The sequence below is a fragment of the Myxine glutinosa genome, chromosome 5 (genome assembly GCF_964187855.1).
Source record: "Myxine glutinosa chromosome 5, kmMyxGlut1.1, whole genome shotgun sequence".
Lineage (NCBI taxonomy): Eukaryota > Metazoa > Chordata > Myxini > Myxiniformes > Myxinidae > Myxine > Myxine glutinosa.
In genome coordinates this window covers 7,551,761-7,610,709 of record NC_136265.1, presented here as the reverse complement: position 1 = coordinate 7,610,709, position 58,949 = coordinate 7,551,761, and the positions used below count along the sequence as shown (strand labels likewise).

The 58,949-nt window shown below is 43.9% G+C and overlaps 1 protein-coding gene across 1 annotated transcript; it reads right to left on the bottom strand.

The window, feature by feature from the left end:
- Nucleotides 1-7,662: 7,662 nt before the first annotated feature.
- Nucleotides 7,663-58,404, bottom strand: LOC137427988 (uncharacterized). The gene is made up of 4 exons (XM_068117870.2): nt 58,322-58,404; nt 11,281-11,813; nt 10,985-11,155; nt 7,663-8,733 (listed from the first exon to the last, which is right to left on the bottom strand). The coding sequence occupies exons 2-4, from the start codon at nt 11,804-11,806 to the stop codon at nt 8,645-8,647; spliced, it is 786 nt and encodes a 261-aa protein (XP_067973971.2). The 5' UTR covers nt 11,807-11,813; nt 58,322-58,404; the 3' UTR covers nt 7,663-8,644.
- Between the last annotated feature and the right edge of the window lie 545 nt (nt 58,405-58,949).

The window sequence follows — 58,949 nt, the reverse complement described above, 5'->3', positions numbered from 1 at the left end:
TTGAGTTGAAATTTTGAACAATCGGATCTGGACTGTCGTTGTTAACGACTCTAGCATGCACTCGTCCAATCAGGATGGAGCGGTATGGTCCCCGGATCATCACTGCCCGCAGTTTTTAATTAATTTTACTTTCCTCTTGGTCATATAATTTTGAAGACATGCATGTCATGATAGAGGAAATGTTTGTTCTGTTGAACGGAATAAATGTTGTTTATTTGAGTGGGTGTGTATTTTTGTGTATTTTGGATATATTTTCACGACTAATTCCAGTTAACATCTTGCAAAATTTGCTCGTTTGCTGGCCGAGTCGAAATTGCGTTGAGTTTCTATGGCATGCGCCATTAAAAGCGCTGTGTAATGGTTGAGCTCCCTTTATTTCGTTTTGGTCATGCGGATGAGCAGACAAAGTGACGAATGCTGCGGCTGGAGCAGTAGAAGCGATGTTTTAATTGAAATGATGTAATTTAATTCAACGTGGTAGGTGGGCAACACCACAAAGCATACCTCTTTTTAAGGTGTGTATAAACCCATGAACATTTCAGCAATCAATACGATGCTGAAATGATGTAATTTAATTCAACGTGGTAGGTGGGCAACACCACAAAGCATACCTCTTTTAAGGTGTGTATAAACCCATGAACATTTCAGCAATCAATACGATGCTGAAATGATGTAATTTAATTCAACGTGGTAGGTGGGCAACACCACAAAGCATACCTCTTTTAAGGTGTGTATAAACCCATGAACATTTCAGCAATCAATACGATACTGAAATGATGTAATTTAATTAAACGTGGTAGGTGGGCAAAACCGCAAAGCATACCTCTTTTAAGGTGTGTTCAAACCCATGAACATTTCAGCAATCAATACGATGCTGAAATGATGTAATTTAATGAGTAATTTAATGAGTAATTTAATGAATAATTTAAGGTGTAATTTAATTGTGTAATATGGTCGACCTTGGGTTTGTTTGGGTTTTGTTGTTTATTTTTGTAGGTGGGTATTTTTGTGTATTTTGGATATATTTTCACGACTAATTCCAGTTAACATCCTGCAAAATTTGCTCGTTTTTCTGGCCGAGTCGAAATTGCGTTGAGGTCCTATGGCATGCGCCATTAAAAGCGCTGTGTAATGGTTGAGCTCCCTTTATTTCGTTTTGGTCATGCGGATGAGCAGACAAAATGACGAATGCTGCGGCTGGAGCAGTGGAAGCGATTTTTGAATTGTTCAATGATTATTCGATATTGTTATGACTTATTGTCAATAGGTATACTAAGTGGCCATGAGGTAGCCTGTTGCTATGTACAGTTTTATTCTAGTGTTGATTATACCACATAGCTGTGGTGATAAAGGAAATGTTCGTTTAAATAGATGACTATGATATGACCATGACTATAAAATCATGATGATTATTATGAATGATATCATAGGGTTCAAATGCAGAATGATTGCATGAACTTGGGAAAGAACTTTCAAGCCCTATGGGATAAATTGGGTGTTACAAGCGATGGAGTTTCAAAATTTAGCATGATTGAAGGAATTTTACAGTCTTATTTCAGGAGTTTTACGAAATTTAAATTGCCAAGAGATTTTGGGTACTATTAAAGGAAAAAATGATGAGATATTTTTTCCAATGAACTTTAATATCTGCCATCCATTTTGGCTGTCTCAAGAATGAAGGATGAGTTGCCTTTAGTGGTTGCAAAGAAAATTTGTGGAGACCAGGCAAAATGGGGAAATATGTCAGATATGACCCTAGGACAGGACGGTGATTCATCAATTGACATGAGGTACGAACCAGAGGTGACGACCGATAAAATTCGATCTCAGTCAATGGATGGACCTGTCCTGATATCATTGGGGAAAGGGCTTATGCAAGGAGTCATCCAAAATGATTAATTTGATTTATTGATGAATATTGATGAATTAATTGAAATTGAATAATTGATTGAATTGTTGATTGATTGAATCTAATTGATTGAATTTAATTGAATAAAATTAACTGAATAAATTGAACTGAATAAATTGAATTGAATATATTGATTGTTTGATTGATGAAAATGCGGTCTCAAGAAAGAAGCTTTGATATCTTTGCGAGATATTATCAATGTGGAGACAACCTGGGAAAATTGAGCAAGGTGGTGAGTTTATATACAGATATATATGTGCGGTTACCATTGTGTGATTTCCCCGTCAACAGAGCGGACACCTGAGGATTCACCCATTTCATACTGACCCTTTGGCTCATCTGCAAATACTGATCTGTGAGATTGGATTGTGCAAAAGCCACAGCTGAGGGAGATTCTCTGGAAATCACCGTGTGAACAGGTGGAGAGATCCTTCCTGGAGGTACGAGTGAAGCTTTAGAGGAACCGGGAACAAGCTACAACACATCCAACGCTACTTTGATAAAAGGCAGAATGGGAAATGGAGCCTGCAAGAATACACAAGGACAACCAGAAATTCCACAAAAAAAGTACTTGTACACATCATATGTACGACCGTTATGGTGCCGAAGCTATAAGGCAGGTCGAGAATTGGTATTTGTGGACAAAGGGAATGATGAGGAGTTTCCAAGAGATGGTACATTTGAGCGAAGTCGATTGGAAAGATTAGAACAAAGATTGAAAGCCAGAAAGAGACAGAATCTAACGGTAGACTGGCTTGCATTCCATCTTTGGGATGGTGAATCCAGACAACGGGAACAGCAAGAACGGATAACGGATCTAGAATTTAAAATAAAAAGGATACAGGATACAGTGGAGGAGACAAATGCACAACTGTCCTCGAAATTAGGAATGAAAGTGACAGTTGTCCCATCTGATTTCCAGTTGTCTCCCCAAAAAGGACGGTACAGAGAATACAAGTGCACAGGTGCACAGATTAGACAACGACAGAAACCGGTGTTTCAAGTGTGGACGGATGGGACATTGGAAAAGAGGATGTCCGTATACCAAAAGAAAGACAAGTTCATAGGGTAAACCAAGATCAAGGGTACCAGTGCTGACCGATACCTCAGACAATGATTAGGCCTTCATTGCGACAAATCCCAAATGACGATTGGCCTCAACAAATTAGATTACTGGACAAACATGAATAACTGTCGATGATTCTTGGGTCTGAAAAGTTTTCGGAGCAAGAATTATTCATTTTTTCTTTTGCTTGTAAGCAAATTGATAATTAATTGATCAAATGCCGAAATTGGATCTTTTATGTTGGGCACACAATTTTAAATTTACAAAGTTGGAACAATTGCTTTGCAAATTTTAAACCAAGGGACAAGGGTCACATGATGATCAGGTGGGAATTTCGGACTATTGTTCCACACGATTGATAAGTCAGTGGTCGACTGACATGTAAATGGGTGTGTAGTCAAATTTGGATAAATTATTGTGGGAACTGAAAGGGTAATTTAAATGTGACATCATAGGGGTTTTCTAAGAATAAACTTTTTGGTCCATTTGTGTATTAGCATTTATAAAAAATTGAAGGACAAATTTTATGAAATTGAAATAAAATTGACACCCATCTTGATCTGTAAATAATAGTTCCAATGCAAACAAATACGCATAATGCATGTGTGTGTGTATTTTTTGTGTGTCAATGTTAGTGTTTTTTATTGTTTTGTGTATCAATCTTTCAAGATTGTTGACACCGACAGTGTGCCTGTCTGGAAATGGATAGTTTTATGTGGATGGGATTGAATATGCAGAGAATCCGTAAAATAAAATAGAAATAAAATTTGATTATGAACATTATCTCTTTTGTCAAGGGAGATGGAATATAAAGATTTGATGTGCTGGGTTATGAGCAGCCATTAATTAAATAGTAAAATTGTGAGTAATTTGGGGATTCCATTTTTGATAGAATTTATATGAGAATAATAGCTATTTATGGATATGAGCTTCATAAAAAGAAATGAGGGAGTACAAAATTATCCAAATTTGGGAGAGGTCTTACACTGACTTCCCAGAATACTCTGCTCATGGATTTATATATATATATATAAACTTGAATTTTATCAGCATATAAATTGTGCTGCATGTATGGATGTGTATTAGGCATAGATGATATGGGAAAATAGTAAAGAAAATCTTGCTGATTTGAACAATTGTGAGTTTTAAAACGGAATGCATTGTGCATCTTAAACCAAGGGGCAGACATGAACGCGCTGTTACGTTATTTATACTCAGAACGCGCTGTTACGTGTACCTGCAACATATTTGTTAATCTCGCACACCTATATTGGCATACTGGTGTCAGTAGTACTCACTGGGTGCATAGAAATGGATGAGCAACAGTTAAGGGGGTGTAAAAAAAAACAAACACTTACTTGGATATTCTACAAAAGTAGGGGTTTCAATAAGTGGTACCATACACATGGGATTCATCAAATTAAGTTTTGGAGTTCAAACAAAGTCACTGGTTAACAGATGGGAATGGATAGTAAATAAATTATTCGATGCTGGGTAAATGAAGTGAGATATTACAAAGACTTATTAGAGCTATTGTTCTTCCTTGCAGCAGTGGGAGAAAATTTAGATCCAACATAATGAATCTATAAATGAATGTGATAGGGATAATATCCTCAATTTGTACTAATTATTTGATTGTGGGTAAAGGAATTAATTTATCGTAGTAGATTGTTAACAAGCAGCCTGAAATGTCCTGAGAGTGTGCATCCATGTAATCAGAAATCCCAGATTTGTTTTTACAAACAACATTTTGGTAGAGATCTTATGTGGACGAATACTTGCTTGGTAGATAAAAACGGTACTGCATGTTGGCAGCCACTTCAGTGGCCATTTAGGCCGAACAAATAGGGAAAAAACTGTAATTGAATATGTAATTTACAGATGAGTATTTGGGAAGTAAAAAGGGAATTTATTGATTTGGGAGACATTTTTCGAAGGTTTATTAAAGTGTTGCAATATGACATTTGGCAAGGAAAATTATTGGATGGGAAAATTAGATCTGTTTATAAAATGAGTTTTGTTGACCCATTGAAGTTAATTCTTTGAATTGTTGTTTAATTAGCATGTTGAGTTCAAATTGGAAATAGTTTGGCAGAGCTTTGGTTAAAACCTTTGGTTGCAGTGTTTTGGAACAAATTGATAAACCGTAGGAGGTTGATAAGAATAGAAACAAATATGGACCTAAAATAGAAAGATTGTTATGATGATATGAATAAATACTGAGATTAAAAGATTAAATCAAGTGATGTTGCAAATGAAACAGTAGAATTAAGATAATGGCATAACGACAATGTTATGAGTTGTGTCAATTACAATATCAGTGAACTCATATCACCACGAGTGACACACTGTTAGAAAAAAGAGGGAAAAGAAAAAGTGGAGAGGAATTATGGTAATAATACATTATGCTTAATTTGTTGGTTTGAAAAAAATTGTTGTTGGGAATTAGGTATTCCCGTTTGTGATTGTAATCATATACAATGCTATTCTTAGTTTAGTAATAAAATACATACCTGATTGAATATTATTTGTGTGACGCATATAAATGAATATAACTTTTTGTGTTAAGGAAAAACAACAAATTGTTGAATGTGAAACTGTCGGAAGATATACATGATTATGCTGATTTCATGGTAAGATGCACCCTATCTGATTCAGTGTGTGCGGAAAGCAGATTCAGATGTGACTGAGCATAAGGATAAGACGAGATCACATTTTGGAGGGATTGCTAACGGAATTGGGAAGAAGTTCGAGAAAGAAAATTTGTGGCTAAAAAAATGAAGTTAAACGTGGCATACACCCTCTTTCTCAAAGAATGATGAAGACATTCTCCCGTGTAACTTGGAGATGAATGCTTACCTTCACCAAGGAAATTTATGTGACCATTTGCCTGGATCACACTGCAACATATGAAAGAAAGGCGATCACTTACTCTTGTTCGAAGGCTTCGAACATTCACCACATCAGAAGTTGCAGGACAACGACATTTTACCGGCAACCTCTGTGAAATGCGGGGACATATGTTATTACTTCACCAACGTCCGGGGAACCAGCATGGAGCTGCAAAAAAAAAAAACGGCTGTGCCCTTGTCACAACAGCTGTGCACGATTCTGCTGGTTGCTCCTGGTAAGGACCATGAATGACCTGAACACCATGGTCCCAACATCATTGTGGATGCATCCGGCATCCCTGTTCCACATCTTGCTGGCCAATCAACGCCACACCAATACTTGCTGCCCACTCACAATGAGGGTGGAGGCAAGTCGACTACAACTGGGTGAAGGCCGTGTTCAGGAATTACTATGGTTTACAGCAAAAAGTGGCAAGAATGCTACAAGGAGAGCAGGGTCAGTCTATGACTCCGCAATGTTACCACAACAGCGAAATCCTACACGAAGTAGTGCAGGAGCTATGAAGACATTAGGAGAAAATGTTTCATACCAGGATTCAAACACAAGTGATCAGCCCTTCCTTTCAAACAAAGTCAACATTTGTGTGGAGGCAAACGTTTTTTACCAGATGGTGCAGATGCTTTACAAAACTTGAAAATGAAGTGAAATTGTTGTATCTTGGTGATGGTGAAGTGTTGTTTTGAAAATATATTTGTGATGCAAATGCAATAGATTGAACGATATGGAAGGAGTCAATGACCAACGAAATGTTTTGTGATTCTTGCAGGATGACGGTGTATGCCCAAGGGAATTTGATTACCAAAGTGATTGATTATTTACTTATACTTGTAATGATGTTTACTTGTAGTGATTGATTGTTTACTTATATTGATGTTTAGATTAATGGTTAATATAAACAAAAAACAAAAAAGATGAGGGAATTGTGGAAGTGTAACTCAGCGTAACTTATTAATTGGCACTGGTAACTTATTAATTAACCTGGTAACAAAGCAGATATATTTTACATGCAAACTCTGTGAAAGACGAGTTTGTAAATGAGTCAGGAATGCGCCCGAACATGATAATCTTTTGTCCACCTGGTCACAGCCCCTGGCTGAAGCACCCCCCTATCGTTTGGTAAACGGAACTCACAACAGGAGGGGAGCGAGCTGATACCAGGACTTGGTACATGCATGACCTCGGGGCACCAGCGGAGAGGGGATTAAAATCCAGTTTGTCCATATAAACGGGAGCAAATGTGGAATCGGGAGAAGCTGCTGCGAGGAGCTCTGACCAACGGGAGTGTCGGAGGAACATCAGCCGAACGAGAAGGACCATGGAAAAGAGTTAACCTGATCCATTATATTATGCGGTATTATTTGGTAAATGGAATGAAGTGAATAACCAGTTAATAAACCAGACCTTTTGTAAACCTGTGTCCGGTCATTGGAGTCCTGTGAGTCTCTCAGCTACAAATTCTCCAACAGCTCTCAAATGTTGTGTTTGTGTCCTTCCCCCTCTCCCCCCATCTTGTCTACCGCTCCCTATGTTATATGTTTTATGTGTCGGTTTGTCTTTCTGTGTGATTAATGTTCGCTCTTTCACGAGCCTCGATCTTGTATACAAAAAAAAAAAAAAAAAAAAAAAAAAAAACAGTGCCAATATTTTTGGCCACAACTGTATATCCCATTAGATTCATTAGAACCTTAGACCCCTTAGGCCATTTAGACTCCGTTAAAAATACAATGAACAAAAATCTAACAATTTAAATACAGACATGACTAAAATCACTCAGTTTTTGGTTACCTTTGACCTTTATTAAATAGTAAACCCAAGAGCACAATTGTGCCACAGCAATTGATTGTTCGTGTGGATAAAATCCCATACAGTTTTAAAATCCCATATTAATTCCCTCAATCATTCATTTATATAGGAAGTCCACAGATTTTAACCTCAAGGGTACACCAAACGAATGTCTGGACTGGACCCGCACCAGTACATGACCTTTGTGTAACCGACACGGCAACACGTGCTCTTTGTACATGCCCTCCACAAGCTAAAGATAAAATGATGGAATTTCGCATAATTCAGTACAATCTATGTACATATAACGAGGTATTCATATAAATATATTATTATTACAGGTATGACAGGAAAGACATGTAAACTTTTGCAAATCCAGACCAGAAAAGTATTCTGGTTCTTCTGTGGTTCCTCTAAACAGTCTTATTTTCTGGGGGTTTAGCATTGTTTACACATTTACCTGTGTTTTACTCATATATTTTACCTTCACCTGTGTTTTAGCATTGCTTACACACTTACCTATGATTTAGCATTGTTTACACATTTACCTGTGATTTAGCATTGTTTGCACATTTACCTGTGATTTAGCATTGTTTACACATTTACCTGTGAAGTAACATTGTTTGCACATTTACCTGTGATGTAACATTGTTTACACATTTACCTGTGATGTAACATTGTTTGCACATTTACCTGTGATGTAACATTGTTTGCACATTTACCTGTGATGTAACATTGTTTACACATTTACCTGTGTTTTACTCGTATAATCTTTCACATTCACTTGTGATTTAGCATTGCTCACAGATTTACCTGCAAAGGTGCACGAGCTAGCATTTTGAGTTGATTGAGACATTTATTCATTCATTCACCGGGAATGATTGATGCATCTTCGACAAATATAAAGACAAATATAAAGATATTGCTGATGTCACAATTACTGTAGAATCCCGTGTGGACCACGATGAGGTGGGTTAACTGGTCCTCGAGTTGTCTGGATCATGTCCTCTATTGTAGTAGGCCGAGGGAGAGACCTCAGCATTGAGATCGTCGAGCCGGAGGACTGGGAATGGAGCAGGATGGAATGTTAATGCAGGATAACCAAATGAAATACCACCCGAAACACTGCAACAGGTGTTAACAGGTGAAACACTGCAACAGGTGTTGTGGTAAAAGTGCAGAAAGCACAAATTGACTGTACTGATGATGTGTACATGTGTATGTGTCTTGGATTTCATAAATTCTGGCTCTGTTACTAGGCAACTGAGTCTATTGCTAGGCAACTACTGCTGAGCATTCTGGGAGGAGTGCAAGTAGGACAACAGTGAATTGTCCTTTAGCTGACTTCATAAACATGTTTTGTTGAGCTTTTCTCTCGGCCTTGGGCAGAACTGTGCGGGAGGGGAAGTAGTTTTCTCCTTGCGAGGCAGGCGCCATTCTTATCTCTTTCCCTTTCACATGCTTTAATGTGACTATATAATACTCCAGCTAGCTGTGTGTAGTTTCAGAGAGCTGTGTTGGACAAACTGAGTGTTACTTGCTTATGCACTAGCTTATCTTCCTTCCATGTACATGTCTTATGCTTAATAAATTATCCTGTAATTGTCCAAGTCTGGTCAAATGATCATTCCTTGGGGGTAAATCCCCGACAAAATGGTGACGAGGATGGGATACGTCCGGAAAAATAAGAGGGGAGTTCACTGCTGGGAGGCAGCAAGATCATCAGGCGCCACTTAAAATGTGAGACCTTTCTCGGTAGTAGGTTGTCTTGCCGCCCTCGAGTGAATGGCTGTGCCTCGACCCGAAACACCGGCACGTATCGGAACTGGAAAATGTAACAGGGAGACTGACTGTGTGTGGGAATATTTGTTAAAGATAGGGGTTAGAATCAAGTGTTTAGATCCGAGCACCTGCGAGTGTTCCAGGGAGGCTGGACAAAACAGTCTGGACACTCGAGACGCATTGCGGTTTTTTTTGGGTTTTTTTGGATACTGAATGGAGGCTCGTGAAAGAGCTAACATTTATTCCACAAACAAATCAACCAGACAAACAAAACATACAAAAAGAGGGAGCGGAAGACAAGATGGGGAGAGGAGGGGAAGCACACAAACACAACACTTGAGAGCAGGGAGAAGCGTGGGAGGGAGAGGGCCTGGGGGGAGGAGGCGTGGGAAGGGGGGGGGGGGGAGAGGTATAAAACATAAGGAGACCAAGGACTTCCAGGATAGAAGTTGGTATTTCAAAAAAGTGTAGGATTTGGGGTGAAATTAGTGGGGGTAGAAAAGATCAAGGTTTTGGATGGGGGAAGATAAGAGATGGTGGTGAACAGCTGTTTTAAAGACCTGGAGGGTGGAGTGGGATTGAAGAGTGAGGGAGTTTGTTCCAGAGGCGGGAGAAAAGCGGAATGAAGGAGTGAAGGTGAGCAGAAAGTCTTGATTTTGGCCTAAGACTTTGTAAGAGTCTTCATACCCAAGGATAAGAATGGAGTGTTTCAAAGAGCCAGGCTTGGAAGATAGACTGCACACTCGGATGCGTGGAGGTCTGGCAGGAGTGTTACATTCGGATGTGTTGCGAGTGTCTCTTTAAGGGACAGGCTTGAGAGATGGCCTGTACACTCGGATGCTCGGTACACTCTGCTTTGAGGACTTGCGTGCACCCGTCAGTAGTAGGGGCAAAGACTCTTTCCTACGACAAAGTGTTAGATTAAATTTCTTGAGCATAATCTAGGAATAAATTAGTTCAGAAAAAAAAAAATGATGACGTCATCGGTCACAGGGTTCGGCCGCCATATTTGTTTTAACACAAAAGCCTCAAAAACCCACTGAAAATACATCCTGGCGAGGGTTTGCAATCTCCGATTGCTCTTTTTCTTGTTTTCATTGTTTTTGCATTTACTACAAGTTATGGAATGTCCCTTCCACAGTCCCTTTCTATAGTTTGCCACATGGCACATCACCTTATTTAAAGGGACATTTCTATGCCCCTCGCATTTTTCCCAAGATATTAATTAATGGATGGTGACTGCAATGCAGAAAGGCGTTTGATCTTATCAAGGGAAGAGTGTAGTGATAATATTAGTGATCGGCCTTGTTGTTCATCCACCAATCAACAGTGAAACCAAAAGGCATCAATCAACAGAAGCTTTTGAAAATGGTTTAAATTAGATCATTCATGATGGATTACAAAACGAAGGAAGTGTTCCACACATGTTGTGTGCGTCATGTATGGACAGGGAGGGATAAGATGATAAAATGTTTAGATTTGGGATGTGCAAGGTAAACCCATGAGAGCTTTTTAATAATGGAGTCACTCACCGATTCCTCCAGCCTCATCCCTGAGCCGATGATGAGAGAAAAGGGTCTTTTGCCTGCGTGTGCGCACACATTGGGCCACGATGACCACCAACACCGCCACGATCAGCAACAGCACGACCAATCCGAAAACTACTGCCGAGTTGGTGGCTTTTTCATTCATTTCAGAGTCACCTACAAACAAAGCACGCATGAACATCTTCATCCCCAAGGATACAAATGCTTTCCCAAACCACCGACCGTTTCCACCATCTATAATTCCCAGGCCAACATCGAGGCTCGAGCAAGGGCCCGTTTACCTGGAGAGGTCACCTTTGTGGTCCACGAAGTCGTTGGCGTGCTTAAGGTCGAGTTGCTCGTCACCTGTGTCGACACGGTGCTTTCCACGGACGTTGTATGGGCCATACTTGTACTTGTACCGAAATCGCTGCCCGTCGTGTCTGTGGTCGTCATTTGGACCGTCGACCCGAAGGTGCCTTTGTCCGTTGATGACGTCACGGTGGTGCTCACACCGACGGGGCCATTGTCCGTTGATGACGTCACGGTGGGGCTCACACCGACACTTTGAGATGTGTTGTTCGGTGATTCCAGAGGTTCGTAAATTCTGGTGGTTGTGTTTGTGCTGGATGTGGTGTTACCTGTTGTCATCAGAGTACTGGTTGCGGTTGTTGATGCAGTTTCCATGGAAGCAGTCATTGTTGTATTGATGGTTTTCCCGTCGGTTTGGTCGTTGGTTGTTGTGCTTGTGGTGCTCTGGCTGTTCACAGAGAACGTTGCAGCCAACATCAGCAAACCGAGATGGTAGGAATAGCACTTTGGAGCCATCGTCAATCTGTTGGTGAGAAATAAGGAATAAAATCATTTGAAAATTGTTTAAACCCGTTATGCGGGAGTAACACATTCGATCGTGTCCGTGTGTGTGTGTGTTTGTGTGTTTGTGAACAAGATATCTGGAAAAGTTCTGATCGGATTTGGATGAAAGTTGGTGGGATGATTGCCCTTGGGATAAGGAAGAATTGATTAGTTTTTGTTGAAGCTCAGGATATTATTCCGGATCCAGGAATTTTTTGAAGGATTTTTTTACCATTGGAAGATAGGGCTCATTTTTTTTAAACATTATCTTCTACATATTCTATATTTAACATTGTGATATGAAAATAGTTTTCATATTTGTTGTAAATGTAGTTTAAACTCGTGGTTATGCGTTAGAGCGGTGTATTTTTTTTAGCAGCGTCGTCTTCAATGCTCATTTTTTTTCTAATAAAGACATATTCTGTCATTTTAACACCACCAAAGTGTGTATTAGGTTTCCCCGTTTCATAAAATGTATCGTTTGATACGTATAATGCTTTAAAAGTGTTTTTTTTTTTTTAAACCTCAGAAGAGATATCAACATTTACCTCAGCGAATGTCAATCGCGGTGTCGGTATTTTGATGAACTTATAAAGACTTGGGTGAGTTATAAGTGTGAACAGCATGTGCACGGGATTCTTCCCAGAAGAATGAGTGGTCGCATTAGCTTGTACGACTTAAAATGAGCGAGTTTTGTTTTGACGTTTGGGCCAGTTTTACATGTTGTATCCCTAAGGAATGAAACGAACGTTTTCCTGGATTACAATTTTATTTCAAGTCACACATGCCTCAAAATACACTCACTTATATAGAATTGAACGCTGAATCCGAAAATGTAAGTGAAATTGCCTTGTTTTTTTTTTTACATTATCTTCAATATATTCTAAATATATATCTGTGCAGTGTCTGTCTTGTGTTGTCACTGAACTACTCCCTCAAACTTTTGTGAAATCGTACTATTCCAACTTGACCCACGGCGGGAGTATGCGCTCTACTGAGTGGCGTTCTAGTTGTACATTTAAAAGTCTTTTTCTGTTTGTTCCTTCTTTACTCTACGAAGGTAGTTGGAGCTCCTACGACATAATGTAATATGCAATGTAATCATAAATAAGGTGGAGTAGTACAAATGGGGAATATATGCAGAGGGATTACTGACACAGGTGATTCAGGACACAAGAGATAGTCAAAGGTCATCAATATACGGACCACCACCCACCTTCCATTAATATACGGACCACCACCCACCTTCCCCCATTAATATATAACCAACACCCACCTTCCCCCATTAATATATGAACTACCACCCACCTTCCCCCATTAATAGATGAACTACCACCCACATTCCCCCATTAATATATGAACTACCACCCACCTTCCCCCATTCAAATATGAACTACCACCCACCTTCCCCCATTCAAATATGAACTACCACCCACCTTCCCCCATTAATATATAACCAACACCCACCTTCCCCCATTAATATATGAACTACCACCCACCTTCCCCCATGAATATATGAACTACCACCCACCTTCCCCCATGAATATATGAACTACCACCCACCTTCCCCCATGAATATATGAACTACCACCCACCTTCCCCCAATAATATATGAACGACCACCCACCTTCCCCCAGTAAATATATGAACCACCACCCATCTTCCCACATGAATATATGAACCACCACCCACCTTCCCCCATTAATATATGAACCACCACCCACATTCCCCCATTAATACATGAACCACCACCTTCCTCCATTAATATATGAACCACCACCCACCTTCCCCCATTAATATATGAAGGACCACCCACCTTCCCCCATTAATATATGAACCACCACCCACCTTCCCCAATTAATATATGAACCACCACCCACCTTCCCCCATGAATATATGAAGCACCACCCACCTTCCCCCATGAATATATGAAGCACCACCCACCTTCCCCCATTAATATATGAACCACAACCCACCTTCCCCCATTAATATATCAACCACCACCCACCTTCCCCCATTAATATATGAACCACCACCCACCTTCCCCCAATCCCCCCATTAATATATGAACCACCACCCACCTTCCCCCAATCCTCCATTAATATATGAATCACCACTCACCTTCCCCCATTGATATATGAACTACCACCCACCTTCCCCCATTAATATATGAACCACCACCCACCTTCCCCCATCAATATATGAACCACCCACCTTCCCCCATTAATATATGAACCACCACCCACCTTCCCCCATTCATATATGAACCACCACCCACCTTCCCCCATAAATATATGAACCACCACCCACTTTCCCCCATTAATATATGAACCACCACCCACCTTACCCCATTAATATATGAACCACCACCCACCTTCCCCCATTAATACATGAATCACCACCCACCTTCCCCCATTAATATATGAACCACCACCCACCTTCCCCCATTAATATATGAACCACCACCCACCTTCCCCCATTAATATATGAACCACCACCTACCTTCCCCCATTAATATATGAACCACCACCCACCTTCCCCCATTAATATATGAACCACCACCTACCTTCCCCCATTAATATATAACCAACACCCACCTTCCCCCATTAATATATGAACTACCATCCACCTTCCCCCATGAATATATGAACCACCACCTACTTTCCCCCATTAATATATGAACCACCACCCACCTTCCCCCATTAATACATGAATCACCACCTTCCCCCATTAATACATGAAGCACCACCTTCCTCCATTAATATATGAACCACCACCCACCTTCCCCCATTAATATATGAACCACCACCCACCTACACCCATTAATATGTGAACCACCACCTACCTTCCCCCATTAATATGTGAACCACCACCTACTTTCCCCCATTAATATATGAACCACCACCCATCTTCCCCCATTAATATATGAACCACCACCCACCTTCCCCCATTAATATATGAACCACCACCCACCTTCCCCCATTAATATGTGAACCACCACCTACTTTCCCCCATTAATATATGAACCACCACCCACCTTCCCCCATTCATACATGAACCACCACCTTCCCCCATTAATACATGAAGCACCACCTTCCTCCATTAATATATGAACCACCACCCACCTTCCCCCATGAATATAAGAACCACCACCCACCTTCCCCCATTAATATATGAACCACGACCTACCTTCCCCCATTAATATATAACCAACACCCAACTTCCCCCATTAATATATGAACTACCACCCACCTTCCCCCATTAATATATGAACCACCACCCACCTTCCCCCATTAATATATGAACCACCACCCACCTTCCCCCATTAATATATGAACCACCACCTACCTTCCCTCATTAATATATGAACCACCACCCACCTTCCCCCAATCCCCCATTAATATATGAACCACCACCCACCTTCCCCCAATCCCCCATTAATATATGAATCACCACTCACCTTCCCCCATTGATATATGAACTACCACCCACCTTCCCCCATTAATATATGAACCACCACCTACCTTCCCCCATTAATATATGAACCACCACCCACCTTCCCCCATTAATATATGAACCACCACCTACCTTCCCCCATTAATATATAACCAACACCCACCTTCCCCCATTAATATATGAATTACCACCAATCTTCCCCCATTAATATATGAAGTACCACCCACCTTCCCCCATTAATATATGAACCACCACCCATCTTCCCCCATTAATATATGAACCAACACCCACCTTCCCCCATTAATATATGAACCACCACCCACGTTCCCCCATGAATATATGAACCACCACCCACCTTCCCCCATTAATATATGAACCACCACCCACCTTCCCCCATTAATATATGAACCACCACCCACCTTCCCCCATTAATATATGAACCACCACCCACCTTCCCCCATTAATATATGAACCACCACCCACCTTCCCCCATTAATATATGAACTACCACCCCCCTTCACCTATTAATATATGAACTACCACCCACCTTCCCCCATTAATATATGAACTACCACCCACCTTCCCCCATTAATATATGAACTACCACCCACCTTCCCCCATTAATATATGAACTACCACCCACCTTCCCCCATTAATATATGAACTACCACCCACATTCCCCCATTTAAAAACGAACCACCACCCACCTTCCCCCATTAATATATGAACCACCACCCACCTTCCCCCATTAATATATGAACCACCACCCACCTTCCCCCATTAATGTATGAACCACCACCCACCTACCCCCCATTAATATATGAACCACCACCCACCTTCCCCCATTAATATATGAATCACCACCACCCACCTTCCCCCATTAATATATGAACCACCACCGAACCTTCCCCCATTAATATATGAACCACCACCCACCTTCCCCCATTAATATATGAACCACCACCCACCTTCCCCCATTAATATATAACCAACACCCACCTTCCCCCATTAATATATGAACGACCATCCACCTTCCCCCATGAATATATGAACCACCACCCACCTTCCCCCATTAATATATGAAGTACCACCGACCTTCCCTCATTGATATATGAACTACCACCCACCTTCCCCCAGTAATATATGAACCACCACCCACCTTCCCCCATTAATATATGAACCACCACCGAACCTTCCCCCATTAATATATGAACCACCACCCACCTTCCCCCATTAATATATGAACCACCACCCACCTTCCCCCATTAATATATGAACCACCACCCACCTTCCCCCATTGATATATGAACCACCACCCACCTTCCCCCATTAATATATGAACCACCACCCACCTTCCCCCATTAATATATGAACCACCACCCACCTTCCCCCATTAATATATGAACCACCACCTACCTTCCCCCATTAATATATAACCAACACCCACCTTCCCCCATTAATATATGAACTACCACCCACCTTCCCCCATTAATATATGAACCACCACCCACCTTCCCCCATTAATATATGAACCACCACCCACCTTCCCCCATTAATATATGAACCACCACCCACCTTCCCCCATTAATATATGAACCACCACCCACCTTCCCCCATTAATATATGAACCACCACCCACCTTCTCCCATTAATATATGAACCACCACCCACCTTCCCCCATTAATATATGAACCACCACCCACCTTCCCCCTTTAATATATGAACCACCACCGAACCTTCCGCCATTAATATATGAACCACCACCTACCTTCCCCCATTAATATATAACCAACACCCACCTTCCCCCATTAATATATGAACTACCATCCACCTTCCCCCATGAATATATGAACTACCACCCACCTTCCCCCATGAATATATGAAGTACCACCCACCTTCCCCCATTAATATATGAACTACCACCCACATTCCCCCATTAATATATGAACCACCACACATCTTCCCCCATTAATATATGAACCACCACCCACCTTCCCCCATTAATATGTGAACCACCACCTACCTTCCCCCATTAATATATGAACTACCACCCACCTTCCCCTATTAATATATGAAGTAACACCCACCTTCCCCCATTAATATATGAACAACCACCCACCTTCCCCCATTAATATATGAACCATCACCCACCTTCCACCATTAATATATGAACCACCACCCACCTTCCCCCCTTAATATATGAACCACCACCCACCTTCCCCCCTTAATATATGAACCACCACCCACCTTCCGCCATTAATATGTGAACCACCACCTACCTTCCCCCATTAATATGTGAACCACCACCTACCTTCCCCCATTGATATATGAATCACCACTCACCTTCCCCCATTGATATATGAACTACCACCCACCTTCCCCCATTAATATATGAACCACCACCTACCTTACCCCATTAATATATGAATCACCACCCACCTTCCCCCATTAATATATGAACCACGACCTACCTTCCCCCATTAATATATAACCAACATCCACCTTCCCCCATTCATATATGAACTACCACCCTCCTTCCCCCATTAATACATGAATGACCACCCACCTTCCCCCATTAATATATGAACTACCACCCACATTCCCCCATTAATATATGAACTACCACCCACCTTCCCCCATTAATATATGAACTACCACCCACTTTCCCCCATTAATAAATGAACTACCACCCACCTTCCCCCATTAATATATGAACCACCACCCACCTTCCCCCATTAATATATGAACCACCACCCACCTTCCCCCATTAATATATGAAGCACCACCCACTTTCCCCCATTAATATATGAACCACCACCTACCTTCCCCCATTATGTGAACCACCACCTACTTTCCCCCATTAATATATGAACCACCACCCACCTTCCGCCATTAATATATGAATCACCACTCACCTTCCCCCATTGATATATGAACTACCACCCACCTTCCCCCATTAATATATGAACCACCACCCATCTTCCCCCATTAATATGTGAAGCACCACCTACTTTCCCCCATTAATATATGAACCACCACCCACCTTCCCCCATCAATATATGAACCACCACCCACCTTCCCCCATTAATATATGAACCACCACCTACCTTCCCCCATTAATATATGAACCACCACCTACCTTCCCCCATTAATATATAACCAACACCCACCTTCCCCCATTAATATATGAACTACCATCCACCTTCCCCCATGAATATATGAACCACCACCTACCTTCCCCCATTAATATGTGAACCACCACCTACCTTCCCCCATTAATATATGAAGTACCACCCACCTTCCCCCATTAATATATGAAGTACCACCCACCTTACCTCATTGATATATGAACGACCACCCACCTTCCCCCATTAATATATGAACCACCACCCACCTACACCCATTAATATATGAACCACCACCTACCTTCCCCCATTAATGTGAACCACCACCTACCTTCCCCCATTAATATATGAACCACCACCCACTTTCCCCCATTAATATATGAACCATCACCCACCTTCCCCCATTAATATGTGAACCACCACCTACTTTCCCCCATTAATATATGAACCACCACCCACCTTCCCCCATTAATACATGAACCACCACCTTCCCCCATTAATACATGAAGCACCACCTTCCTCCATTAATATATGAACCACCACCCACCTTCCCCCATTAATATATGAACCACCACCCACCTACACCCATTAATATATGAACCACTACCTACCTTCCCCCATTAATATGTGAACCACCACCTACTTTCCCCCATTAATATATGAACCACCACCCACCTTCCCCCATTAATATATGAACCACCACCCACCTTCCCCCATTAATATATGAACCACCACCCACCTTCCCCCATTAATATGTGAACCACCACCTACTTTCCCCCATTAATATATGAACCACCACCCACCTTCCCCCATTCATACATGAACCACCACCTTCCCCCATTAATACATGAAGCACCACCTTCTTCCATTAATATATGAACCACCACCCACCTTCCCCCATGAATATAAGAACCACCACCCACCTTCCCCCATTAATATATAACCAACACCCACCTTCCCCCATTAATATATGAACTACCACCCACCTTCCCCCATTAATATATGAACCACCACCCACCTTCCCCCATTAATATATGAACCACCACCCACCTTCCCCCATTAATATGTGAACCACCACCTACCTTCCCTCATTAATATATGAACCACCACCCACCTTCCCCCAATCCCCCATTAATATATGAACCACCACCCACCTTCCCCCAATCCCCCATTAATATATGAATCACCACTCACCTTCCCCCATTGATATATGAACTACCACCCACCTTCCCCCATTAATATATGAACCACCACCTACCTTCCCCCATTAATATATGAACCACCACCCACCTTCCCCCATTAATATATGAACCACCACCGACCTTCCCCCATTAATATATAACCAACACCCACCTTCCCCCATTAATATATGAATTACCACCAATCTTCCCCCATTAATATATGAAGTACCACCCACCTTCCCCCATTAATATATGAACCACCACCCATCTTCCCCCATTAATATATGAACCAACACCCACCTTCCCCCATTAATATATGAACCACCACCCACCTTCCCCCATGAATATATGAACCACCACCCACCTTCCCCCATTAATATATGAACCACCACCCACCTTCCCCCATTAATATATGAACCACCACCCACCTTCCCCCATTAATATATGAACCACCACCCACCTTCCCCCATTTATATATGAACCACCACCCACCTTCCCCCATTAATATATGAACTACCACCCCCCTTCACCTATTAATATATGAACTACCACCCACCTTCCCCCATTAATATATGAACTACCACCCACCTTCCCCCATTAATATATGAACTACCACCCACCTTCCCCCATTAATATATGAACTACCACCCACCTTCCCCCATTAATATATGAACTACCACCCACATTCCCCCATTTAAAAACGAACCACCACCCACTTTCCCCCATTAATATATGAACCACCACCCACCTTCCCCCATTAATATATGAACCACCACCCACCTTCCCCCATTAATATATGAACCACCACCCACCTACCCCCCATTAATATATGAACCACCACCCACCTTCCCCCATTAATATATGAATCACCACCACCCACCTTCCCCCATTAATATATGAACCACCACCGAACCTTCCCCCATTAATATATGAACCACCACCCACCTTCCCCCATTAATATATGAACCACCACCCACCTTCCCCCATTAATATATAACCAACACCCACCTTCCCCCATTAATATATGAACTACCATCCACCTTCCCCCATGAATATATGAACCACCACCCACCTTCCCCCATTAATATATGAAGTACCACCGACCTTCCCTCATTGATATATGAACTACCACCCACCTTCCCCCATTAATATATGAACCACCACCACCCACCTTCCCCCATTAATATATGAACCACCACCGAACCTTCCCCCATTAATATATGAACCACCACCCACCTTCCCCCATTAATATATGAACCACCACCCACCTTCCCCCATCAATATATGAACCACCACCCACCTTCCCCCATTGATATATGAACCACCACCCACCTTCCCCCATTAACATATGAACCACCACCCACCTTCCCCCATTAATATATGAACCACCACCCACCTTCCCCCATTAATATATGAACCACCACCTACCTTCCCCCATTAATATATAACCAACACCCACCTTCCCCCATTAATATATGAACTACCACCCACCTTCCCCCATTAATATATGAACCACCACCCACCTTCCCCCATTAATATATGAACCACCACCCACCTTCCCCCATTAATATATGAACCACCACCCACCTTCCCCCATTAATATATGAACCACCACCCACCTTCCCCCATTAATATATGAACCACCACCCACCTTCCCCCATTAATATATGAACCACCACCCACCTTCCCCCATTAATATATGAACCACCACCGAACCTTCCACCATTAATATATGAACCACCACCTACCTTCCCCCATTAATATATAACCAACACCTACCTTCCCCCATTAATATATGAACCACCACCCACCTTCCCCCATTAATATATGAACCACCACCTACCTTCCCCCATTAATATATAACCAACACCCACCTTCCCCCATTAATATATGAACTTCCATCCACCTTCCCCCATGAATATATGAACCACCACCTACTTTCCCCCATTAATATATGAACCACCACCCACCTTCCCCCATTAATACATGAACCACCACCTTCCCCCATTAATACATGAAGCACCACCTTCCTCCATTAATATATGAACCACCACCCACCTTCCCCCATTAATATATGAACCACCACCCACCTACACCCATTAATATATGAACCACCACCTACCTTCCCCCATTAATATGTGAACCACCACCTACTTTCCCCCATTAATATATGAACCACCACCCACCTTCCCCCATTAATATATGAACCACCACCCACCTTCCCCCATTAATATATGAACCACCACCCACCTTCCCCCATTAATATGTGAACCACCACCTACTTTCCCCCATTAATATATGAACCACCACCCACCTTCCCCCATTCATACATGAACCACCACCTTCCCCCATTAATACATGAAGCACCACCTTCCTCCATTAATATATGAACCACCACCCACCTTCCCCCATGAATATAAGAACCACCACCCACCTTCCCCCATTAATATATGAACCACGACCTACCTTCCCCCATTAATATATAACCAACACCCACCTTCCCCCATTAATATATGAACTACCACCCACCTTCCCCCATTAATATATGAACCACCACCCACCTTCCCCCATTAATATATGAACCACCACCCACCTTCCCCCATTAATATATGAACCACCACCTACCTTCCCTCATTAATATATGAACCACCACCCACCTTCCCCCAATCCCCCATTAATATATGAACCACCACCCACCTTCCCCCAATCCCCCATTAATATATGAATCACCACTCACCTTCCCCCATTGATATATGAACTACCACCCACCTTCCCCCATTAATATATGAACCACCACCTACCTTCCCCCATTAATATATGAACCACCACCCACCTTCCCCCATTAATATATGAACCACCACCTACCTTCCCCCATTAATATATAACCAACACCCACCTTCCCCCATTAATATATGAATTACCACCAATCTTCCCCCATTAATATATGAAGTACCACCCACCTTCCCCCATTAATATATGAACCACCACCCATCTTCCCCCATTAATATATGAACCAACACCCACCTTCCCCCATTAATATATGAACCACCACCCACCTTCCCCCATGAATATATGAACCACCACCCACCTTCCCCCATTAATATATGAACCACCACCCACCTTCCCCCATTAATATATGAACCACCACCCACCTTCCCCCATTAATATATGAACCACCACCCACCTTCCCCCATTAATATATGAACCACCACCCACCTTCCCCCATTAATATATGAACTACCACCCCCCTTCACCTATTAATATATGAACTACCACCCACCTTCCCCCATTAATATATGAACTACCACCCACCTTCCCCCATTAATATATGAACTACCACCCACCTTCCCCCATTAATATATGAACTACCACCCACCTTCCCCCATTCATATATGAACTACCACCCACATTCCCCCATTTAAAAACGAACCACCACCCACCTTCCCCCATTAATATATGAACCACCACCCACCTTCCCCCATTAATATATGAACCACCACCCACCTTCCCCCATTAATATATGAACCACCACCCACCTACCCCCCATTAATATATGAACCACCACCCACCTTCCCCCATTAATATATGAATCACCACCACCCACCTTCCCCCATTAATATATGAACCACCACCGAACCTTCCCCCATTAATATATGAACCACCACCCACCTTCCCCCATTAATATATGAACCACCACCCACCTTCCCCCATTAATATATAACCAACACCCACCTTCCCCCATTAATATATGAACTACCATCCACCTTCCCCCATGAATATATGAACCACCACCCACCTTCCCCCATTAATATATGAAGTACCACCGACCTTCCCTCATTGATATATGAACTACCACCCACCTTCCCCCATTAATATATGAACCACCACCACCCACCTTCCCCCATTAATATATGAACCACCACCGAACCTTCCCCCATTAATATATGAACCACCACCCACCTTCCCCCATTAATATATGAACCACCACCCACCTTCCCCCATTAATATATGAACCACCACCCACCTTCCCCCATTGATATATGAACCACCACCCACCTTCCCCCATTAATATATGAACCACCACCTACCTTCCCCCATTAATATATGAACCACCACCCACCTTCCCCCATTAATATATGAACCACCACCTACCTTCCCCCATTAATATATAACCAACACCCACCTTCCCCCATTAATATATGAACTACCACCCACCTTCCCCCATTAATATATGAACCACCACCCACCTTCCCCCATTAATATATGAACCACCACCCACCTTCCCCCATTAATATATGAACCACCACCCACCTTCCCCCATTAATATATGAACCACCACCCACCTTCCCCCATTAATATATGAACCACCACCCACCTTCCCCCATTAATATATGAACCACCACCCACCTTCCCCCTTTAATATATGAACCACCACCGAACCTTCCGCCATTAATATATGAACCACCACCTACCTTCCCCCATTAATATATAACCAACACCCACCTTCCCCCATTAATATATGAACTACCATCCACCTTCCCCCATGAATATATGAACTACCACCCACCTTCCCCCATGAATATATGAAGTACCACCCACCTTCCCCCATTAATATATGAACTACCACCCACATTCCCCCATTAATATATGAACCACCACACATCTTCCCCCATTAATATATGAACCACCACCCACCTTCCCCCATTAATATGTGAACCACCACCTACCTTCCCCCATTAATATATGAATCACCACTCACCTTCCCCCATTAATATATGAACTACCACCCACCTTCCCCTATTAATATATGAAGTAACACCCACCTTCCCCCATTAATATATGAACAACCACCCACCTTCCCCCATTAATATATGAACCATCACCCACCTTCCCCCATTAATATATGAACCACCACCCACCTTCCCCCATTAATATATGAAGCACCACCCACTTTCCCCCATTAATATATGAACCACCACCTACCTTCCCCCATTATGTGAACCACCACCTACTTTCCCCCATTAATATATGAACCACCACCCACCTTCCGCCATTAATATATGAATCACCACTCACCTTCCCCCATTGATATATGAACTACCACCCACCTTCCCCCATTAATATATGAACCACCACCCATCTTCCCCCATTAATATGTGAAGCACCACCTACTTTCCCCCATTAATATATGAACCACCACCCACCTTCCCCCATTAATATATGAACCACCACCCACCTTCCCCCATTAATATATGAACCACCACCTACCTTCCCCCATTAATATATGAACCACCACCTACCTTCCCCCATTAATATATAACCAACACCCACCTTCCCCCATTAATATATGAACTACCATCCACCTTCCCCCATGAATATATGAACTACCACCCACCTTCCCCCATTAATATATGAAGTACCACCCACCTTACCTCATTGATATATGAACGACCACCCACCTTCCCCCATTAATATATGAACCACCACCCACCTACACCCATTCATATATGAACCACCACCGACCTTCCCCCATTAATATGTGAACCACCACCTACCTTCCCCCATTAATATATGAACCACCACCCACTTTCCCCCATTAATATATGAACCATCACCCACTTTCCCCCATTAATATGTGAACCACCACCTACTTTCCCCCATTAATATATGAACCACCACCCACCTTCCCCCATTAATACATGAACCACCACCTTCCCCCATTAATACATGAAGCACCACCTTCCTCCATTAATATATGAACCACCACCCACCTTCCCCCATTAATATATGAACCACCACCCACCTACACCCATTAATATATGAACCACCACCTGCCTTCCCCCATTAATATGTGAACCACCACCTACTTTCCCCCATTAATATATGAACCACCACCCACCTTCCCCCATTAATATATGAACCACCACCCACCTTCCCCCATTAATATATGAACCACCACCCACCTTCCCCCATTAATATGTGAACCACCACCTACTTTCCCCCATTAATATATGAACCACCACCCACCTTCCCCCATTCATACATGAACCACCACCTTCCCCCATTAATACATGAAGCACCACCTTCCTCCATTAATATATGAACCACCACCCACCTTCCCCCATGAATATAAGAACCACCACCCACCTTCCCCCATTAATATATGAACCACGACCTACCTTCCCCCATTAATATATAACCAACACCCACCTTCCCCCATTAATATATGAACTACCACCCACCTTCCCCCATTAATACATGAACCACCACCCACCTTCCCCCATTAATATATGAACCACCACCCACCTTCCCCCATTAATATGTGAACCACCACCTACCTTCCCTCATTAATATATGAACCACCACCCACCTTCCCCCAATCCCCCATTAATATATGAACCACCATCCACCTTCCCCCAATCCCCCATTAATATATGAATCACCACTCACCTTCCCCCATTGATATATGAACTACCACCCACCTTCCCCCATTAATATATGAACCACCACCTACCTTCCCCCATTAATATATGAACCACCACCCACCTTCCCCCATTAATATATGAACCACCACCTACCTTCCCCCATTAATATATAACCAACACCCACCTTCCCCCATTAATATATGAATTACCACCAATCTTCCCCCATTAATATATGAAGTACCACCCACCTTCCCCCATTAATATATGAACCACCACCCATCTTCCCCCATTAATATATGAACCAACACCCACCTTCCCCCATTAATATATGAACCACCACCCACCTTCCCCCATGAATATATGAACCACCACCCACCTTCCCCCATTAATATATGAACCACCACCCACCTTCCCCCATTAATATATGAACCACCACCCACCTTCCCCCATTAATATATGAACCACCACCCACCTTCCCCCATTAATATATGAACCACCACCCACCTTCCCCCATTAATATATGAACTACCACCCCCCTTCACCTATTAATATATGAACTACCACCCACCTTCCCCCATTAATATATGAACTACCACCCACCTTCCCCCATTAATATATGAACTACCACCCACCTTCCCCCATTAATATATGAACTACCACCCACCTTCCCCCATTAATATATGAACTACCACCCACATTCCCCCATTTAAAAACGAACCACCACCCACCTTCCCCCATTAATATATGAACCACCACCCACCTTCCCCCATTAATATATGAACCACCACCCACCTTCCCCCATTAATATATGAACCACCACCCACCTACCCCCCATTAATATATGAACCACCACCCACCTTCCCCCATTAATATATGAATCACCACCACCCACCTTCCCCCATTAATATATGAACTACCATCCACCTTCCCCCATTAATATATGAACCACCACCCACCTTCCCCCATTAATATATGAACCACCACCCACCTTCCCCCATTAATATATAACCAACACCCACCTTCCCCCATTAATATATGAACTACCATCCACCTTCCCCCATGAATATATGAACCACCACCCACCTTCCCCCATTAATATATGAAGTACCACCGACCTTCCCTCATTGATATATGAACTACCACCCACCTTCCCCCATTAATATATGAACCACCACCACCCACCTTCCCCCATTAATATATGAACCACCACCGAACCTTCCCCCATTAATATATGAACCACCTCCCACCTTCCCCCATTAATATATGAACCACCACCCACCTTCCCCCATTAATATATGAACCACCACCCACCTTCCCCCATTGATATATGAACCACCACCCACCTTCCCCCATTAACATATGAACCACCACCCACCTTCTCCCATTAATATATGAACCACCACCCACCTTCCCCCATTAATATATGAACCACCACCTACCTTCCCCCATTAATATATAACCAACACCCACCTTCCCCCATTAATATATGAACTACCACCCACCTTCCCCCATTAATATATGAACCACCACCCACCTTCCCCCATTAATATATGAACCACCACCCACCTTCCCCCATTAATATATGAACCACCACCCACCTTCCCCCATTAATATATGAACCACCACCCACCTTCCCCCATTAATATATGAACCACCACCCACCTTCCCCCATTAATATATGAACCACCACCCACCTTCCCCCATTAATATATGAACCACCACCGAACCTTCCACCATTAATATATGAACCACCACCTACCTTCCCCCATTAATATATAACCAACACCCACCTTCCCCCATTAATATATGAACTACCATCCACCTTCCCCCATGAATATATGAACTACCACCCACCTTCCCCCATGAATATATGAAGTACCACCCACCTTCCCCCATTAATATATGAACTACCACCCACATTCCCCCATTAATATATGAACCACCACACATCTTCCCCCATTAATATATGAACCACCACCCACCTTCCCCCATTAATATGTGAACCACCACCTACCTTCCCCCATTAATATATGAATCACCACTCACCTTCCCCCATTAATATATGAACTACCACCCACCTTCCCCTATTAATATATGAAGTAACACCCACCTTCCCCCATTAATATATGAACAACCACCCACCTTCCCCCATTAATATATGAACCATCACCCACCTTCCCCCATTAATATATGAACCACCACCCACCTTCCCCCCTTAATATATGAACCACCACCCACCTTCCCCCCTTAATATATGAACCACCACCCACCTTCCGCCATTAATATGTGAACCACCACCTACCTTCCCCCATTAATATGTGAACCACCACCTACCTTCCCCCAATAATATATGAACTACCACCCACCTTCCCCCATTAATATATGAACTACCACCCACCTTCCCCCATTAATATATGAACTACCACCCACCTTCCCCCATTAATATATGAACTACCACCCACATTCCCCCATTAATATATGAACTACCACCCACCTTCCCCCATTAATATATGAACTACCACCCACCTTCCCCCATTAATATATGAACTACCACCCACATTCCCCCATTTAAAAACGAACCACCACCCACCTTCCCCCATTAATATATGAACCACCACCCACCTTCCCCCATTAATATATGAACCACCACCCACCTTCCCCCATTAATATATGAACCACCACCCACCTACCCCCCATTAATATATGAACCACCACCCACCTTCCCCCATTAATATATGAATCACCACCACCCACCTTCCCCCATTAATATATGAACCACCACCGAACCTTCTCCCATTAATATATGAACCACCACCCACCTTCCCCCATTAATATATGAACCACCACCCACCTTCCCCCATTAATATATAACCAACACCCACCTTCCCCCATTAATATATGAACTACCATCCACCTTCCCCCATGAATATATGAACCACCACCCACCTTCCCCCATTAATATATGAAGTACCACCGACCTTCCCTCATTGATATATGAACTACCACCCACCTTCCCCCATTAATATATGAACCACCACCACCCACCTTCCCCCATTAATATATGAACCACCACCGAACCTTCCCCCATTAATATATGAACCACCACCCACCTTCCCCCATTAATATATGAACCACCACCCACCTTCCCCCATTAATATATGAACCACCACCCACCTTCCCCCATTGATATATGAACCACCACCCACCTTCCCCCATTAACATATGAACCACCACCCACCTTCCCCCATTAATATATGAACCACCACCCACCTTCCCCCATTAATATATGAACCACCACCTACCTTCCCCCATTAATATATAACCAACACCCACCTTCCCCCATTAATATATGAACTACCACCCACCTTCCCCCATTAATATATGAACCACCACCCACCTTCCCCCATTAATATATGAACCACCACCCACCTTCCCCCATTAATATATGAACCACCACCCACCTTCCCCCATTAATATATGAACCACCACCCACCTTCCCCCATTAATATATGAACCACCACCCACCTTCCCCCATTAATATATGAACCACCACCCACCTTCCCCCATTAATATATGAACCACCACCGAACCTTCCACCATTAATATATGAACCACCACCTACCTTCCCCCATTAATATATAAACACCTACCTTCCCCCATTAATATATGAACCACCACCCACCTTCCCCCATTAATATATGAACCACCACCTACCTTCCCCCATTAATATATAACCAACACCCACCTTCCCCCATTAATATATGAACTTCCATCCACCTTCCCCCATGAATATATGAACCACCACCTACTTTCCCCCATTAATATATGAACCACCACCCACCTTCCCCCATTAATACATGAACCACCACCTTCCCCCATTAATACATGAAGCACCACCTTCCTCCATTAATATATGAACCACCACCCACCTTCCCCCATTAATATATGAACCACCACCCACCTACACCCATTAATATATGAACCACCACCTACCTTCCCCCATTAATATGTGAACCACCACCTACTTTCCCCCATTAATATATGAACCACCACCCACCTTCCCCCATTAATATATGAACCACCACCCACCTTCCCCCATTAATATATGAACCACCACCCACCTTCCCCCATTAATATGTGAACCACCACCTACTTTCCCCCATTAATATATGAACCACCACCCACCTTCCCCCATTCATACATGAACCACCACCTTCCCCCATTAATACATGAAGCACCACCTTCCTCCATTAATATATGAACCACCACCCACCTTCCCCCATGAATATAAGAACCACCACCCACCTTCCCCCATTAATATATGAACCACGACCTACCTTCCCCCATTAATATATAACCAACACCCACCTTCCCCCATTAATATATGAACTACCACCCACCTTCCCCCATTAATATATGAACCACCACCCACCTTCCCCCATTAATATATGAACCACCACCCACCTTCCCCCATTAATATATGAACCACCACCTACCTTCCCTCATTAATATATGAACCACCACCCACCTTCCCCCAATCCCCCATTAATATATGAACCACCACCCACCTTCTCCCAATCCCCCATTAATATATGAATCACCACTCACCTTCCCCCATTGATATATGAACTACCACCCACCTTCCCCCATTAATATATGAACCACCACCTACCTTCCCCCATTAATATATGAACCACCACCCACCTTCCCCCATTAATATATGAACCACCACCTACCTTCCCCCATTAATATATAACCAACACCCACCTTCCCCCATTAATATATGAATTACCACCAATCTTCCCCCATTAATATATGAAGTACCACCCACCTTCCCCCATTAATATATGAACCACCACCCATCTTCCCCCATTAATATATGAACCAACACCCACCTTCCCCCATTAATATATGAACCACCACCCACCTTCCCCCATGAATATATGAACCACCACCCACCTTCCCCCATTAATATATGAACCACCACCCACCTTCCCCCATTAATATATGAACCACCACCCACCTTCCCCCATTAATATATGAACCACCACCCACCTTCCCCCATTAATATATGAACCACCACCCACCTTCCCCCATTAATATATGAACTACCACCCCCCTTCACCTATTAATATATGAACTACCACCCACCTTCCCCCATTAATATATGAACTACCACCCACCTTCCCCCATTAATATATGAACTACCACCCACCTTCCCCCATTAATATATGAACTACCACCCACCTTCCCCCATTCATATATGAACTACCACCCACATTCCCCCATTTAAAAACGAACCACCACCCACCTTCCCCCATTAATATATGAACCACCACCCACCTTCCCCCATTAATATATGAACCACCACCCACCTTCCCCCATTAATATATGAACCACCACCCACCTACCCCCCATTAATATATGAACCACCACCCACCTTCCCCCATTAATATATGAATCACCACCACCCACCTTCCCCCATTAATATATGAACCACCACCGAACCTTCCCCCATTAATATATGAACCACCACCCACCTTCCCCCATTAATATATGAACCACCACCCACCTTCCCCCATTAATATATAACCAACACCCACCTTCCCCCATTAATATATGAACTACCATCCACCTTCCCCCATGAATATATGAACCACCACCCACCTTCCCCCATTAATATATGAAGTACCACCGACCTTCCCTCATTGATATATGAACTACCACCCACCTTCCCCCATTAATATATGAACCACCACCACCCACCTTCCCCCATTAATATATGAACCACCACCGAACCTTCCCCCATTAATATATGAACCACCACCCACCTTCCCCCATTAATATATGAACCACCACCCACCTTCCCCCATTAATATATGAACCACCACCCACCTTCCCCCATTGATATATGAACCACCACCCACCTTCCCCCATTTATATATGAACCACCACCCACCTTCCCCCATTAATATATTAACCACCACCCACCTTCCCCCATTAATATATGAACCACCACCTACCTTCCCCCATTAATATATAACCAACACCCACCTTCCCCCATTAATATATGAACTACCACCCACCTTCCCCCATTAATATATGAACCACCACCCACCTTCCCCCATGAATATATGAAGTACCACCCACCTTCCCCCATTAATATATGAACTACCACCCACATTCCCCCATTAATATATGAACCACCACACATCTTCCCCCATTAATATATGAACCACCACCCACCTTCCCCCATTAATATGTGAACCACCACCTACCTTCCCCCATTAATATATGAATCACCACTCACCTTCCCCCATTAATATATGAACTACCACCCACCTTCCCCTATAATATATGAAGTAACACCCACCTTCCCCCATTAATATATGAACAACCACCCACCTTCCCCCATTAATATATGAACCATCACCCACCTTCCCCCATTAATATATGAACCACCACCCACCTTCCCCCCTTAATATATGAACCACCACCCACCTTCCCCCCTTAATATATGAACCACCACCCACCTTCCGCCATTAATATGTGAACCACCACCTACCTTCCCCCATTAATATGTGAACCACCACCTACCTTCCCCCATTGATATATGAATCACCACTCACCTTCCCCCATTGATATATGAACTACCACCCACCTTCCCCCATTAATATATGAACCACCACCTACCTTACCCCATTAATATATGAATCACCACCCACCTTCCCCCATTAATATATGAACCACGACCTACCTTCCCCCATTAATATATAACCAACATCCACCTTCCCCCATTAATATATGAACTACCACCCACCTTCCCCCATTAATACATGAATGACCACCCACCTTCCCCCATTAATATATGAACTACCACCCACATTCCCCCATTAATATATGAACTACCACCCACCTTCCCCCATTAATATATGAACTACCACCCACTTTCCCCCATTAATAAATGAACTACCACCCACCTTCCCCCATTAATATATGAACCACCACCCACCTTCCCCCATTAATATATGAACCACCACCCACCTTCCCCCATTAATATATGAAGCACCACCCACTTTCCCCCATTAATATATGAACCACCACCTACCTTCCCCCATTATGTGAACCACCACCTACTTTCCCCCATTAATATATGAACCACCACCCACCTTCCGCCATTAATATATGAATCACCACTCACCTTCCCCCATTGATATATGAACTACCACCCACCTTCCCCCATTAATATATGAACCACCACCCATCTTCCCCCATTAATATGTGAAGCACCACCTACTTTCCCCCATTAATATATGAACCACCACCCACCTTCCCCCATTAATATATGAACCACCACCCACCTTCCCCCATTAATATATGAACCACCACCTACCTTCCCCCATTAATATATGAACCACCACCTACCTTCCCCCATTAATATATAACCAACACCCACCTTCCCCCATTAATATATGAACTACCATCCACCTTCCCCCATGAATATATGAACTACCACCCACCTTCCCCCATTAATATATGAAGTACCACCCACCTTACCTCATTGATATATGAACGACCACCCACCTTCCCCCATTAATATATGAACCACCACCCACCTACACCCATTCATATATGAACCACCACCGACCTTCCCCCATTAATATGTGAACCACCACCTACCTTCCCCCATTAATATATGAACCACCACCCACTTTCCCCCATTAATATATGAACCATCACCCACTTTCCCCCATTAATATGTGAACCACCACCTACTTTCCCCCATTAATATATGAACCACCACCCACCTTCCCCCATTAATACATGAACCACCACCTTCCCCCATTAATACATGAAGCACCACCTTCCTCCATTAATATATGAACCACCACCCACCTTCCCCCATTAATATATGAACCACCACCCACCTACACCCATTAATATATGAACCACCACCTACCTTCCCCCATTAATATGTGAACCACCACCTACTTTCCCCCATTAATATATGAACCACCACCCACCTTCCCCCATTAATATATGAACCACCACCCACCTTCCCCCATTAATATATGAACCACCACCCACCTTCCCCCATTAATATGTGAACCACCACCTACTTTCCCCCATTAATATATGAACCACCACCCACCTTCCCCCATTCATACATGAACCACCACCTTCCCCCATTAATACATGAAGCACCACCTTCCTCCATTAATATATGAACCACCACCCACCTTCCCCCATGAATATAAGAACCACCACCCACCTTCCCCCATTAATATATGAACCACGACCTACCTTCCCCCATTAATATATAACCAACACCCACCTTCCCCCATTAATATATGAACTACCACCCACCTTCCCCCATTAATACATGAACCACCACCCACCTTCCCCCATAAATATATGAACCACCACCCACCTTCCCCCATTAATATGTGAACCACCACCTACCTTCCCTCATTAATATATGAACCACCACCCACCTTCCCCCAATCCCCCATTAATATATGAACCACCACCCACCTTCCCCCAATCCCCCATTAATATATGAATCACCACTCACCTTCCCCCATTGATATATGAACTACCACCCACCTTCCCCCATTAATATATGAACCACCACCTACCTTCCCCCATTAATATATGAACCACCACCCACCTTCCCCCATTAATATATGAACCACCACCTACCTTCCCCCATTAATATATAACCAACACCCACCTTCCCCCATTAATATATGAATTACCACCAATCTTCCCCCATTAATATATGAAGTACCACCCACCTTCCCCCATTAATATATGAACCACCACCCATCTTCCCCCATTAATATATGAACCAACACCCACCTTCCCCCATTAATATATGAACCACCACCCACCTTCCCCCATGAATATATGAACCACCACCCACCTTCCCCCATTAATATATGAACCACCACCCACCTTCCCCCATTAATATATGAACCACCACCCACCTTCCCCCATTAATATATGAACCACCACCCACCTTCCCCCATTAATATATGAACCACCACCCACCTTCCCCCATTAATATATGAACTACCACCCCCCTTCACCTATTAATATATGAACTACCACCCACCTTCCCCCATTAATATATGAACTACCACCCACCTTCCCCCATTAATATATGAACTACCACCCACCTTCCCCCATTAATATATGAACTACCACCCACCTTCCCCCATTAATATATGAACTACCACCCACATTCCCCCATTTAAAAACGAACCACCACCCACCTTCCCCCATTAATATATGAACCACCACCCACCTTCCCCCATTAATATATGAACCACCACCCACCTTCCCCCATTAATATATGAACCACCACCCACCTACCCCCCATTAATATATGAACCACCACCCACCTTCCCCCATTAATATATGAATCACCACCACCCACCTTCCCCCATTAATATATGAACTACCATCCACCTTCCCCCATTAATATATGAACCACCACCCACCTTCCCCCATTAATATATGAACCACCACCCACCTTCCCCCATTAATATATAACCAACACCCACCTTCCCCCATTAATATATGAACTACCATCCACCTTCCCCCATGAATATATGAACCACCACCCACCTTCCCCCATTAATATATGAAGTACCACCGACCTTCCCTCATTGATATATGAACTACCACCCACCTTCCCCCATTAATATATGAACCACCACCACCCACCTTCCCCCATTAATATATGAACCACCACCGAACCTTCCCCCATTAATATATGAACCACCACCCACCTTCCCCCATTAATATATGAACCACCACCCACCTTCCCCCATTAATATATGAACCACCACCCACCTTCCCCCATTGATATATGAACCACCACCCACCTTCCCCCATTAACATATGAACCACCACCCACCTTCCCCCATTAATATATGAACCACCACCCACCTTCCCCCATTAATATATGAACCACCACCTACCTTCCCCCATTAATATATAACCAACACCCACCTTCCCCCATTAATATATGAACTACCACCCACCTTCCCCCATTAATATATGAACCACCACCCACCTTCCCCCATTAATATATGAACCACCACCCACCTTCCCCCATTAATATATGAACCACCACCCACCTTCCCCCATTAATATATGAACCACCACCCACCTTCCCCCATTAATATATGAACCACCACCCACCTTCCCCCATTAATATATGAACCACCACCCACCTTCCCCCATTAATATATGAACCACCACCGAACCTTCCACCATTAATATATGAACCACCACCTACCTTCCCCCATTAATATATAACCAACACCCACCTTCCCCCATTAATATATGAACTACCATCCACCTTCCCCCATGAATATATGAACTACCACCCACCTTCCCCCATGAATATATGAAGTACCACCCACCTTCCCCCATTAATATATGAACTACCACCCACATTCCCCCATTAATATATGAACCACCACACATCTTCCCCCATTAATATATGAACCACCACCCACCTTCCCCCATTAATATGTGAACCACCACCTACCTTCCCCCATTAATATATGAATCACCACTCACCTTCCCCCATTAATATATGAACTACCACCCACCTTCCCCTATTAATATATGAAGTAACACCCACCTTCCCCCATTAATATATGAACAACCACCCACCTTCCCCCATTAATATATGAACCATCACCCACCTTCCCCCATTAATATATGAACCACCACCCACCTTCCCCCCTTAATATATGAACCACCACCCACCTTCCCCCCTTAATATATGAACCACCACCCACCTTCCGCCATTAATATGTGAACCACCACCTACCTTCCCCCATTAATATGTGAACCACCACCTACCTTCCCCCATTGATATATGAATCACCACTCACCTTCCCCCATTGATATATGAACTACCACCCACCTTCCCCCATTAATATATGAACCACCACCTACCTTACCCCATTAATATATGAATCACCACCCACCTTCCCCCATTAATATATGAACCACGACCTACCTTCCCCCATTAATATATAACCAACATCCACCTTCCCCCATAAATATATGAACTACCACCCACCTTCCCCCATTAATACATGAATGACCACCCACCTTCCCCCATTAATATATGAACTACCACCCACATTCCCCCATTAATATATGAACTACCACCCACCTTCCCCCATTAATATATGAACTACCACCCACTTTCCCCCCATTAATAAATGAACTACCACCCACCTTCCCCCATTAATATATGAACCACCACCCACCTTCCCCCATTAATATATGAACCACCACCCACCTTCCCCCATTAATATATGAAGCACCACCCACTTTCCCCATTAATATATGAACCACCACCTACCTTCCCCCATTATGTGAACCACCACCTACTTTCCCCCATTAATATATGAACCACCACCCACCTTCCGCCATTAATATATGAATCACCACTCACCTTCCCCCATTGATATATGAACTACCACTCACCTTCCCCCATTAATATATGAACCACCACCCATCTTCCCCCATTAATATGTGAACCACCACCTACCTTCCCCCATTAATATATGAATCACCACTCACCTTCCCCCATTGATATATGAACTACCACCCACCTTCCCCCATTAATATATGAACCACCACCTACCTTACCCCATTCATATGTGAAGCACCACCCACCTTCCCCCATTAATATATGAACCACCACCCACCTTCCCCCATTAATATATATGAACCACCACCCACCTTCCCCCATTAATATATATGAACCACCACCCACCTTCCCCCATTAATATATATGAACCACAACCCACCTTCCCCCATTAATATATGAACCACCACCTACCTTCCCCCATTAATATATGAACCACCACCCACCTTCCCCCATTAATATATGAACCACCACCCACCTTCCCCCATTAATATATGAACCACCACCCACCTTCCCCCATTAATATATGAACCACGACCTACCTTTCCCCATTAATATATGAATCACCACCTACCTTCCCCCATTAATATGTGAAGCACCACCCACCTTCCCCCATTAATATATGAACCACCACCTGCCTTCCCCCATTAATATATGAACCACCACCCACCTTCCCCCATTAATATATGAATCACCACTCACCTTGCCCCATTAATATGTGAACCACCACCCACCTTCCCCCATTAATATATGAACCACCACCCACCTTCCCCCATTAATATGTGAACCACCACCCACCTTCCCCCATTAATATATGAATCACCACTCACCCCGCCCCATTAATATGTGAACCACCACACACCTTCCCCCATTAATATATGAACCACCACCTGCCTTCCCCCATTAATATATGAACCACCACCCACCTTCCCCCATTAATATATGAATCACCACTCACCTTCCCCCATTAATATATGAACCACCACTCACCTTCCCCCATTAATATATGAACCACCACCCACCTTACCCTTTTAATATGTGAACCACCACCCACCTTCCCCCATAAATATATGAACCACCACCCACCTTCCCCCATAAATATATGAACCACCACCCACCTTCCCCCATTAATATATGAACCACCACCCACCTTCCCCTTTTAATATGTGAACCACCACCCACCTTCCCCCATAAATATATGAACCACCACCCACCTTCCCCCATAAATATATGAACCACCACCCACCTTCCCCCATAAATATATGAACCACCACCCACCTTCCCCCATTAATATATGAACCACCACCCACCTTCCCCTTTTAATATGTGAACCACCACCCACCTTCCCCCATAAATATATGAACCACCACCCACCTTCCCCCATAAATATATGAACCACCACCCACCTTCCCCCATAAATATATGAACCACCACCCACCTTCCCCCATTAATATGTGAACCACCACCCACCTTCCCCCATAAATATATGAACCACCACCCACCTTCCCCCATAAATATATGAACCACCACCCACCTTCCCCCATTAATATGTGAACCACCACCTACCTTCCCCCATTAATATATGAACCACCACCCACCTTCCCCCATTAATATATGAACCACCACCCACCTTCCCCTTTTAATATGTGAACCACCACCCACCTTCCCCCATAAATATATGAACCACCACCCACCTTCCCCCATTAATATATGAACCACCACCTACCTTCCCCCATTAATATATAACCAACACCCACCTTCCCCCATTAATATATGAACTACCACCCACCTTCCCCCATTAATATATGAACCACCACCCACCTTCCCCCATTAATATATGAACCACCACCCACCTTCCCCCATTAATATATGAACCACCACCCACCTTCCCCCATTAATATATGAACCACCACCCACCTTCCCCCATTAATATATGAACCACCACCCACCTTCCCCCATTAATATATGAACCACCACCCACCTTCCCCCATTAATATATGAACCACCACCGAACCTTCCACCATTAATATATGAACCACCACCTACCTTCCCCCATTAATATATAACCAACACCCACCTTCCCCCATTAATATATGAACTACCATCCACCTTCCCCCATGAATATATGAACTACCACCCACCTTCCCCCATGAATATATGAAGTACCACCCACCTTCCCCCATTAATATATGAACTACCACCCACATTCCCCCATTAATATATGAACCACCACACATCTTCCCCCATTAATATATGAACCACCACCCACCTTCCCCCATTAATATGTGAACCACCACCTACCTTCCCCCATTAATATATGAATCACCACTCACCTTCCCCCATTAATATATGAACTACCACCCACCTTCCCCTATTAATATATGAAGTAACACCCACCTTCCCCCATTAATATATGAACAACCACCCACCTTCCCCCATTAATATATGAACCATCACCCACCTTCCCCCATTAATATATGAACCACCACCCACCTTCCCCCCTTAATATATGAACCACCACCCACCTTCCCCCCTTAATATATGAACCACCACCCACCTTCCGCCATTAATATGTGAACCACCACCTACCTTCCCCCATTAATATGTGAACCACCACCTACCTTCCCCCAATAATATATGAACTACCACCCACCTTCCCCCATTAATATATGAACTACCACCCACCTTCCCCCATTAATATATGAACTACCACCCACCTTCCCCCATTAATATATGAACTACCACCCACATTCCCCCATTAATATATGAACTACCACCCACCTTCCCCCATTAATATATGAACTACCACCCACCTTCCCCCATTAATATATGAACTACCACCCACATTCCCCCATTTAAAAACGAACCACCACCCACCTTCCCCCATTAATATATGAACCACCACCCACCTTCCCCCATTAATATATGAACCACCACCCACCTTCCCCCATTAATATATGAACCACCACCCACCTACCCCCCATTAATATATGAACCACCACCCACCTTCCCCCATTAATATATGAATCACCACCACCCACCTTCCCCCATTAATATATGAACCACCACCGAACCTTCTCCCATTAATATATGAACCACCACCCACCTTCCCCCATTAATATATGAACCACCACCCACCTTCCCCCATTAATATATAACCAACACCCACCTTCCCCCATTAATATATGAACTACCATCCACCTTCCCCCATGAATATATGAACCACCACCCACCTTCCCCCATTAATATATGAAGTACCACCGACCTTCCCTCATTGATATATGAACTACCACCCACCTTCCCCCATTAATATATGAACCACCACCACCCACCTTCCCCCATTAATATATGAACCACCACCGAACCTTCCCCCATTAATATATGAACCACCACCCACCTTCCCCCATTAATATATGAACCACCACCCACCTTCCCCCATTAATATATGAACCACCACCCACCTTCCCCCATTGATATATGAACCACCACCCACCTTCCCCCATTAACATATGAACCACCACCCACCTTCCCCCATTAATATATGAACCACCACCCACCTTCCCCCATTAATATATGAACCACCACCTACCTTCCCCCATTAATATATAACCAACACCCACCTTCCCCCATTAATATATGAACTACCACCCACCTTCCCCCATTAATATATGAACCACCACCCACCTTCCCCCATTAATATATGAACCACCACCCACCTTCCCCCATTAATATATGAACCACCACCCACCTTCCCCCATTAATATATGAACCACCACCCACCTTCCCCCATTAATATATGAACCACCACCCACCTTCCCCCATTAATATATGAACCACCACCCACCTTCCCCCATTAATATATGAACCACCACCGAACCTTCCACCATTAATATATGAACCACCACCTACCTTCCCCCATTAATATATAAACACCTACCTTCCCCCATTAATATATGAACCACCACCCACCTTCCCCCATTAATATATGAACCACCACCTACCTTCCCCCATTAATATATAACCAACACCCACCTTCCCCCATTAATATATGAACTTCCATCCACCTTCCCCCATGAATATATGAACCACCACCTACTTTCCCCCATTAATATATGAACCACCACCCACCTTCCCCCATTAATACATGAACCACCACCTTCCCCCATTAATACATGAAGCACCACCTTCCTCCATTAATATATGAACCACCACCCACCTTCCCCCATTAATATATGAACCACCACCCACCTACACCCATTAATATATGAACCACCACCTACCTTCCCCCATTAATATGTGAACCACCACCTACTTTCCCCCATTAATATATGAACCACCACCCACCTTCCCCCATTAATATATGAACCACCACCCACCTTCCCCCATTAATATATGAACCACCACCCACCTTCCCCCATTAATATGTGAACCACCACCTACTTTCCCCCATTAACATATGAACCACCACCCACCTTCCCCCATTCATACATGAACCACCACCTTCCCCCATTAATACATGAAGCACCACCTTCCTCCATTAATATATGAACCACCACCCACCTTCCCCCATGAATATAAGAACCACCACCCACCTTCCCCCATTAATATATGAACCACGACCTACCTTCCCCCATTAATATATAACCAACACCCACCTTCCCCCATTAATATATGAACTACCACCCACCTTCCCCCATTAATATATGAACCACCACCCACCTTCCCCCATTAATATATGAACCACCACCCACCTTCCCCCATTAATATATGAACCACCACCTACCTTCCCTCATTAATATATGAACCACCACCCACCTTCCCCCAATCCCCCATTAATATATGAACCACCACCCACCTTCTCCCAATCCCCCATTAATATATGAATCACCACTCACCTTCCCCCATTGATATATGAACTACCACCCACCTTCCCCCATTAATATATGAACCACCACCTACCTTCCCCCATTAATATATGAACCACCACCCACCTTCCCCCATTAATATATGAACCACCACCTACCTTCCCCCATTAATATATAACCAACACCCACCTTCCCCCATTAATATATGAATTACCACCAATCTTCCCCCATTAATATATGAAGTACCACCCACCTTCCCCCATTAATATATGAACCACCACCCATCTTCCCCCATTAATATATGAACCAACACCCACCTTCCCCCATTAATATATGAACCACCACCCACCTTCCCCCATGAATATATGAACCACCACCCACCTTCCCCCATTAATATATGAACCACCACCCACCTTCCCCCATTAATATATGAACCACCACCCACCTTCCCCCATTAATATATGAACCACCACCCACCTTCCCCCATTAATATATGAACCACCACCCACCTTCCCCCATTAATATATGAACTACCACCCCCCTTCACCTATTAATATATGAACTACCACCCACCTTCCCCCATTAATATATGAACTACCACCCACCTTCCCCCATTAATATATGAACTACCACCCACCTTCCCCCATTAATATATGAACTACCACCCACCTTCCCCCATTCATATATGAACTACCACCCACATTCCCCCATTTAAAAACGAACCACCACCCACCTTCCCCCATTAATATATGAACCACCACCCACCTTCCCCCATTAATATATGAACCACCACCCACCTTCCCCCATTAATATATGAACCACCACCCACCTACCCCCCATTAATATATGAACCACCACCCACCTTCCCCCATTAATATATGAATCACCACCACCCACCTTCCCCCATTAATATATGAACCACCACCCACCTTCCCCCATTAATATATGAACCACCACCCACCTTCCCCCATTAATATATAACCAACACCCACCTTCCCCCATTAATATATGAACTACCATCCACCTTCCCCCATGAATATATGAACCACCACCCACCTTCCCCCATTAATATATGAAGTACCACCGACCTTCCCTCATTGATATATGAACTACCACCCACCTTCCCCCATTAATATATGAACCACCACCACCCACCTTCCCCCATTAATATATGAACCACCACCGAACCTTCCCCCATTAATATATGAACCACCACCCACCTTCCCCCATTAATATATGAACCACCACCCACCTTCCCCCATTAATATATGAACCACCACCCACCTTCCCCCATTGATATATGAACCACCACCCACCTTCCCCCATTTATATATGAACCACCACCCACCTTCCCCCATTAATATATGAACCACCACCCACCTTCCCCCATTAATATATGAACCACCACCTACCTTCCCCCATTAATATATAACCAACACCCACCTTCCCCCATTAATATATGAACTACCACCCACCTTCCCCGATTAATATATGAACCACCACCCACCTTCCCCCATGAATATATGAAGTACCACCCACCTTCCCCCATTAATATATGAACTACCACCCACATTCCCCCATTAATATATGAACCACCACACATCTTCCCCCATTAATATATGAACCACCACCCACCTTCCCCCATTAATATGTGAACCACCACCTACCTTCCCCCATTAATATATGAATCACCACTCACCTTCCCCCATTAATATATGAACTACCACCCACCTTCCCCTATTAATATATGAAGTAACACCCACCTTCCCCCATTAATATATGAACAACCACCCACCTTCCCCCATTAATATATGAACCATCACCCACCTTCCCCCATTAATATATGAACCACCACCCACCTTCCCCCCTTAATATATGAACCACCACCCACCTTCCCCCCTTAATATATGAACCACCACCCACCTTCCGCCATTAATATGTGAACCACCACCTACCTTCCCCCATTAATATGTGAACCACCACCTACCTTCCCCCATTGATATATGAATCACCACTCACCTTCCCCCATTGATATATGAACTACCACCCACCTTCCCCCATTAATATATGAACCACCACCTACCTTACCCCATTAATATATGAATCACCACCCACCTTCCCCCATTAATATATGAACCACGACCTACCTTCCCCCATTAATATATAACCAACATCCACCTTCCCCCATTAATATATGAACTACCACCCACCTTCCCCCATTAATACATGAATGACCACCCACCTTCCCCCATTAATATATGAACTACCACCCACATTCCCCCATTAATATATGAACTACCACCCACCTTCCCCCATTAATGTATGAACTACCACCCACTTTCCCCCATTAATAAATGAACTACCACCCACCTTCCCCCATTAATATATGAACCACCACCCACCTTCCCCCATTAATATATGAACCACCACCCACCTTCCCCCATTAATATATGAAGCACCACCCACTTTCCCCCATTAATATATGAACCACCACCTACCTTCCCCCATTATGTGAACCACCACCTACTTTCCCCCATTAATATATGAACCACCACCCACCTTCCGCCATTAATATATGAATCACCACTCACCTTCCCCCATTGATATATGAACTACCACCCACCTTCCCCCATTAATATATGAACCACCACCCATCTTCCCCCATTAATATGTGAAGCACCACCTACTTTCCCCCATTAATATATGAACCACCACCCACCTTCCCCCATTAATATATGAACCACCACCCACCTTCCCCCATTAATATATGAACCACCACCTACCTTCCCCCATTAATATATGAACCACCACCTACCTTCCCCCATTAATATATAACCAACACCCACCTTCCCCCATTAATATATGAACTACCATCCACCTTCCCCCATGAATATATGAACTACCACCGACCTTCCCCCATTAATATATGAAGTACCACCCACCTTACCTCATTGATATATGAACGACCACCCACCTTCCCCCATTAATATATGAACCACCACCCACCTACACCCATTCATATATGAACCACCACCGACCTTCCCCCATTAATATGTGAACCACCACCTACCTTCCCCCATTAATATATGAACCACCACCCACTTTCCCCCATTAATATATGAACCATCACCCACTTTCCCCCATTAATATGTGAACCACCACCTACTTTCCCCCATTAATATATGAACCACCACCCACCTTCCCCCATTAATACATGAACCACCACCTTCCCCCATTAATACATGAAGCACCACCTTCCTCCATTAATATATGAACCACCACCCACCTTCCCCCATTAATATATGAACCACCACCCACCTACACCCATTAATATATGAACCACCACCTACCTTCCCCCATTAATATGTGAACCACCACCTACTTTCCCCCATTAATATATGAACCACCACCCACCTTCCCCCATTAATATATGAACCACCACCCACCTTCCCCCATTAATATGTGAACCACCACCTACTTTCCCCCATTAATATATGAACCACCACCCACCTTCCCCCATTCATACATGAACCACCACCTTCCCCCATTAATACATGAAGCACCACCTTCCTCCATTAATATATGAACCACCACCCACCTTCCCCCATGAATATAAGAACCACCACCCACCTTCCCCCATTAATATATGAACCACGACCTACCTTCCCCCATTAATATATAACCAACACCCACCTTCCCCCATTAATATATGAACTACCACCCACCTTCCCCCATTAATACATGAACCACCACCCACCTTCCCCCATAAATATATGAACCACCACCCACCTTCCCCCATTAATATGTGAACCACCACCTACCTTCCCTCATTAATATATGAACCACCACCCACCTTCCCCCAATCCCCCATTAATATATGAACCACCACCCACATTCCCCCAATCCCCCATTAATATATGAATCACCACTCACCTTCCCCCATTGATATATGAACTACCACCCACCTTCCCCCATTAATATATGAACCACCACCTACCTTCCCCCATTAATATATGAACCACCACCCACCTTCCCCCATTAATATATGAACCACCACCTACCTTCCCCCATTAATATATAACCAACACCCACCTTCCCCCATTAATATATGAATTACCACCAATCTTCCCCCATTAATATATGAAGTACCACCCACCTTCCCCCATTAATATATGAACCACCACCCATCTTCCCCCATTAATATATGAACCAACACCCACCTTCCCCCATTAATATATGAACCACCACCCACCTTCCCCCATGAATATATGAACCACCACCCACCTTCCCCCATTAATATATGAACCACCACCCACCTTCCCCCATTAATATATGAACCACCACCCACCTTCCCCCATTAATATATGAACCACCACCCACCTTCCCCCATTAATATATGAACCACCACCCACCTTCCCCCATTAATATATGAACTGCCACCCCCCTTCACCTATTAATATATGAACTACCACCCACCTTCCCCCATTAATATATGAACTACCACCCACCTTCCCCCATTAATATATGAACTACCACCCACCTTCCCCCATTAATATATGAACTACCACCCACCTTCCCCCATTAATATATGAACTACCACCCACATTCCCCCATTTAAAAACGAACCACCACCCACCTTCCCCCATTAATATATGAACCACCACCCACCTTCCCCCATTAATATATGAACCACCACCCACCTTCCCCCATTAATATATGAACCACCACCCACCTACCCCCCATTAATATATGAACCACCACCCACCTTCCCCCATTAATATATGAATCACCACCACCCACCTTCCCCCATTAATATATGAACTACCATCCACCTTCCCCCATTAATATATGAACCACCACCCACCTTCCCCCATTAATATATAACCAACACCCACCTTCCCCCATTAATATATGAACTACCATCCACCTTCCCCCATGAATATATGAACCACCACCCACCTTCCCCCATTAATATATGAAGTACCACCGACCTTCCCTCATTGATATATGAACTACCACCCACCTTCCCCCATTAATATATGAACCACCACCACCCACCTTCCCCCATTAATATATGAACCACCACCGAACCTTCCCCCATTAATATATGAACCACCACCCACCTTCCCCCATTAATATATGAACCACCACCCACCTTCCCCCATTAATATATGAACCACCACCCACCTTCCCCCATTGATATATGAACCACCACCCACCTTCCCCCATTAACATATGAACCACCACCCACCTTCCCCCATTAATATATGAACCACCACCCACCTTCCCCCATTAATATATGAACCACCACCTACCTTCCCCCATTAATATATAACCAACACCCACCTTCCCCCATTAATATATGAACTACCACCCACCTTCCCCCATTAATATATGAACCACCACCCACCTTCCCCCATTAATATATGAACCACCACCCACCTTCCCCCATTAATATATGAACCACCACCCACCTTCCCCCATTAATATATGAACCACCACCCACCTTCCCCCATTAATATATGAACCACCACCCACCTTCCCCCATTAATATATGAACCACCACCCACCTTCCCCCATTAATATATGAACCACCACCGAACCTTCCACCATTAATATATGAACCACCACCTACCTTCCCCCATTAATATATAACCAACACCCACCTTCCCCCATTAATATATGAACTACCATCCACCTTCCCCCATGAATATATGAACTACCACCCACCTTCCCCCATGAATATATGAAGTACCACCCACCTTCCCCCATTAATATATGAACTACCACCCACATTCCCCCATTAATATATGAACCACCACACATCTTCCCCCATTAATATATGAACCACCACCCACCTTCCCCCATTAATATGTGAACCACCACCTACCTTCCCCCATTAATATATGAATCACCACTCACCTTCCCCCATTAATATATGAACTACCACCCACCTTCCCCTATTAATATATGAAGTAACACCCACCTTCCCCCATTAATATATGAACAACCACCCACCTTCCCCCATTAATATATGAACCATCACCCACCTTCCCCCATTAATATATGAACCACCACCCACCTTCCCCCCTTAATATATGAACCACCACCCACCTTCCCCCCTTAATATATGAACCACCACCCACCTTCCGCCATTAATATGTGAACCACCACCTACCTTCCCCCATTAATATGTGAACCACCACCTACCTTCCCCCATTGATATATGAATCACCACTCACCTTCCCCCATTGATATATGAACTACCACCCACCTTCCCCCATTAATATATGAACCACCACCTACCTTACCCCATTAATATATGAATCACCACCCACCTTCCCCCATTAATATATGAACCACGACCTACCTTCCCCCATTAATATATAACCAACATCCACCTTCCCCCATAAATATATGAACTACCACCCACCTTCCCCCATTAATACATGAATGACCACCCACCTTCCCCCATTAATATATGAACTACCACCCACATTCCCCCATTAATATATGAACTACCACCCACCTTCCCCCATTAATATATGAACTACCACCCACTTTCCCCCCATTAATAAATGAACTACCACCCACCTTCCCCCATTAATATATGAACCACCACCCACCTTCCCCCATTAATATATGAACCACCACCCACCTTCCCCCATTAATATATGAAGCACCACCCACTTTCCCCCATTAATATATGAACCACCACCTACCTTCCCCCATTATGTGAACCACCACCTACTTTCCCCCATTAATATATGAACCACCACCCACCTTCCGCCATTAATATATGAATCACCACTCACCTTCCCCCATTGATATATGAACTACCACTCACCTTCCCCCATTAATATATGAACCACCACCCATCTTCCCCCATTAATATGTGAACCACCACCTACCTTCCCCCATTAATATATGAATCACCACTCACCTTCCCCCATTGATATATGAACTACCACCCACCTTCCCCCATTAATATATGAACCACCACCTACCTTACCCCATTCATATGTGAAGCACCACCCACCTTCCCCCATTAATATATGAACCACCACCCACCTTCCCCCATTAATATATATGAACCACCACCCACCTTCCCCCATTAATATATATGAACCACCACCCACCTTCCCCCATTAATATATATGAACCACAACCCACCTTCCCCCATTAATATATGAACCACCACCTACCTTCCCCCATTAATATATGAACCACCACCCACCTTCCCCCATTAATATATGAACCACCACCCACCTTCCCCCATTAATATATGAACCACCACCCACCTTCCCCCATTAATATATGAACCACGACCTACCTTCCCCCATTAATATATGAATCACCACCTACCTTCCCCCATTAATATGTGAAGCACCACCCACCTTCCCCCATTAATATATGAACCACCACCTGCCTTCCCCCATTAATATATGAACCACCACCCACCTTCCCCCATTAATATATGAATCACCACTCACCTTGCCCCATTAATATGTGAACCACCACCCACCTTCCCCCATTAATATATGAACCACCACCCACCTTCCCCCATTAATATGTGAACCACCACCCACCTTCCCCCATTAATATATGAATCACCACTCACCTCGCCCCATTAATATGTGAACCACCACACACCTTCCCCCATTAATATATGAACCACCACCTGCCTTCCCCCATTAATATATGAACCACCATCCACCTTCCCCCATTAATATATGAATCACCACTCACCTTCCCCCATTAATATATGAACCACCACTCACCTTCCCCCATTAATATATGAACCACCACCCACCTTACCCTTTTAATATGTGAACCACCACCCACCTTCCCCCATAAATATATGAACCACCACCCACCTTCCCCCATAAATATATGAACCACCACCCACCTTCCCCCATTAATATATGAACCACCACCCACCTTCCCCTTTTAATATGTGAACCACCACCCACCTTCCCCCATAAATATATGAACCACCACCCACCTTCCCCCATAAATATATGAACCACCACCCACCTTCCCCCATTAATATATGAACCACCACCCACCTTCCCCTTTTAATATGTGAACCACCACCCACCTTCCCCCATAAATATATGAACCACCACCCACCTTCCCCCATAAATATATGAACCACCACCCACCTTCCCCCATAAATATATGAACCACCACCCACCTTCCCCCATTAATATGTGAACCACCACCCACCTTCCCCCATAAATATATGAACCACCACCCACCTTCCCCCATAAATATATGAACCACCACCCACCTTCCCCCATTAATATGTGAACCACCACCTACCTTCCCCCATTAATATATGAACCACCACCCACCTTCCCCCATTAATATATGAACCACCACCCACCTTCCCCTTTTAATATGTGAACCACCACCCACCTTCCCCCATAAATATATGAACCACCACCCACCTTCCCCCATAAATATATGAACCACCACCCACCTTCCCCCATTAATATGTGAACCACCACCTACCTTCCCCCATTAATATATGAACCACCACCTACCTTCCCCCATTAATATATAACCAACACCCACCTTCCCCCATTAATATATGAACTACCACCCACCTTCCCCCATGAATATATGAACTACCACCCACCTTCCCCCATGAATATATGAACTACCACCCACCTTCCCCCATGAATATATGAACTACCACCCACCTTCCCCCAATAATATATGAACGACCACCCACCTTCCCCCAGTAAATATATGAACCACCACCCATCTTCCCACATGAATATATGAACCACCACCCACCTTCCCCCATTAATATATGAACCACCACCCACATTCCCCCATTAATACATGAACCACCACCTTCCTCCATTAATATATGAACCACGACCCACCTTCCCCCATTAATATATGAAGGACCACCCACCTTCCCCCATTAATATACGAACCACCACCCACCTTCCCCCATTAATATATGAACCACCACCCACCTTCCCCCATGAATATATGAAGCACCACCCACCTTCCCCCATTAATATATGAACCACAACCCACCTTCCCCCATTAATATATCAACCACCACCCACCTTCCCCCATTAATATATGAACCACCACCCACCTTCCCCCAATCGCCCCATTAATATATGAACCACCACCCACCTTCCCCCAATCCCCCATTAATATATGAATCACCACTCACCTTCCCCCATTGATATATGAACTACCACCCACCTTCCCCCATGAATATATGAACCACCACCCACCTTCCCCCATTAATATATGAACCACCACCCACCTTCCCCCATTAATATATGAACCACCACCCACCTTCCCCCATTCATATATGAACCACCACCCACCTTCCCCCATAAATATATGAACCACCACCCACTTTCCCCCATTAATATATGAACCACCACTCACCTTACCCCATTAATATATGAACCACCACCCACCTTCCCCCATTAATACATGAATCACCACCCACCTTCCCCCATTAATATATGAACCACCACCCACCTACACCCATTAATATATGAACCACCACCCACCTTCCCCCATTAATATGTGAACCACCACCTACCTTCCCCCATTAATATATGAACCACCACCCACTTTCCCCCATTAATATATGAACCACCACCCACCTTCCCCCATTAATATGTGAACCACCACCCACCTTCCCCCATTAATATGTGAACCACCACCTACTTTCCCCCATTAATATATGAACCACAACCCACCTTCCCCCATTAATATATGAACCACCACCCACCTTCCCCCATTAATATATGAACCACCACCTACCTTCCCCCATTAATATATGAACCACCACCTACCTTCCCCCATTAATATATAACCAACACCCACCTTCCCCCATTAATATATGAACTACCATCCACCTTCCCCCATGAATATATGAACTACCACCCACCTTCCCCCATTAATATATGAAGTACCACCCACCTTACCTCATTGATATATGAACTACCACCCACCTTCCCCCATTAATATATGAACCACCACCCACCTACACCCATTAATATATGAACCTCCACCTACCTTCCCCCATTAATATGTGAACCACCACCTACCTTCCCCCATTAATATGTGAACCACCACCTACCTTCCCCCATTAATATATGAACCACCACCCACTTTCCCCCATTAATATATGAACCACCACCCACCTTCCCCCATTAATATGTGAACCACCACCTACTTTCCCCCATTAATATATGAACCACCACCCACCTTCCCCCATTAATACATGAACCACCACCTTCCCCCATTAATACATGAAGCACCACCTTCCTCCATTAATATATGAACCACCACCCACCTTCCCCCATTAATATATGAACCACCACCCACCTACACCCATTAATATATGAACCACCACCTACCTTCCCCCATTAATATGTGAACCACCACCTACTTTCCCCCATTAATATATGAACCACCACCCACCTTCCCCCATTAATATATGAACCACCACCCACCTTCCCCCATTAATATATGAACCACCACCCACCTTCCCCCATTAATATGTGAACGACCACCTACTTTCCCCCATTAATATATGAACCACCACCCACCTTCCCCCATTCATACATGAACCACCACCTTCCCCCATTAATACATGAAGCACCACCTTCCTCCATTAATATATGAACCACCACCCACCTTCCCCCATGAATATAAGAACCACCACCCACCTTCCCCCATTAATATATGAACCACGACCTACCTTCCCCCATTAATATATAACCAACACCCACCTTCCCCCATTAATATATGAACTACCACCCACCTTCCCCCATTAATATATGAACCACCACCCACCTTCCCCCATTAATATATGAACCACCACCCACCTTCCCCCATTAATATGTGAACCACCACCTACCTTCCCTCATTAATATATGAACCACCACCCACCTTCCCCCAATCCCCCATTAATATATGAACCACCACCCACCTTCCCCCAATCCCCCATTAATATATGAATCACCACTCACCTTCCCCCATTGATATATGAACTACCATCCACCTTCCCCCATTAATATATGAACCACCACCTACCTTCCCCCATTAATATATGAACCACCACCCACCTTCCCCCATTAATATATGAACCACCGCCTACCTTCCCCCATTAATATATAACCAACACCCACCTTCTCCCATTAATATATGAATTACCACCAATCTTCCCCCATTAATATATGAAGTACCACCCACCTTCCCCCATTAATATATGAACCACCACCCATCTTCCCCCATTAATATATGAACCAACACCCACCTTCCCCCATTAATATATGAACCACCACCCACCTTCCCCCATGAATATATGAACCACCACCCACCTTCCCCCATTAATACATGAACCACCACCTTCCCCCATGGATATATGAAGTACCACCCACCTTCCCCCATTAATATATGAACTACCACCCACCTTCCCCCATTAATATATGAACCACCACCCACCTTCCCCCATTAATATATGAACCACCACCCACCTTCCCCCATTAATATATGAACCACCACCCACCTTCCCCCATTAATATATGAACTACCACCCCCCTTCACCTATTAATATATGAACTACCACCCACCTTCCCCCATTAATATATGAACTACCACCCACCTTCCCCCATTAATATATGAACTACCACCCACCTTCCCCCATTAATATATGAACTACCACCCACCTTCCCCCATTAATATATGAACTACCACCCACATTCCCCCATTTAAAAACGAACCACCACCCACCTTCCCCCATTAATATATGAACCACCACCCACCTTCCCCCATTAATATATGAACCACCACCCACCTTCCCCCATTAATATATGAACCACCACCCACCTACCCCCCATTAATATATGAACCACCACCCACCTTCCCCCATTAATATATGAACCACCACCACCCACCTTCCCCCATTAATATATGAACCACCACCGAACCTTCCCCCATTAATATATGAACCACCACCCACCTTCCCCCATTAATATATGAACCACCACCCACCTTCCCCCATTAATATATAACCAACACCCACCTTCCCCCATTAATATATGAACTACCATCCACCTTCCCCCATGAATATATGAACCACCACCCACCTTCCCCCATTAATATATGAAGTACCACCCACCTTCCCTCATTGATATATGAACTACCACCCACCTTCCCCCATTAATATATGAACCACCACCACCCACCTTCCCCCATTAATATATGAACCACCACCCACCTTCCCCCATTAATATATGAACCACCACCCACCTTCCCCCATTAATATATGAACCACCACCCACCTCCCCCCATTGATATATGAACCACCACCCACCTTCCCCCATTAATATATGAACCACCACCCACCTTCCCCCATTAATATATGAACCACCACCCACCTTCCCCCATTAATATATGAACCACCACCTACCTTCCCCCATTAATATATAACCAACACCCACCTTCCCCCATTAATATATGAACTACCACCCACCTTCCCCCATTAATATATGAACCACCACCCACCTTCCCCCATTAATATATGAACCACCACCCACCTTCCCCCATTAATATATGAACCACCACCCACCTTCCCCCATTAATATATGAACCACCACCCACCTTCCCCCATTAATATATGAACCACCACCCACCTTCCTGCATTAATATATGAACCACCACCCACCTTCCCCCATTAATATATGAACCACCACCGAACCTTCCGCCATTAATATATGAACCACCACCTACCTTCCCCCATTAATATATAACCAACACCCACCTTCCCCCATTAATATATGAACTACCATCCACCTTCCCCCATGAATATATGAACTACCACCCACCTTCCCCCATGAATATATGAAGTACCACCCACCTTCCCGCATTAATATATGAACTACCACCCACATTCCCCCATTAATATATGAACCACCACACATCTTCCCCCATTAATATATGAACCACCACCCACCTTCCCCCATTAATATGTGAACCACCACCTACCTTCCCCCATTAATATATGAATCACCACTCACCTTCCCCCATTAATATATGAACAACCACCCACCTTCCCCTATTAATATATGAAGTAACACCCACCTTCCCCCATTAATATATGAACAACCACCCACCTTCCCCCATTAATATATGAACCATCACCCACCTTCCCCCATTAATATATGAACCACCACCCACCTTAATATATGAACCACCACCCACCTTCCCCCCTTAATATATGAACCACCACCCACCTTCCGCCATTAATATGTGAACCACCACCTACCTTCCCCCATTAATATGTGAACCACCACCTACCTTCCCCTATTGATATATGAATCACCACTCACCTTCCCCCATTGATATATGAACTACCACCCACATTCCCCCATTAATATATGAATCACCACCCACCTTCCCCCATTAATATATGAACCACGACTTACCTTCCCCCATTAATATATAACCAACATCCACCTTCCCCCATTAATATATGAACTACCACCCACCTTCCCCCATTAATACATGAATGACCACCCACCTTCCCCCATTAATATATGAACTACCACCCACATTCCCCCATTAATATATGAACTACCACCCACCTTCCCCCATTAATATATGAACTACCACCCACTTTCCCCCATTAATAAATGAACTACCACCCACCTTCCCCCATTAATATATGAACCACCACCCACCTTCCCCCATTAATATATGAACCACCACCCACCTTCCCCCATTAATATATGAAGCACCACCCACTTTCCCCCATTAATATATGAACCACCACCTACATTCCCCCATTATGTGAACCACCACCTACTTTCCCCCATTAATATATGAACCACCACCCACCTTCCGCCATTAATATATGAATCACCACTCACCTTCCCCCATTGATATATGAACTACCACCCACCTTCCCCCATTAATATATGAACCACCACCCAGCTTCCCCCATTAATATGTGAACCACCACCTACCTTCCCCCATTAATATATGAATCACCACTCACCTTCCCCCATTGATATATGAACTACCACCCACCTTCCCCCATTAATATATGAACCACCACCCACCTTCCCCCATTAATATATGAACCACCACCCACCTTCCCCCATTAATATATGAACCACCACCCACCTTCCCCCATTAATATATATGAACCACCACCCACCTTCCCCCATTAATATATGAACCACCACCCACCTTCCCCCATTAATATATGAACCACCACCCACCTTCCCCCATTAATATATGAACCACCACCCACCTACCCCCCATTAATATATGAACCACCACCTACCTTCCCCCATTAATATATGAACCACCACCTACCTTCCCCCATTAATATGTGAAGCACCACCCACCTTCCCCCATTAATATATGAACCACCACCTGCCTTCCCCCATTAATATATGAACCACCACCCACCTTCCCCCATTAATATATGAATCACCACTCACCTTGCCCCATTAATATGTGAACCACCACCCACCTTCCCCCATTAATATATGAACCACCACCCACCTTCCCCCATTAATATGTGAACCACCACCCACCTTCCCCCATTAATATATGAACCACCACCCGCCTTCCCCCATTAATATATGAACCACCACCCACCTTCCCCCATTAATATATGAATCACCACTCACCTTCCCCCATTAATATATGAACCACCACTCACCTTCCCCCATTAATATATGAACCACCACCCACCTTCCCCTTTTAATATGTGAACCACCACCCACCTTCCCCCATAAATATATGAACCACCACCCACCTTCCCCCATAAATATATGAACCACCACCCACCTTCCCCCATTAATATATGAACCACCACCCACCTTCCCCTTTTAATATGTGAACCACCACCCACCTTCCCCCATAAATATATGAACCACCACCCACCTTCCCCCATAAATATATGAACCACCACCCACCTTCCCCCATTAATATGTGAACCACCACCTACCTTCCCCCATTAATATATGAACCACCACCCACCTTCCCCCATTAATATATGAACCACCACCCACCTTCCCCTTTTAATATGTGAACCACCACCCACCTTCCCCCATAAATATATGAACCACCACCCACCTTCCCCCATTAATATATGAACCACCACCCACCTTCCCCCATTAATATATGAACCACCACCCACCTTCCCCCATTAATATATGAACCACCACCTACCTTCCCCCATTAATATGTGAAGCACCACCCACCTTCCCCCATTAATATATGAACCACCACCCACCTTCCCCCATTAATATATGAACCACCACTCACCTTGCCCCATTAATATGTGAACCACCACCCACCTTCCCCCATTAATATATGAACCACCACCCACCTTCCCCCATTAATATGTGAACCACCACCCACCTTCCCCCATTAATATATGAACCACCACCCACCTTCCCCCATAAATATATGAACCACCACCCACCTTCCCCCATTAATATGTGAACCACCACCCACCTTCCCCCATTAATATATGAACCACCACCCACCTTCCCCCATTAATATATGAACCACCACCTACCTTCCCCCATTAATATATGAACCACCACCTACCTTCCCCCATTAATATATGAACCACCACCTACCTTCCCCCATTAATATATGAACCACCCCGTAAATCCAAAAAGGAAGAACGTGTCAAAATTCGGATGAACGATCAATGGATTCGGAAGATTGATGCAGAAATAAACGAAGAACACATAAGCGACACGGAGGGTTGAACTGGAGCAGGTAAGACAGGAAGTGGATGTAGGTTGACGGAGCAGGTATTACGAAGACATCAGGTGTTATTGAAGCCGATATGAAAAGGGAAAAAACACTTCGGTACCGTAACTAAAACTAAAAGGTGTATGGTGTTACTTTCACGAGTGAATAAGACAAACGCGAGGTCAACAGACGTACCTGTGGATACACCAGGCGCACCTTCACAACATTGATCACACCATGGGCTGCAACGTCACTAGGAAGCACACCTGAGTGAAGGAGACGCCTGATTGGCTGAGAGCTGAAAGAAGCGGTGCCACACGCCCAGATGATAATTATCTGAGAGATGGGTGATGATTAAAAAAAAGGTGTGTGTGTGAAGTGTGTATAAAGTGTGTGTGTGGTGTGTATAAGGTGTGTGAGAGAAGTGTGTATAAAGTGTGTGTGTGTGTGTGTGAGTGTGTGTAGTGTGTGCGCGTGAAGTGTGTGTGTGTGTTGTGTGTGCGTGAAGTGTGTGTGTGTGAAGTGTGTATAAAGTGTGTGTGTGTGTGTGTGTGTGTGTGTGTGTGTGTGTGTGTGTGTGTGTGTGTGTGTGTGTGTGTGTGTGTGAGAGAGAGAGTATGTGTGTGTGTGTGAGTGAAGTGTGTGTGTGTGTGTGTGTGTGAGTGGTTTGTGTGTGAGAGAAGTGTGTGCGTGAAGTGTGTGTGTGTGAAGTGTGTTTGTGTGTGTGTGAAGTGTGTGAGTGTAAAGTGTGTGAGTGTAAAGTGTGTGAGTGGTGTGTGTGTGTGTGAAGTGTGTTTGTGTGTGTATGTGAAGTGTGTGTGTG

Bases quoted from the DNA above. Each gene is read 5' to 3' on its own strand.
- LOC137427988 (XM_068117870.2), bottom strand. From the start codon at position 11,806: ATGGCTCCAAAGTGCTATTCCTACCATCTCGGTTTGCTGATGTTGGCT. The intron at 11,156-11,280 runs GTAAACGGGCCC...CTTTGTTTGTAG, and splicing joins CACAAAGGTGACCTCTCCAG to GTGACTCTGAAATGAATGAA. The intron at 8,734-10,984 runs GTGAGTGACTCC...CTCCATTCCCAG, and splicing joins GGATGAGGCTGGAGGAATCG to TCCTCCGGCTCGACGATCTC.